Source organism: Neomonachus schauinslandi, chromosome 15 (genome assembly GCF_002201575.2).
Source record: "Neomonachus schauinslandi chromosome 15, ASM220157v2, whole genome shotgun sequence".
In the NCBI taxonomy this organism is placed as follows: Eukaryota; Metazoa; Chordata; class Mammalia; order Carnivora; family Phocidae; genus Neomonachus; species Neomonachus schauinslandi.
Genome location: NC_058417.1, coordinates 28,631,903 through 28,690,064, shown reverse-complemented (window position 1 = coordinate 28,690,064; position 58,162 = coordinate 28,631,903). Strand labels below are relative to the sequence as shown.

The following is a 58,162-nucleotide window of genomic DNA, read 5'->3' as shown; positions in this document are numbered from 1 at the left end:
TCCAAAGTTCGAGGGCTGGGCCTCTTTTGCCTGGGTTAAGGGCAGTGGTGACCACTTTGTATCCAAAGTTCGAGGGCTGGGCCTCTTTTGCCTGGGTTAAGGGCAGTGGTGACCACTTTGTATGTTGTCTTAGGAAGGAGTGAGAGATCCTGGCAGACTAGAAACTAGGAGAGGGGCGCATGACTGGCTCAGTCAGAGGAGTGTTTGACTCTTGATCTCAGGGTTGTAAGTTTGAGCCCCACGTTGGACATAGAGACTACTAAAAGAAATAAACTTGAAAGAAAGAAAAAAAGAAAGAAAGCTAGGAGAAAGGAATCAGTCCAGGTGAGATTTGGGAGTGAAGACAGAAGACAGGTAGATTCACTGTAAGGCTAATGAAGCTTGGAGGTCCTTCACTTGACACAGAGTACTCCAACACCCATACCTAATTCTGTGTTCTTTTTCTTAAAAATGGCCTCAGCCCATAAAACGTAAGTTTGAAAAACTTAAAGCAAGGTTACCAAGGCTCAAGTCAGGCAGGTTCAGGGTAGTTCAGGGCATGTCCCCTTCTGGTAGCGTCCTGGTGTACTTGCTAGGAACCAGAGGCATATGAGCCGGAAGCGCAAGGCCTGGGCCGACCCAATCAGGTTGTACAGTAATGTCAGAAACTGTAGTAGCAAGACTCATCCCAATCTCTGATCAATAGAAATATGACGCAAGTCACACATGGAATTTCTAATTTTCTAGTGGCTACATTTAAACAAGTAAAAATAAACAAATGAAAGTATTTCTAATATATTTTATTTACCCTGCTGTAACCAAAATATTAATGAAGTCCTTAAGATACGGTATGTATTTCACACTTGCAGTTCATCTCAATTCAGACTAGCCACATTCCTGTTGCTCAATAGCAGCCTGTTGCTAGTGGCCACCATGCAAAGCAGTGCAGCTCTCGATAACCCACTGTCTCTGCCTTTCAGTCAATGCTGGCTGGGACACTGTATTCTTTTCCTATTGCTGCTGTAACAGATCACCCCAAATTTCATGGAATAAGATGATACAAATTTATTCTCTTACAGTTCTGGAGGTCAGAAGTCCAAAATGGGTCTTACTGGGCTAAGATACTGATCAGGCTGCCTTCTTTCTGGAGAAACTGTTACCTTGCCTTTTTGAGCTTCTAGAAGGCCATCTGCATTCCTTGGCTCATGGCCCCATCACTCCCACCCTCTGCTTCCATAGTCACATCTCCTTCCCTGACTCTAACCCTCCCACATTCCTCTCATAAGGACCCTTGAGATTATGCTGGGCCCACACAGGTAATCCATGGTAATCTCCCTATCTCAAGATCAGTAACTTAATGACATCCATCGAGTCTGCTTTACCATGTAAGATAGTGAATTCACATGTTCTGGAGATTACGATGGGACATCTTTTTGAGTTAGTATTTGCCTACCACAGGTGCTTAGGAGAGGCTGAGGCTTCAGGGGAAAGATGCTAGGGCCTTCTGCCAAAGTAGGGTCAGGGAAAGCAAGAATGGCTCCATTTTGTCCAGAGTAAGAGCAAGAATAAGTTGGAATTCTATAGGAGAAAAATGGAGGAAGCTGAAGGTGTTGGGTCTTTGGGGTAAAACCAAAGGTTCAAGGTTGTCCCAACCAGCAGGCTTCCTGTTTTCTCTCCTCTCCTCTCCTCTCCTCTCCTCTCCTCTCCTCTCCTCTCCCCTCCCCTCCCTTCCCCTCCTTCCTCTCTTCTCCTCTCCCCTCCTCCTTTCCCCCTCCCTTCCCCCTCTCCCTTCCTCCCTCCCTCTCTTCTTCCCTTCCTTCCTTTCTTCCTTCTCTCTTTCTTTTCTTTTCTTTCCTTCCTTTGTTTCTTTGTTTTTTTGTTTCTTTGTTTCTTTGTTTCTTTCCTTTTTTCACTATTTAGGAAACTTGTCATCGTTTCCTAAATGGAGCTTCTCCTCAAGGATCATATCCATTCCACACCACCCCCTTCCTCCCTGTCTGCTACACAAACACACCCTCCGTGCACGAATCAGGCAGAACGCTCACGATGTGCTCAGTGGCAGAGTGGATCATTCAAAAATTAAAATATTCGGGGCACCTGGCTGTCTCAGTCAGTAGAGGATGTGACTCTTTTTTTTTTTTTTTTAAGATTTTGTTTTTATTTATTTATTTGACAGAGAGAGAGAAACAGCATGAGAGGGGATAGGGTCAGAGGGAGAAGCAGGCTTGCCGCCGAGCCAGGAGCCCGATGTGGGACTCGATCCCAGGACTCCGGGATCATGACCCGAGCCGAAGGCAGTCGTTCAACCAACTGAGCCACCCAGGCACCCGAGGATGTGACTCTTGATCCCAGGGACATGAGCTCAAGCCCCATGTTGGGCATGGAGCCTACTTTTTAAATTAAAAAAAATTTTTAAAGTTAAAAAATTTTTTTAAAGATATTTATTTAAGAGATAGAGAGCATGCACGAGTATGGGGGGGCAGAGGGAGGGGGACAAACAGACTCCCCACTGAGCATGGAGCCCTACTGGACATGTGGCTCGATCCTAGGACCCTGAGATCATGACCTGAGCCAAAGTCAGATGCTTAACTGACTGAGCCACCAAGGTGCCCCAATTTTTTTTAATTTTAAATTTTTTTAGAGAGACAGAGACAGAGAAAGCATGAGCGGGGGAGAGGAGCAGAGGAAGAGGGAGAGAGAGAATCTCAAGTAGGCTCCACCCCCAGTGCAGAGCCCAGCTCTGGGCTCAATCTCACAACTCTAAGATCATGATGTGTGCCAAAACCAAGAGTTGGAGGCTCAAACAGACTGAGCCAGCCACCCAGGCACCCCTGGAGCCTACTTAAAAAAAATTAGAAAATTCATTGAGTGAAAAAAATAAATATGCACTTCATGTTCTCATAGGAATACTGTTACAATAGGACAGTGGACTCCTGACCGAGGACTTGGCACTGAATAAGTCAGAGATATGGCCAAAAATACATCCTAAAAGATTATAGAATCTGTAATCACCTAGAACAATAGAAGTGTGTGACTCCACAATTTCTATTAAACGGACTTAAATGAACGCTCTGCAATGACTACACAAGGAGTCCAATGAGCTATGGAGTATATAAAAGTGCCATTGGATCATCTATTTGATCTACAGCCCAACTGGATGGCTATAATATGGTCAATGAAAATCTTGCTCAATTTGTTAGAGTTTAGGATGGCTCATATGAGATGATTTAATGATCCAAAATATCTCATAGATGCCTTTATTTTCTCTTGGTATATTTCCCTGGAGCCAGCAAAGGTATTTTAAACTATTTCCATGAGTCAGTACATCCAGTGCTCAAGTGTTCAATGTGTTATTGGTAACAGTGGTCATCTAGCCAACTTGGCCCAGAGCCCTGAAGGAAGACACATGGGAAGGGGTGGGGACCTGGTACTTCATTCACCTGCTCAGTAGTGCCTGCCTGGCTCTTGGTAAAGCACATGACTCTTGATCTCAGGGTCATGAGTTTGAATCCCACGATGCGTGCAGAGATTACTTATTAAAAAAACACACACACACTCAGGATATACCCAGGGGAGATGGTCCACAGGTGTGGGTTCTGGGAGGCTGTCCAGTTTGCAGGCAGGGCATGGAATCTGGGGATCAGGACAATTGATGATGATAAGCATTTTTTTTAGTAAAGCAGGAGGTATCAGGGTCATCTGATATGACAAGAGGTTGACAGAGGGTAGCAACAGAACAAGTAATAAATTCATACCCTTGGTACTCTTGGATGCCACACTCACCACTTAAGATGCTTTGGAATGACCCCCAAAGATCTGTGACATGTAGTCATTTGTCATTTTGCCAGAACAAGCACCTGACATATGGGAACCAGTTGAATGAATGACCAATATCCCATCCCACCATGACTCTGGTTCTTAGCTCATGATTGGGCATGCAGAAACTTCCCTTAGGTGCTTAAAAAAAATGACAATAACCACAATTTTTTTTTCTTTGGAAAAGAAAGTCAGCTGCTGGTGCTGGTATTAAAGTAAAGAGAAATTCGGTCAAAAAGTGAAATATAACTGAATGTCGAAATCACCTGTGCTGGGCTCAAAGGGAGGAACATTCCGATTGGACTCTATACAAAAAAAAAAAAAAAAAAAATTGAAGAAGCTGTTTGAATATGCCACAAAAGCTGGTGATCAAGGGAAAGTTGCATTTTAGTGAAAGTTGAAAAGGAGAAGTGATGAGGCCATGTACAACAGGCAGGTGACTCTGTATCTGGAGAATAAGAACCACTTGCACAAACAATGTAGGGGTTCAGAGTGGCTTGGAGGAGTATTGCTTAAGCATGTCATGGGTTGGCTGCAATCGGAAATCAAACTTGAAGGAGCTGATATCAGGAAAGCGTGTTTGCAAGGAGTGCCCATGGCTCCCGGCTGGAGTTCAGAGGACTTGGGTGGGGTTGATGGGGTACAGCAAGTCAGGGACTTAGTCCTAGGAGACCTAGAGAGAATGCTCAGCCAATAGTCAAAAGGGCATTTTCGGCTCTGGGAGCAAGGCAGAAGCCAGCCAACAGAACCTACGACAGGGGCAAGAAGTCAGAGGTGGTCTCTGAGCAAACTTAACTTTGTATTGTGTTCTCAAGCAGCAGACTTAACATCCTTAACCTTCCTTTTCCAAAGTTAGAATTGGTCCTAAAAATTATTATGGTTTTATTAATTATTAATTATTAAGCTCTCCTCTGCTCCTGATTGGCCTCTTTTTACCAACTGCTGACCCTATTGACTGACGGTGGCCCCAGACTCACTGCCAGACGCTTGACAGTGACCCTCAAAGTAAGTAACTACACAGGGGCACAGCTTCCCACTGACCTCCCGTGAGCTTGCTTTTGCCATCCCATTTCAGTGCTGGATGTGTTTAGCTTCTCAGATTGACCAAACAGTGACCTCTTCTCTGATCCCTGACTTCCCGACTGGTCCTATACTTCCTGAGCTACTCCCACCACTGTGCACGCTCTCCTTCCTGTAATAAATTCCTTATTCCATAACTTGTAGAATTTCTGCTTCCCTGAATAACCCTGGACCATATTACTAGCAACCTGTGTAGACTCCAGGGCAATCGAAGCATGGAAGCTTCCACCTGCTTACTTATTATGAAGATTCTTTGGTTGCAAGAGACAGAAAGCCATATTGAACTAATTTAAGCAAAAAAGGGGGACCTTTCTTGGCTCATATCCTCAACCCATGAAAGTGCAGGGAGGACGAAAGCCAGGAGTTCAAAAACGACTGGTCTCTTCTGCTCTTTCCTGTTAGCTTTTTTCTTTCCTCTATCAGGGAAGACTGATCAGCCTAGCCTGGGTCATGTGCTCACCACCTAATCCAGTTACAGGCCAGAGGAATGAGGCGTTATAATCAACCCAGCCTGGATCACCTCCTCCCCACGTTTATGATTTATTATCAGAGGGAATGTAGCACAAATGTGGCCTCTGTGGATTTTGCTGTGAGCTGGGAAGCCACGTTCATTTACATCGACAGCACCCCATTTAGTAGATTAAATTGGGCAATTGTGAGCATAGATAAAGCCCTTTCTAGCTAAGGTATCCAAAGAGATATCTAGTAGTTGGAAGACACAAATAAATTGCATAGGCTGCTCAGAGAATCTGATAGTACACTAAAATGCTTTAGGACCTTTTTACACTGTACTGGAAATCCTATAAACAACCACCAGGATATTACTGGGCATCTTTCTTGCTTGCTTGCTTTCTTTCTTAGATTTTATTTTTTAAAATTATATATATTTTTAAATCAGAGAGAGAATGAGCACAAGCAGAGGGAGTGGCAGGCTGAGGGATAAGCAGGCTCCCTACTGAGCAAGGAGCCTGATGCGGGGCTTCATTCCAGGGCCTTAGGATCATGACCTGAGCCGAAGGCAGTGATTTAACCAGCTGAGCCACCCAGGCATCCCTTAGATTTTATTTTTTAAGTAATCTCTACACCCAATGTGGGGCTCGAACTCACAACCCCAAGATCAAGAGTCTCATGCTCTTCCAACTGAGCCAGCTGGGTATTACTGGGCATCTCTAGATGGAGCTCTGAAACATGCCTCATGAGAGGCTTGCTAAGACAGGCAGAAGACAGTCTGACAATGAAAGAGTGGAGACCATCTTTGTTCTTAGACATTACAAGAAACAAGAGAATGAAGGGTAGGAGAGAAATAGAAGTTTTAATCAGGAAATGAAGTGAAAGATGGAGATCATTACACCCTTACCACATTGAGTCTCCCGAATCACAAACATGGTATATAATCTCTCTGTTTGTTTAGGAATTCTTGTATGTCTTTGAATAAAGACTTTAGGTTTTCTCTATAGTAGTTCTGACCATATTTTGTTAGACTTCTTCCTAGATAGTGTATAGATTTTGGCCCTATTATAAATGGTATTTTTAAAATTAAATTTTCTCATCGTTTGCTATTGCTGAATAGGAAAGCAATTTGTGAGTGGGGGCAAGGATCTTATGTCTAGAAACTTTAGTGAGCTTTCTCATCAGTTCCAAGAGTTTATCTGGAGAGGCTCTTGAATTTTCTCCTAATATTATCTCCTAATTTTCACGTGAAAGTTAATTTTCCTTAGGTGAAAATCCGAATGAAATAATACAAATCTAGGACCATAATACCCTGTACCAATTTTCCTTGCTTTAACATTTATACATAAACTAGTATTTATTTAGGTCTGACTGGAGTCTTATGGTCTATGGAAGTGCTTGGCAAAGTGTGTTGCATCCACCAACATAGGGTTTGCCTATTTCATACTATATTCTTTCTTAAAGATTCACAAAGGCTCGGAGAAGTCCTGCAAAGAAATCTTTCTAACTTGGTTAAATCCTACATTCCAAACTGATTTCATCATGAAATCCCTTTTCAAGCAAAATCTCCCAGTCCTCTGAGGAACTACTTTTTACAAAGGGCACACTTTGGGAAATGATGGTCTTAGGAAACATAGTCACCATGAAAATCCTGGAGATCCAGGATTTTCTCAAAGAATCTACTGTCTCTTTCACTATATTCTCTGGAAGCTGAGCTGTGTAGAACAAGGCTCTACTTGGCTTTTTCAGTTTCTACTCCTCAGTCTTTAACAATAACTCCCTATGGGTTAATGCCAGTATTACAAAAGAAAGAAAAATATGCATATTAAATCTCATGAGACTACCCACTACTTCTATTCCTTGGCAAAGCTCCACAGCTGGTCACAGTGGGAGATCATCCTTGAAATTCTGTCAATATATTTTGACTGATATGGAGATGAGATCTTTCTCTGCTTCTATTGCTCTTCCTGCTAAACCCCAGGCCATCAGCTCTTATGCCATTTTTTTCCCCCTTACATTGTACAGAACCACATGTGTTTATCGAAGGCTGTCCTTTCTGTGTTCTGGATTATGTACAAAGGCTACAAATTTATCAGAGTACAAGTAAATAAATGAAAATAGAAAAGGCCCACAAGTAGGAACATATTTTATTAGGGGAAAAATGTTTTAATTATGTAAATCTTCCTTATGTTACTATTTTTTTAAAGTAAACTCTACGCCCAACGTGGGGCTCAAACCCATGACCCTGAGATCAAGAGTCACATGCTGTAGCACTGAGCCAGCCAGGTGCCCCTTGCATTACTCTTTCTGATCAGAGTGTTTATTCTATCATTTGAAAGGATAATGGTGTATCCATCTCAGTGGGTCTCACCCTGGTGTACAGCAGAATCATTTGTGGAGCTCTGAAAAAATATAAATAGCTGAGCCCTACCTGAGATCCTCTGAATCAGAATCTGTAGGGAGAAGCTTAGGCACTTGTATTTTATTTATTTGAGAGAAAGAGAGTGAGAGAGAGAGAGAGAGGACGAGCCAGGGGAGGGGCAGAGGAAAAGCAGACACCCCATGGAGCGGGAAGCCTGATGTGGGGCTCAGTCCCAGGACCCTGAGATCATGACCTTAGCCGAAGGCAGATGCTTAACTGACAGCCATCCAGGCGCCCCTGTATTTTTTTTTTAAGATTTTATTTATTTATTTATTTACTTATTTATTTATTTGGGGGGGGAGGCGCACAGTGAGAGGGAGAGAGATTCTCAAGCAGACTCCATGCTGAGCAAGGAGCCCAACTTGGGGCTTGATCCCACGACCCTGAGATCACGACCTGAGCTGAAACTGAATTGGACACTTACTTGACTGAGCCACCCAGTGCCCCCAGGCAGTTGTATTTTTAAAAGCTTTGCAATTTATTCTCTACCACTTACTCTACGGCCTTTCTTTTTTAATAAACCATTTTTCCATATGGTCTTGCCTAAATTTTTCCTCTGATTTTGATTTTAAATAATAAAAAATATTTTTAAAGCAAAATAAATCAATTCCAAACCCACTTCCCAAACCCATGAAAAATTGTTTTCCATGTCTGGCTCTAGTCCTTTTTCATGTAGAGACATTTTTGAATTCTGAATTTGTCACTTAGCATTTTATTTATAAAATTTTCCATGCTATAATATAGTGATAAGAATTGCCATTTTAGGAAATATATAATATTCCAGAAAGTATTTATTTGTATCATATTTTAGCTAACCATTCTCTTACTATTGGACATTTAAGCTGTTTCTCTATTTTTTTTAAGTGATCTCTATAACCAATATGGGGCTTGAACTCACAACCTTGAGATCAAGAGTCTGATACTCCCCTGATTAAGCCAGCCAGGTGCCCCTGTTTCTCCATTTTAGACTGCTCTAGAGAAAAATGGCAATGAAGAGCTTGACGTGTATGTTGCTTTTCTTTTGAATCAATTCCCTTGAGATAATTTTCTGAAAATCTAGTTATTGGGTCAAAGGATATGAACGTTTTTTATGAGTCTGTTAATGATTACTAAATTGCTTTCCAAAAGATTGAACAAATTCGCAAAGCCTGCCCCAACTCTATGGCATAATTGCTGAGGTTTTCAGGGAGGGGCAGGCAATACTAGAGGCCTGTTGGGTGTTCCCGTAACAGGTGGAAAAAAGTGTTTCCAAATGTAGCAGTCATATTACCTTACTTAAGAAGTAAGTCAAGAAAACAAATAACAACAGTATTTGGTCACCCCTCAACTATCTCATCTACCACGTGCCAGTACTTTCCTTGCGTTTTCTCTAATTCTCAAAAAAAACCCAAACAAATAAACAAAAAACCTGGCAAGTTAGATGTTACTGCCCCTCATCTTACAGATGAAGAAAGGGTGGAAGAGATTTTGAGTAACTTGCTGCCCAGATCTGGGTCTAGGTCTTAAGACACTGGCAGCCTCAGCCTTCCTTCTCTTGGAGCCCCTAGCCCCTATGTAGGGAGGTCCAGCAAAGCAGGAGGTCTGGAGAGATCACAAAGAGAGAGAAACAAACACCGGGCCAGCCCAGCTGTTCCAGCCATGACAGCCGAGGCACTAGACATGTGAGGGGCGCCATCTTGGATCCTCCACTTTAGTCGAGTCACCCAGCCAACAACATATGGAACAGAAACAAACCATCCCGATGAGCTAACAGTCAGTGGTTGTTTTAAGCCGTTTCAGTTTTGGGATGGTTTGGTATGCAACAACAGCTAATGGGAGCAATATATTTTATTCTGGTGAATGTCAAATGCGGAAAGAGTACCAGGAATACATTCAAGCTTCCCTAACTCTAACACAGGCCGAATATAACTCACTGACATTTACCACCTTTCATCCCACCTCTGTACCTACCTCTGTCACAGCACCGACCCCACCGCACATGGCCTTCATGTATGTTCACGTCTGCCTCCTCTATCAGATGGGGGGCATTCACCTTGGTAACCACAACACCTTACACAAGATCTAGCACAAAATAATTGTTAATACATATTTGTTGAGTGAATCTTGACTTGCTCTTGATTGCTTAATAAAAACACTTGAAATGGAATAATAGCTTTTAGTTCTTGGGCTCAGCACTGTGCAAAGTATTTCATATGGATTATCTCACTTAATCTTCACAAAAATCACATGAAGTAGGTCCTGTTATCACCCTCATTTTACAGATGAGGATACTGAGAGGCTAGGTCAAGTTATGTGAGGTTACAAGTGTTTTCTTTTCTTTAATTAATTAACTAATTAACAAGGAGATAGAAGTTTATTAAATACACTGCAAGGGAGCATTGGGCAGGACAACAAAGGAGAGACTGCCTGCCAGGAGGTGGGGGGGGGGTGTTGTTATTAGGGGGAGTGAGAAGGTATGGGAACATGTGGAATTTTCTGGTCCCTGTTCCCAGTTGTAAGTAGCCCATTGGTCAGCTAGGGCCTATGGCTATTTTGAGGTGGGTCGCCTGCTGGGCCTGTCTGTATTCAGTCCGGTGGTCACTGTGGGCCCTTCTGCCTTACTGAAGCTTCTATTGCTCAAGCCTGTTTGTCTAAAAGCGGCCTCTACATTCCTCCCTGATGGATTGACGATGACAAATCTTTGGCATTTGGGTGGAGGTCTCATCTTCAGTAGCTGCTTCCTGCTGGATGGGGGTGGAGGCTATCTATCAGGGGTTCTGTGCAGTTAGAGACCAGAGCATGGTATTAGATTAACGTGCTGAGAGGAGATCTGAGTGAGATTCTCTGGTGGCCAGGTCCATGGGATTTCAGGGCAGGGGACCCTCCAATGGCACAGGCTGGAACCCTTGTGGAATCATCATTTGTGTATGGAATTGTCTGGATTCACTCAGATCCATAGGAACGTGTGGTGCCTGTAGATCAAGGTGGCGGCTGGACCCCTGGGAACAAAGGAAAAAAGGGGGTGCAGAAAGAAGCAAGGTGGCTGAGAGTCAGCCGGCCTCAGGAAGGGTCCCAACTGAGTCTGCAATATGTGCGGATTCGCCCTGGACGAATGACCAGTTGTGCCACACATTGGGAACGGAGGCCTCAGGAGGACCGAGTGGGGGAGGCGAGGACACGGGCAGTCCAACCTGTCCACCCTCAGACCTTCAGACCAACACCAGAGAGCTGCCCTGGCCAGAGACCATCAGTTGTCTGAGGAGTACGAGGGTTAGGCTGCCAGAGGGCCAGAAGGAGAAAGGAGAGCGAGGGAAGGATCCCTCTGAAGGGCAAGGGGGAAAATCCCTTACCCTTTAGGGCAAGGGTGGTCTGGCGGGTCCCCCCTGGGGCTTCGGATCCTCATGGAGGAGTAACCTCAGCTAGAGGTCGTCAGATCCCCAGGGAGTACTAGAGTCAGTCGACCAAGGGAGAGTCCCGAGAAATTCCCAGAAAATCCGAGGAGAGTCCTGGCCCCGCACAGCAGCGGTTCCCTATGAGGGCCACCGAATGGCGGCGGGGGGCGGGGGGCGGGTGAGCCGATTGGGTGGGCAGTGAAAGGATTCACCCCAGGCAGAACAAAGGAGATAGAAGTTTACTGAAAACACTGCAAGGGAGCAGGGAGCCAGCCAGCAAAGGAGAGAATGTCTGCCACAAGAGCTTTTTAAATACCAGTGCTGAGGGGCGCCAGGCTGGCTCAGTTGGTGGAGCATGTGATTCTTGATCTCGGGGTCGTGAGCTCAAGCCCCATGTTGGGCATAGAGATTACTTAAAGAAAAAATTTTTTAAAAGAACCAAAACCCAAACCAAACAAACAAAAAACTGTGCTGAACAAGGCAATAGTTTAGCCCGGAGGTCTGGTTGGCTGATTGTTGTCATATAGACAGCACTCGTTCTGTTAGGACTCACTCCCAGCTGCAGGAAAGTCATGGAGGGTTGTGCAGGTTATGTCCTGCACAAGGACATCTAGCCCAAGGGCAAGTAGAGGCTGAAATCCAGCCTCTGCTATTGCACTCTGCTCACAGTGGAGCCTGGCACAGAGCTGTGTCTGTCTGGGGGAAGGGACACCTGTTACCTAATTTGCACAATGCCACTGTGTGGGCTAATGGCAGTCCTGGGTAGAACACGTCAGTTTGTAGGAAACTGGAATGTCTCATCAAACGGAAGTGAGAAACTTGCCAGGTTTTAGAATAGACAGAGCCAAGAAAACGCTTCCAGAGGACTCGCGGAGGGTGAGTGGAGGTTGGGGACAATGGAAAATTTGGGTGCAGTGTCTGAGCTCCCATATCATTACGTGCTCTACCCCATCACTCCTGGAGATGGGTCACCTTGGCAAAAGATCTCATCCCCATGGATGTTCCCATCCCTGCGGCTTATCTGAGACTTCTAGATCTTGCTGTTGCAGACGATCCCAGCTGCAGTGGCACACAAAATAGTATGCAAACTAACAAAATAGACACTGCACACAGATTATAAATCTTAGCAGAGAGGGCTCACTGCAGCGTTCTAGAGTCTAAGCAACTTGCGTGTCCCTACACAGACACGCAGCATGGTCAGGTGGCCTCCTGGGAGGATCACGACGGTGTGCCCAGAAGGAAATCCCTCCCGTGGGATAAAACGAAGTAGGTAACGATCTCTGATAATTAATTGCTTCTCTATATGCATGAACTTGGCTACAGGTGAAGGACCTAAATTGCTTTTGGGTACAACTCCACCCTGTCTGAAGTAGTTTACAGAGTTTCTTAGGCTCTGCTTCCCAATTGTACTGCCATTGGAATGAGCTGAGAAGAGTGGAGAGGGCTCTGGGAAAGAGCCGACCGCACCCCCGCAGGACGCCCACGGAACAGAACCCGAATGAAGGTCTTATATATGTAGCCGAAAAATTCTCAGGAAATATATGGTGGTGATGGTGCCAGAGCCTGGGTACTGGCTGAGGTCCCTTCATGATCGCCACTTGGATGGGGCCTCTGCTCTGTGAAGCCAGGACACCTTGGGTCCAGAGGGGAGCAAGGGGACAGGCCCCTTTTATCACCCGCTAAGTAACTTCACATTCCTTTTTACCAACTGGCTTCCATGGGTTCAAGAAAGAAAGGTACTGTATCAGTGTCTTAGGGTTGCTGGAACAAAGTATCATAAACTGGGTGGCTCAAAAACAACAGAAATATGTTGTCTCACAGTTCTGGAGGGAAGAAGTAAAAAATGAAGGGGTTCGAGAAGGGTTGTCTCTTTCTCATTCCTGGTAGCTTGCTGCCAATCTTTGGCATTCCTTGGCTTACAGATGCATAAATCCAATCCTCTCTTGTCCCATGGTGTTTCTCCCTGTGTTTCTTGTCTTTCCGTGGCTGGCTGTCAGATTGCATTAGGGGTCAAAGCTACTCTGGCATGACCTCAGCTTAACTTAAATCTGCAACAGCCCTATTTCCAAATAAAGTCACCTTCTGAGGTACTGGGGTTGGGACTTCAGCATATCTTTTTTAAGGGGACACAATTCAAACATGGAGCAGACATGTTCCTGTATGAAACCGCTTGCTGATTCTCTAGGTCTTCCTCCAGTAGCACTGTAGGGAGTTGGTTAGTCCGTGGGCTCCAAGCCAGATTTCTGAGGTTAAAACCTTGCCTCCGCTGCTGTGTGACTAATGGCTGCAGAATGGGAATGCAGTAGAATGAGAGCATCTCGTATTTGAGGTTGGTGGAGGACTAGGAGAAAGTACTTTGCACAGTGCTGGGCATTAAGTGCTCATTAAGTAATAGCTATGGGTATTATTATTCCCCCCTTTCTTTTAAAGATTTTATTTATTTATTTGGCAGAGAGAGACACAGCGAGAGAGGGAACACAAGCAGTGGGAGTGGGAAAGGGAGAAGCGGGCTCCCTGCGATGCAGGGCTCAATACCAGGACCCTGGGATCATGAACTGAACCGAAGGCAGACGTTTAACGACTGAGCCACCCAGGCTCCTCTCCCTAACTCTACTGACTTCTTTAGGAGTAGATCGTTTACTCTTCTCTGTAGACACACATGATCCTGGGGTATAACCAGTGGAGAATGGGAGGGGTTTAGTTTCACTTGTTTATTCAGAGTTCAAGCCCCACATTGGGCATAGAGATTACTTAATAAAAAAATTTTTTTAGATAAAAGAATAAGATATTATTCTTTTTAATAATAAGATATTATTCTTTTTAAAAAAAATCCACTTTTTATATGATTTTCAATACATATTTGTATCTCCAACGTGGGCCACTTCTCTGAACTCCAGACTTGCATACACAACTTAACTACTTATTTGCACTTGAATGTCACAAAACACTATATAAGTAGTGGGTCCCAAATGAAACCAATGATTCACTGCCCCATCTTCCCTCATCTCAATAAATTGTACCCCATTTAACAGTGATTCAAGCCAGAGGAAGCATTGTTCATTGTTCCCTTTTTCTTACCCACAACAACATGAGTGAAGTAATCTTTTTTTTTTTTAAGATTTTATTTATTTATTTGACAGAGAGAGAGAGACAGCGAGAGAGGGAACACAAGCAGGGGGAGTGGGAGAGGGAGAAGCAGGCTTCCCGCCGAGCAGGGAGCCCGATGCGGGGCTTGATCCCAGGACTCTGGGATCATGACCTGAGCTGAAGGCAGATGCTTAATGACTGAGCCACCCAGGCGCCCCTGAGTGAAGTTGGTACTTCTTCCAAAATATATCTTGTGTCCAAAGCAGTCTCTGCATACCCACTGCCATGACTCTTAGCTCAGGCCACTACCATTTCTCATCTGGCCCACTGTAGCAGTCTCTCTTCTGGTCTCCCTGCTTCTGTACTGGTCTTCTTCTAATCCATTTTTTCTGTAGCAGCTTCAGCTCCTTTTAAAGACAGAAGTTATATTGTATCTCTCTCTCTCTCTCTCTTTTTAAGTAGGCTCCACACCCAACGCAGGGCTTGAACTCATGACCCTGAGATCAAGACCTGAGCTGAGATCAAGCATCAGATGCTTAACTGACTGAGCCACCTAGGTGCCCCTAGTATTACTCTCTACTTAACCTTTTTTAATGGCGTCCTGTTCATTCATTAAACACCTTTTTTACTTAGTGCCTTCAATAATATCAGCTCTTGTGAATAAATGAAGTATATAGAATGTAGATAGTGATAAGTGCTATGAAGAAAAATAAAGAAGGGGTGAGGGACAGAAGTTGTGTGTGTGTGTGTGTGTGCACGCGCGCGCGCATGTGTGTGTCATTACAATTTTAAATAGGGAGAACAGGGAAAGTTTCACTGAGACTGAGTAGATGACCATTGAGCAAAGGACTTGAAAGAAGTAAGTGAAGTCTGCAAGGTTCTGCAGAATATTCCAGTTGGAGGAAAAAGGAAGTGCAAAGATCCTGAGATGGAAGCATGCTTGGCTTTGGGGCTGAGCAGAGTAGAATAAAACCCAAGCTTTACTATAGTTTATAAGGTGGTCTAGTTCTCTTACCCTCTCCCCACAACCTTCTTCCCTCTGTCTGCAACCTTCTTTTTCCAGCACTGCTCCCAACCCCCACTATATTTCATCCGCACTGATCTTCTAGTTCACCAGAAGCTGTTTCCTCCTTTTGCCTGTGTTGTTGCCTCTGCTGGGAATACTTCCTAATCCTTATTCCCAAATACTATTTGCAAGGCTGGCTCCTTCTCAACCATTAGATTTCAGTTTAAGTTTTACTTTATGCCTTTGGAACCACAGAACTTTGCTATTTCTTTCCTATTTCAGCTTCCTCTTTGTTTCCTTCATAACACTAATCGCAGCATGCAATTGGGATTCATATATATATATGTATATATATATATGAATATATACTTAAAAACTCAATAGTAAATGGTATCTCATTGTCATTTAAATTTGCATTTTGGTCACTAATGAGGATGACGCGCTTTCCCAAGAAATGGTTAGTGGTTAGCATGATCTCTTCTATTTGCCCAAATGTTTACTTAACGTCCCTATTTCTTAAGACTGAGAACAGACCTAGCCAACTGCGACCCCATCCTGTTCACTTGTCTGGGGGCAATTTATTTTCCCGTTTCCTGGCAGAGTTAGTGACTCATGGTGACCACCTCTTCGCAGGAATTTTTCCAAAACCCAAACCCATTTAGAAGAAAAGTGTTTGTTTTAGTTCAACATCACCGAATGTGAAAATGGGCAAAAAAAGCTGCATTTGAGTAGTGCCAGGTACTCCCTATTATGCAGTCATTATTGAAAAATCATTAATGGCCACCTGATTATGCATTTTAAAGTACTGAGAGTTCCGGGGGAGCAAGGGGAGCCCTGCCCCTCACCGGCCCCTCCGGCTTTTCCAGGGGGCTGTCCGCGACAAGGCACGCAGATGGCCTAACTGACGCCGGGAGACCGCCCAAAGCCGAGGCAGGGGACCCCACCCTGCGCTCGCGGGGTAGACCTTCGAGATTCCGCGACGTCTCCCCGACTCCAGCCAGGATACTCTCCCCAACCCCCCCGCGATTACAGCTCCTCTCGCGAGAGCCCGAGCGAGGCCAGGCTGCGGGCGGCGGCTGCGGGATGTTGGCTGAGCGCTTCAGACCGCGCCCTCTCTGGCGCAGCTGGGAGAAGCGCGGGCGCGAGCGGCAGGCGGCGCGCACGCGCAGGTGAGTGGGGCGGTGCGGGGGCACCAGGGCGGGGGGCGGGGCCTTGCGTCGCGCAGCGGGCACGTAGCTGCGCGTCCTCAGTATTTAATGTCTCTGTGTTCCTCCGGCCTGGGCGAGCACGTGGGGGAGCGGCCGCGGCGCAACGGGGCTGGGCTGCTGGGCCCGGGGGCCGGGGGGGGGGGGGCGGCGGCGGGCGAGGAATTCTGCATCCCGACTGTCGCCGAGGACCTGGTGAGTTGGGGCCGCCGGGGCGGCTGGCCCGAGGACCACCTGCCAGGCCCCCGAGGGCGGCGCCGTCGGGCGCTGGGGAGTCTAGGGTGCAGGTGCGGTGTGCGACGTGCGCTCCAGGTGTCCTGGAGGCGGGAGGCTGCGGACGCCGAGCGCGTGCGGAGGGGCTCCGGCCCGCCGCCTGCTGTCAAGCAGGCCCTTTCGCTGCCGTCGCCTGCGCGCCCCCTCGTCCTCCCCCGCCAGGGTTGTCTGCCCGCGGGCTCCCGCTGACAGGTCGCGTGTGCGCGGCTGGGGCCATGGTCTGCGGCCGCGTGGTGCCCCCTACGCGCGTCACAGTCCTCCGGGCCGGGGGAGGCGAGGACGCGGCGCCCGGGGCACCCCTCTGCGGCTTAACTTTCCCCGAGCGCGCACACCCTCCCGTGAGATAGACCCGAGCACGTCCCACCCAAGGTCGCCCAACGCCACACGCGTTTACTTTTCAAAGGTCGTGTGTACCCAAGTCTGACCCGGGAGAAGCGGCGGCGGGGCGGGCTGTGGGCAGGGCCAGGTGCTCGTGAGGGCGAGGAGGTGCCCCGAGGCCCGCGGGCACCCCTTTCTTCCTCCTGAAGGGCTAGAGTTGAAATGGTCACTTCAGGAACCTTACTCAACTTCTGGGCCCCTTGAGCTCGCTCTGGGTTGCTCCCCACCTAGGCCCAGCGGTGGCAAGCCCGTGCAGGTAGCCTAGCCCCCGGGAGTTCATTGCGGCGAACCTGGGGAAGAGGCTTGGTTTGCGGAACTCGGAGGATGGGCTAGGACACGGTGGTGATTGGAACCCTGTTTCGGGGGCAGGGACTTTTTGAACCGAGTTAGGGTCCTGAGGTCAAAGGCCTGGTGTCTCTCGAGATGATTAGCATTTGCAGACCCTTCTAGGGTGTCGGGAGAGCTGGAGGCTGTCCTGCCCGTTGTGCCCGCTGACTTCATGCCCTGGGGCGCGTGGGTCACGTGTCACACTCCGCCTGCACCCCACCCCCCACCCCCCGGGCCCGGGGTGTGGAGGGACCACGCTAGTTTCGGGGTTATGGGTCAAAATGTGCTTGGGAAGACGTGGTCTGAACGCCTCGGAGTCAGGCTTTCACCAGTTCCATTGTGCCCTAGGGTATAGTCCCTCCCTATCCCCCTCCTAGGGAGGCTTAGGGAAGGAAAGGCGCTGTTGATGGTGGGCGGTGCCGAACCGACCCGGGACTGCTGGAAGCCCTGGGCGTTTCGAGATCTTCCGCTCTTGCCGAGATGCCCAGGTTGGCGGGTGCCTTCCTCCCGCTCGGCCGCCGCTAACAGAAACCCGGTGCTCTTCACTCCAGGTGTAAGTGGAGGCCGCTCAAGCCAGGTAGGGCATATGGGCGGAGCAATTAGGTTAAGCGAGCTGTCTTTTCCCTATTGAAGTGCAGGCTACTTTGTGTTTAAATTTATCTCCTGCCGGGAAATTTGGGCTGCTGGACACCTGGTACGGTCGTATCTGTTGGTTTGCTATCCCTCTCCCCCCTCCCCCCCTTTGTCGCAATTACTGATCAAGGAACACCATTCACAAAAAGCTGTTAATTCTGGCAACTAGTAACCTTACTGTGTTGTAACCAAGTGCTTCCCAAATTAGTTTTTCTTTTTTTTTTTTTTTAACTCTCTATTCAGAAAGCAAAGCTTGGACTCTTAGTAAGCACCACCCATCCCCTTTGCTCTTAAAGGCATAGAACATCTTAGAAATGAGTAGAGGGTAGCATGAGCATGATTTGATCATTTATCACATTTCTCTGTTTCTGGCATTCAAGTGGTTCACCTGCTGATTATTTCAGACTTTCGGAGGGGTCCCTGGCTGGCTCAGTAGGGAGAGCATGTGAGTCTTGATCTTGGGGTTGTGAGTTCGAGTCCCACATTGTGTAGAGATTACTAAAAAATAAATAAAACTTAAAAAACTTTCTGAGCACTGGAAACAAGTTATGTTTGGTGGGGGAGCTTTTGTGTTGAACTTTAACCTCTTTCACACCTAACTAGTTTTGTGGGTTTGGGCTATTAATTCCTGGGTGTATTCTCAGACAAAATATGGCTCTAGGATAGAAGAGGGCCTTTTGATCCTACAGATATGCAAATCACTGAAGCTTCAGTGCCTACCTGGATTAAGCTGGCTCCGTTGTCATGCACATTGCTAGGTGATGGCCCAAAATTTGCAGAGAGCTGATCCCATCTAAGCCCTTGAGTGAGACCTCTGAGGCGCTGGAGCCTTTTGTATGAATATCCTTTCCTCCTTCCAGCTGTTCGTAGGAAGTACATCAGCCCTTGGCTACTGCAGGGTGAGCACATGGGTGTGTGTTGTCAAAGGGGCCTGCTCAGGTGCCAAGTGGCTGTGGCTCCAGTATGAGATTGCTGAGCATCAGTATTTTAAAGCAGTTTGTTTTGCTCTAGCTGGTAATCTAAATTATTTGTGGTGCTTTGGACCCAGGCCTGGCCATAGTCATCGTTTATGGGTGAAGGCTAGTTTTAGCCTTTACAGTGTTCCCTCTCATCCTAAAGACAGATTGAGATTATATTTTAGACTGGGCACTGTGCCTGGTTCATGATGGCTGTTCTAGCGTTGCTTTTTTCCTCCTCCTAAAGAATCTCTGAGATTAACGTTAAGTTTCTCTTGAATCACTTGAGTGATTTGGATTTTATTAAAAATACCCCTCCCCCTGGCCTCTGACCTGGAAACTTGGTTGGAAGGAAAGCAAATTGGTTTCCCCACACTGCTACCAGCCTCCTGGCTCTAACCTGCAACAACATGAGTTGGTCGAGTGCACGTTTCAGGGTTTTGAGGAGTGGGCACCCCATGTGCCTGGCCAGCTTGTGCCTTCCAGCCCGTTCTCCCCAGGCCACTCCTTCCTAATCTTCCCTGTGAGTCTAGAACGAGAGGACCTCTCTCTATCTTGGTCTATTGTGCTGTTGTGAGGAAGTCAACAATTTGGTTTATGAGTTAACCACCTTCTGTTTGCCATTCTGTTTTCCTCTGCTCTGGGGAGGCAGAGGTCCTCTGGGCCTCTTGTCCCACTGAAATCCTCTCCTACTGTTTGAGTTGCTAATCTGCGTGGGATGTATTTAAATCCTAAACTTGGCTGTCTAAGGCAAGTTCTTTTTTCCACAGCCCTTTCTGGTGTAATGCCTCATGCAGGTTTCACCTTTATGATCATTTAACATTAAGTACCCATTGTATGTGGCACTCCACGGAGCAGCTCCTGGCTCCAGTACCTGATTTTATACTTGGGCTGTGGAAAACAGGATCAATGATGGTGTTTTGAGTGGGACAGAGTCCGGCTGGAGAGGTAGCTGGTGGGGATGTGAGAACTGTAATTTTAGAGGATGCCTTTTCCTTGACAGTTACTGTCTTGTGCTGGGAGAGTTACAAGCAAATACCCTCCTGATCCTTTAATTCTCACACCTCTGAGTACAACTGAGGAGGGTGACGTTGGAGGTCAATCGGGATAGTTTCAATGGCTAATATAAATACAAATTGAGGGGCAGAGATACTGACAAGTATGGCATGTGCTTAAACTAGGTCCTCTGGAGAGCTTTTGTGAGAAGAACGAAGGAATAGTCAAATCCGTGGGCTTTTCTCCTAATCTTTCTGTTGCTTTCTAAGCAGATTGTTGCAGTGAAGGAGTGTGTGTTATGCAGCATTTTGAAGACTGGCCTTCAGTAATAAGTAGCTTTCAAGGTGTCCTTCTCCTTACTTTTCCTCCTATTAAATGGTCTTCATTCTGTCTGAATCCTGGCCCTTTGGACATTTCTACAGCTCAGTTTGGTAGTTTGCAGCAATTGATAGTAAACATTCTGTCCCCATCTGCTAATACTGGCTGCCTGCCTTCACTCAGCCCGGTCTTACTGAGGCCCAAACATTCAGGAACAAAGCAGAGCCCCAGGTGAGTCGTGGAAGTAAAAATGTACAGTGCTGAGGGCTCATGAATGAGGCTTGTTTCAACGCTGGGTTTAGCTGGCAAGAGCCCTGGTTTGGGGGATAAGGACGGGGTGCGGCTTTCAGGGCTGAAACCTGGCAGTGGTTCTAAACCCTTCTGGGGTCTCAGTTTCTTCAGCTGGTTAAAAGGAGGGTTGGTCAACATCAATCAAGGGTGTTGAGATTCTGCTCCTTAGAGTGCCTCTGGGCTGCTGCGGGGTGGAGTTACCTGCAGGGGTGTGTATGGGGAGGGGTGTGTTTGGGCTAGGAAGCAGGGCTCTGTGGATAGTGTAAGTCAAAGACTAAAAAAATGCCACAGTCCACTGTTTTAAGTGCATCTCAAGTTCTCTTAGCTCTAAGATGCTACAGTCCTAAATATTTTTTAAGTTTTTAATTTATTTAAGTAATCACTACACCCAGCATGGGACTTGAACTCCCGACCCTGAGATCAAGAGTTGCATGCTCCTCCCTGATCCAGTCAGGCACCCCTTATTTTTTTATTATATCTCTATTCTTATCTCCTAAATCTATCCTTAAGGGAGAGGGTCTAGAGCTGCCTTGTCCTATAGGGTAGCAACTAGTGATGTGTGTCTGGTTCAATTTAAACTTAAGCATCAGGGGCGCGTGGGTGGCTCAGTCGGTTAAGCGTCTGTCTTCGGCTCGGGTCGTGGTCCCAGGGTCCTGGGATCTAGTCCCAGGTCGGGCTCCTTGCTCATTGGGGAGTCTGCTTCTCCCTCTCTCTCTGCTGCTCCCCCTGCTTGTGCTCTCTGTCAAATAAATAAAATCTTTAAAAAAAAAAATAAAACTTTTGAGCATTAAATACAATTTAAAAATCCATTCCTTGGTGACATTAGTCTCATTTCAAGTGCTCAGTATCTTCATGTGGCCAGTACTGGACAGTGCAGGCCTAGAACATTTTCACCATCACAGAAGGTTCTAGTTGGACAGCACTGGTCTTAGCTTTGGTCCAACTGTAAAAGCTTAATTGCCTCACCTTGTAAGGCATCACATGTTTGGGTTTAGTCCTCTAGAGTCCACCAATCCACAGCTTTGGTGACAATTATTTATCAGCTCTATCTATGGCATGTTAAGAAGCAAGTTCTGGTTTGCCAGTTTGGAGGGCAGTGACCAATTAAGAAATGGTTCTCAAGAGGAGCATGGTGAGGAGTCTGGGGATGGGAGCACTGAATCAGGAGGAGCAGATGCTAAGTCCTCAGAAAGCTGTTTTGGTTTGAAAACTTACTTATTATCTTAAAGGCCCTTGCTGGTTGTCTAAGGCCACTGTCCTTGGTCTTCAGATGTCAGCAGATTTGCTACTTGGTCCTTCACTCACCCACCTGATGGCTTCCTGCAGGATCCCACTGGGAGACCAATGCTGAACCAGATTCGCAGACACCTTACAAACAAGCGTCGTTTTCATTCTGCCCCTCCAGTCTATCTGGGTGTTAGGAGGCCTATTTCTTTCTTTCTTTTTTTTTTTTTTAAGATATTTATTTGTTTGTTTGTTTGTTTGACAGAGAGCACAAGTAGGCAGAGTGGCAGGGAGAGGGAGAAGCAGGCTCTCCGCTGAGCAGGGAGCCGGATGTGGGGCTCGATCCCAGGACCTCAGGATTATGATCTGAGCCAGGCGCCCCAGGAGGCCTATTTTTATGAAGACTTTGGGAAGAGTTGGGCCACAGTGGTGGTCCTGAAGTGTTGATGTGGGGCTAGCTTTGGGGAGTGAGCTTTATTTCCAGATACCCCCTCATCTAGTCCTGGGCATGCCTGCTCGACTGGCATATAATGTGAGAGCTCTCTTGTCTTGGAGCCACCCAGCACAGAATGCAGAACAGGTATCTGTTAAGCACCTACTGTATACCTGGCATCTTAGGAGGGTCTTTTTTTTTTTTTTTTCCCCCAAACCATAGTTGACCCTTGAACAACGTGAGGGTTAGGGGAACCAGCCTGCACCCCCTCCTCCCCCACCCCGGTCCCATCCTGTGCAATAAAAAAAAAAAAAAATCCACGTAGAATTTTTGACTCCCCAGAAACTGAACTAACAGCCTAACGCCAACTAGAAGCCTTATGGGAACATAGTAGTCAAATGAACACATATTTTGTATGTTATGTGTGTTCTATACTGTATTCATTTTTTTTTTTTTTTAAGATTTTATTTTTTGACAGAGAGAGACACAGCGAGAGAGGGAGGGAACACAAGCAGAGGGAGTGGGAGAGGGAGAAGCAGGCTTCCCGCGGAGCAGGGAGCCCGATCACAGACCCTGGGATCACGACTTGAGTCAAAGGCAGACGCCCAACGACTGATCTACCCATGCGCCCCTGTACTGTATTCTTACAAAAAAGCAAGCTAGAGAAAAGAAAATGTTAAGAAAATCATAAGGAAGAGAAAACATTTACAGTAATGTACTATGTCCCAAAATCTGCATACAAGCAGACCCATGCAATTCAAACCCGTGTTCAAGAGTCAGCTGTGTTCCCTTTTTTATTTTATCTCAAACCTATGAGGTAAAGTAGTTCTCCTTTGCATGTGAGGGAGCTGAGCCCCTGAGTAAAGTAAGCGGACCCCAGGACGCAGGGCTGCTTTGCACTTAGATGAGGGTTCTCTCTCTAGCTGCTTGCTTAGAGACAGTTTCTTACTGCCCTGTCATCCTTCCATCCTCATCTGGAAAATGAAACTGAGTTTTTAAAAGATCGAAATGATATACCCCACAAACAGTCAAGCTCTTCGGTGTTTTGAATCCTCAGCCTCATTACAGTCCTATGGAGGTATTAGTAATCCATTTTACAGGATGTTTTCATTTTACGGGAAACTGAAGTTCAGGATCCTACTCTAACACTCTTGTCTTTCCAAAGTCATGTTTTAGCTCCAAATTATGCAACTTTCCAGTGCCTTTGAGCGGCACAAATAATGACTGTGACTAAGGCAGCCTTGTAGGCCTTGTAAGACAGCTGTGCCTTAGGGCCTGGAAACGGCTCTGCAGACTCTGGTGTAGCTCAGTCACCTGGTTGAAAAGACAACCTCAAGTCCCTCATTCCTTGGCTCATAATAATGCAGCCTGTCAGACCTCACATGGAGGTCATGAGACCCATCCCCGAGCCCTCAACGGGCTGTCGCCTGGGAGTAGCCTGATTTGTCTGTGCTGGAGGAGGCACAGATTTGGTGAAGCCCAGCCCTCAGCACGCTGCACTGCCACTCCTACCCCTTCTCCTCCAGCCTTGGCCTGGGACGATAGGTCTGAAGGCTGTAGACCTCCTTCCTGTCCCTCCACAGAGAAAGGAGCAGGAGTGACTTGCCGAGCAGCCTTGGAAGGAGGCCTGCACCCTGATGTGCCTTGAGCTCTGACGAGAAAAGGCTGTGCTCAGAATAACCTCCCTGCTTTGTCCTTTGACTTTGGTGAGGCCCACCCAGCCAAGCTTCTGCTGTGTGCTATTTTTAGCAGGTGGCATCCTTTAGGAAGGCCAAGTACATGTGGTTTCAGCATACAAGCAGGTCCTGGTGCGGACGCTACTGCTGTCTCCCAGTCAGGAGGAAAGAGAATAAAGTCACCCTAGAAACTCATGGGATGTGGGGGGGGGCAGTGGCTGCCTAAGAGGTCCCTGGGGCTGCCTTTTCTGTTCTGGATCTGTGGCAGAGGCCCAGTCCTGCCTGGGCCAGGCAGGGCCCTGATAACAGGCAGCCCAGGAGCCAGGAAACGCCCTAGTTTCAGGACCTCTTGGTGCCCTAGGGGCCAATTTCTCTGTAAATTACATTATCCCATTTTCATGGGAAGTCACCCGACTCAAGAGCAGGCCTCCACACAGGCACTAAAAACTCTGTAAAACTGTGGTTTTGTTGGCAGCCTGAGTACTGGCGTCCTCTGGCTTAAAAACGAAAACAAAAACAAGAGGCGGTAAGAGCCATGCCCCTTACTAGGAATTCTCACTGGTGGGGCCACTGAAGCTGAAGAGATATGAAGGAGTTTGATGAATTCTGCTCCTCACCACCATCCTGTCTTCTCCCCCTTTTTTCTGTTCCTCCCTTCCTCTAACTTGGAGCTGCCAACTCCAGCCCATCTTTTTCTGATTAAGAAACCTTCGAGCCGTATAAGGCCCTCTGTTGCCTATGGTTTATGTTGGCTGGAGACCGAGGTTGTTTTTGCAAAATCTGATTCAAAGAAGTAGCAAGGGTGTGTGTGTGTGTGTGTGTGTGTGCGCGCGCGCACTTCCATTCCCATCTGCTCCCTGGGGCTGGACTGACTTCTTGGAACAGATTCATCTGAGAGGGTGGGGGGCTAGAGTAAGGGCCTCACATTGGCTCCAAGGCTAATTAATGAGTGGTGTGACTGCAGGGCTTCCTGGCAAACGCATTTGCTGAGAACTCCAAGTAGAAAGTGAGCCCCTATTGGACTCACGTAGTATACACCTGCTGATCTACCAGCCAGAGAAGCACCCTATTTCTGAAATAGATTCCAGAATTTGCTTCTGTTTATTAATTAAGAAACTACAGGGGCACCTGGCTGGCTCAGCTGGAAGAGCATGCAACTTGATCTCAGGGTCATGAGTTCGAGCCCCTTAAAATTTAAGGGGCACCTGGGGGGCTCAGTTGGTTAAGCGTCTGCCTTCGGCTCAGGTCATGATCCCAGAGTCCTGGGATTGAGCCCCACATCGGGCTTCTTGCTCAGCGCGGAGTCTGCTTCTCCCTCTGCCCTTCACTCCCCCTCATACTCTCTCTCTCTCTCAAATAAATATTCTTAAAAAAATAAAATTCAAAACTGCGTCATTCAAAAAATTTTAAAAAAAGAAAAAAGAAACAAAACTACAGCCCCTTGTCTCTTTGGGCAAGTCTGTTCTCCTCTCTGGAGGAAGTTGGGTGAACCAGTCCCTCTGCGTTCTTGACCTTCAGCAGGGCTTCAGCTCGGTGATGGTGGGGAGCAATTTCTATGGCAGCAGCCCTTCGACCTCATCTTCACCTCCCCCCTTGTTGCTGTCGCTTGAGTTAGCCAAGTTTGTTCCTGCCTTAGTACTTTGGCACATGTATCTCCCTGCCTGGAACTTTCTCCCCCTCTCCTTTCCCTGTCCTCTTAGATCTTGGCACGGCTGCTCCTCACTGTTCCAGCCCTGCTGCCACCTTTGGAGAGGCGTTCCCTGACCATTCTGTCTGAGGCTCCCTCTCTCCCAGGTACATTTTACCAGCTCTTCTCAACCTGGGCTCCCCATCTAAACTACGGAACACATGACTGAGTGACTAACTCAACTAGTACCCTTCCAGATGCACAGGAGTATAGTTAACTCGTTATGTAAAAGGGGTGCCTAGGCTCAGTTCTCTGAATACCTTTTGAGAGGCTGCAAGTTTATCCCGTTAGGTTGCTGTATCTTCACAGCGTCTTCTCTGAAATGTGACTCCCTACCCCTCCCGCTATCTCTGCTTTCTGAGGGCACTTTCCACCACCTCAGCCCCCTCTCCGGTGGAACCTGGCTCACAGTGGGAATTAAAATCTTTATTAAATGACTAGCCCTGAGGGGTCCTGCTACTTGATGCTGGTTAGACCTCAGTGGGGTAGGGAGACCCAGTGCCTTGGCTTGGAAGGGTCTTACCGTCAATAAGCCCCTGCTCTTTGTGATTACTACTGTTAGATCAGCAGGGCAGCTGGGGGGCTCTGAAGCAGGATTGACTTCAGTTACTAGAAAACAAAAGCATTACGTGTTTGTACATAGATGAGTTGACACTCACTACATATTATACTGGTTAACAAGAATCCTAAAGTTCTATGGTAATAGAGCATCTCTTGCTATTTAATAGTTAAGAATGTATTTTTTTTTTTTTTAATTTATTAGAGCGAGAGAGGGAGCACAAGTAGGGGGAGCAGCAGAGGGAGAGGGAGGAAACTCTCTGCTGAGCAGGGAGCCCGAGGTGGGGCTCCATCCCAGGACCCTGGGATCATGACCTGAGCTGAAAGCAGACGCTTAACTGATTGAGCCACCCAGGTGCCCAAGAATGTATTTTTTGTTCTATCAAAGCACTGCTGGTAGAAAGATTTGATACACAAGTTATGCACAATTATTCTTTGAAAGAACAGCCCTTTCCGCCGACCAGGCCTCTCCTCTAGAGGCAGCTGCCCTCAGTTCTTCTAGGCTGTCCTCCCTGCCACTTATGTCTGTATTACTAAGTGGGATGCTTTTCCTTGCTTGCCTGCCTGCCTTTTTTTTTTTTTTTTTATGTTACCTGATTTGTTTTTCTACTCTGGAAGGTAAGGACTTGACTCATTCCTACACTTTTTTCCTCCCCTCATCTTCTTGATACAGAGGAAGCTAGCACAGCTTCTGGTCAGGCTGCTGTTGAGAGTGTATATTATGCTGTAAATATTGCTTATGGCCTCAAAGTTCTTGGTTTTCCATATTTCCTTTCTCGTGTCCTCCCCCCACCCCGCTGGAGTATTTCTTTCACTCTGTTGTCTGTGTCTCATCCCATCTCCAGCTCTTCACTGTGCCTTGGCGGTTGCTCTCAGAGCGCCTCATTGTGCTCAACACAGCAGGTGCTCAGCTGTTCATGCTGCTCCTGGGAAGCACCCCTCTCCCTTGCTCTGCTTCCCCTTCATCCTGGGACTCCATGCTTCCCTTCTTTGGTGTTGCTTTGTGCATGGGTGCCCCCTCCTTTCTTGGTTTACTCCCTTGTCTTGGTGGAGCCCATCTTTCAGGAGCTTGCTGAGAAAAAATGGGGGAGGGTAAGCAGCCAACAAGAAGCAGGCTGACTTGGTCCTAACAGACAAGGACAAGTCCTTCTGAAGGCATGGGTTTGGGGTGTGGCCCAAGACTTGGTGGGAAGTCAGCAAAGACAAGGAGGCGCCTGCAAGCCTTTCACCCTGCCAGCAGAGTATCTGGTTTCACTTTATGGAATAGTTTGAATGAGAGGGGTCTGGATTTGGGCATCAGGTGCTGAGGAAAATGGGTATGGAACGAAAATCTGCATATTGAATGGGACAACCCAAGCCCTCTTGGCTCTCACAGTGCTGGCATTCAGGCTAACAACCTCTCCACCCCAGGACATTAGAACATTCTAATCTGTGGAAGCTGGCAGCCTGATTCCTGTTTGTCCCCCACCCCAGCCAGGATACTTGCCTGACTCTTGGACCAAAATTGTCCGTTGGTCAGTGGCAGAGGGTGGTACCAACAGGCCCATTGAAGAAGGTCATTGGTTTTTTTTTTTTTTTTTGGCCCCAAAAGAAACTGTTGAGACTTGAAAGTGCCTCGAAAGTACGTTCTGTCTGTTTCATTTCTGTGTTCTGCTGTGCTTTGTACCTGTAGGTGCTCATAAAGATTTGTTGGATAGAAGTGACCTTAGGCCTTAATGTGATTTCTGAGCTGGTAGTATTCCACTGTCTGCCATTTGGAAAGTCAGTGTCACACCTGTCACTCTCCTCACCTGAGGTGGTGGCGCGAAGGGCTGCTTGCCTCACACCATCCTTTCTGATTCCTTCTAAAGGAGTGTGTCCTCTTCATTAGCTTCATTAGCTTTTTGGGGGATGCTTGTTGTCAGAGCACAACTTCCTATTTTGGGCAGTCTTGGGTAGTGTTCTGTGGTCATGGGCGGGAACTCTGTGTACCTAGGAACACTTCCTTGGCACCTGCTTTATCACTATCCTCAGAAATCTGTCAGAATTTACCGGTAAAGCAAGCTGGTTGCCAAGAGCTGAGGATGAGGGACAGGATGGATGTGACATAGTTGTTTAAAGTTTTTGAAAACCACAGAAACTTTGAAAACCACATTCCTACTCCCCAGATGAAACAATGGGAAGACCTTTGTAGAAAATACTGATCCCTCCCCCCCCCCCCCCCCCCCCCCCCGCCTTTTTTTATCATTTGAAACCTAATGAGACTGGATCTGCCAGATACTTGGTCAGGAGAGCAAGGGAGACTGGGCATGTCACCTTTGTATGGAGTTTTTACCAAGTTTTCCAGACTGGGAGTTAGTTTAATTTGTAATTGAACTAGAGGAGAAACATCTCTTAACTTGAGACCATGTCCAGAGAGGGGATTTTTTGCTTCTGGCTCTTCTTACCTGGAGCTCCTGGGATTGGGCTCTGGGTGTCCATTTTGGCTGGAAAAGGCTTCACTGAGCAGGTGCTCCCACCCAGACGGTACTGGGTTAAGCCTCCAGCTTCCTGGAGAGCAGCCCAGGAAGTGGTCTGTGACTTTTGGACAGCTGATCTACTGAGAACAGGGAGTGGGGCTGGGGCCACGGTGCCTCACCTGGCTGCTCTGTGGGGCCATCACAATGAAGGGTGTGGAGGACAGTATGGGACCTCACAGCCCCACTGTGAGCTAATTTGGAATCTTTAGGGTGCCAACGTGAGTCACAGCCCACACAGGCCCCCTACAGATGAAGGTAACAACTGTTTGAACATCAGGGCTGGGCTGAGACCTACATCCCTGAGGCATGGCTCCAGCACTCTGATTCCTGGGCCCCAGCCGTGCTGCTGAGGGTGAGTGGCCCAGCTTACCATCGTCCTCCCCCCTCAGGGACAGCACCAGACACCGCCCAACAAGGTAGGCCCTGGCTGTCACAGCATTTACCCAGCTCTTGTGTTTGTTTCCGGTCTGCTCGGAACACCCTCTAGGACTGTGCTGTCTTGTAGGTAGCCACCAGCTGTATGTGGCTATTTAAATTTAAATTAATATTAAATAAAATTTAAAATTCTGTTTCTCAGTTACATGGGTCACATTTCAAGTGAGTAAGTAGCCGCCAATATTGGACTGTAGTCGCCACTTGGAGATCACCTGGGCCTTTGCCTCTTGTGACCTGCTCTGCTTTGGCCGTGTTTCAACTGCTGCCGCTTGCCCCCATTGCCTTGACAGTAAAGGTCCACTTCTTTTGTCTGGCCCCCTACCAGCTCTTCAGCCTCGGCTCCCAGGACTTGTCCTGCTCTGCTCTGCTCTGCTCTGGGACTTGCCCCTCCCTTCTACCCCCAAAGGCAGCTTGGGTTGAGAACCTTAATTTATGTCATTAACCCACCCTTTCAACCTGAGCAAATTCTGGCTGCCTCTGAGACAGGCTTCTTCGGGTTCTGTTTGCCTGCTTCTGAAATTGGGCTCAGCTTGGTGCAGGTGTATGTGTGAGAGAGCAACACATACACACAGATTCTTCAGTACGTGTTATGAGCTTCTGGTGGACAGAATCTTTTTTTCTTGCAGCATCTTAAACATATTTATGTGTGAATTATTACATGAGTGAATGTATGTGTGTAGCCTCAACCTGATGAGAAACCAGGAGGCCCTCTTGTGGTCTTGCACAGACCTCTGTGTGTGTGGTCTTCCTCCACTAGTGGGGGTGGAATGGGAGGGGGACCTTGGCCTGGCCCACAGCCTGCTGCTCTTCCTGAATGCAGTGGCAGCAAGTGCTAAAGGTTCTGCATCATGTAGCTCTTTCCTCTCCTTTGAAGAACCCCCTGCAAGGGGAAAAGCCCCTCAGCAACAACTTGACGGGCTGGGCATTCTGGAGATGGAGTGTCTTGGACACCTGGGGATAGTCTTTGGTAATGTGAACACATAACCCTGGAATAATGGAAATATTCAAATTTCCACTTGAGGGGGGCGGTATATAAAAGTCCATTCAGAATGCTAAGTCGATGTGACTTCACTGACCAGGCCCAAGTCCACAGTGGACTTGATAGCCACTTCACTCCTAAGTGCTTGTTGTTATGATCAACTTTCCCATCAATTAATTATATGCAGCTCTTTTTTTCCCACAATAACTGCAGCCAAATGGGCTTAGTCACTGGGACCAACACTGTTTGTACTGTTCCCAGAAATTTGTTTTGTTTAGCAGAAGGCTCTAGACTGCAGTAACTGGGTTGGTCATTGGTGCTGGGAGTGAGGCCGTTAATTCTCCAGAGGTAAGCTTTTCTGAGAAGCTGCAGGTTCCTCTGGGAGAAAGGAAAGGAATCCTTTTAGAACCTGGACAGAGCAGGTGAACCTAAGGCTTTGTGGGGCCATGGCACGTGCCTGCCTTCGGCTCTCTGTGACCACTGGACAGCCAGCCAGCGTGCATCTATTCCTGGGCAAATGGGCCTGCTAAAAATAAGCAGGCAGCTATTCCAGCAGATTCAAAATAGCCACTTCTCCTCCCCACCAACCCTCAGGCAGGGCTCTGCATCCTTCTGCAAGGCTTTTCTCTGGCTTGCCTGAGTGTCTGGGGCCTCGGGAGGGGGAGGCCCTGGGGGAGGTGGCTGCCTTCAATTAGCTTGTGAGTGTGAAGGCTATTAGACCAACGGTGTTAAATGCCACTTATATCTCGAAGTTAGGTTTTTTACAGAAAACAACAACCCAAAAACCAGGGCAAAGAGAGCAACTCAAGAGTCTGTTCCCAGAGAAGGAAGGTAGGCTGAAGCGTGCACATCTGTGCATGTGGGCCTATGTGTGAATGCACAGGTCAAGGCGGCCCTGTCTGAGGATTCAGGAAAGGTTGGGGCCTCTTAGAGCACCTGTCTAGGCCTATCAGACAATGTAAAGCAGGGAAAACGGCACCCTCCTGAGTCACAAGAAGTCTGAGGTGAGATTGGCTCCGGTAAGACCCTTGGAAGTGAAGGGCTGAGGAAGGGAGGGACTTCTCATGACTGGGGGGATGTGGGGGCTTCAGTCACCTGGCGCTCCGTGAGCAGTACCTCCAGGCAGTGGTGCCTTCAGTGAGACCCCCCGAGGCTCCTTTGGATGGGGCGGCTGCTGATCCTATGGGCTCTTGGCTCTTGGCTCTGTTCTTGGTGGAGATGGCTAATATCCCTAATCACAGCCCCCAGGTAGCAAGGAAGAAAACAAAGCAACCCTTCTGTCTGGGGATCTCCTACCTCTTCCCTCAATTTGTGGGAGCACTTGAGTTGGGCACTTCCTGTCCCCAGAGGTCCTCATGGAGAAAAGGGCTTTCCCTGGAGGAGCAGGGATCCTTCTGACTCTCCAGCTCTAGTGGGAGCTGGGGGGAGTGGTGGGCACTGGGGATCCAGGTGGGGCATTCAGTATTCTCTGGGTTGGGTGATGCCGTGTCAGGGTACACTTTCTCGGGGGCCCTCGTGCCATAACAGCAGGAGGCATCCGCCTTGGAACTGCTGCCGAAACTGTTTCCCGAGCTGTAATTAGCCATGTAGCTACAGCCGACTGTCTTTGGAGGGCCGTGGAGGGTGGGTTTGGGGGCTCAGAGCCTCCATCCCTGGGGAATGAGTGGGCCGGGGTGGGGAGGGTTAGGTGGGTGAGTGGGTGGAGGTATCCTGACAAGCTGCAGAGCAGTGTTGTGGCCCCAGGTGACTGGTCCTGTGCTCGGTGTGAACTAGGTCCGGAGAAGAAGGGATGAAGTGGGGGCTGGGGGACAGTGACACGGGGGGCCAGGGTATGGGTTGTAGTGTGGATCAACAAGGGTGCAGGACCAAAGCCAGGCTGGGAGGGTATGCCTGAGTGTGGGCCTCTGCCTTACAGCTGGTTCCTGGAATCTCCAGAGGTGAAACGGGGGTCAACTGCTGGGCCCTTAGGATCAACTTCTAGTACCAAGGGGGTGAGAGGCACTTTGTATCTTGGGTAGCAACTCCCTCCTTACACACCTCAATTTGAGTTTGGCCTTGGGCTCTTGGTGTGTAAAACAGGAGACTGCTGTCTATGGGTTGTTAAGCCCTAGGATTCTTTATCTTCCTCTCTACCCCATTGCATGGAATCTTGTTCCTGAGATCAGAGAATTGGTAGAAGACCATGGGAATCGTAACTCTAAACCCTGCTGAAATGAGATTGTCTAGTTAGTAAGGAATCGGAATCTAAATTGACTGGCAAGAGGAGAACCCAGGTTGAGACGCAGCCACACTTACTGTTGCAGGTCACCTGTTGGGTGGGACTGATCTGACTGTAGGCCATGTCACAGGCATACTGCCTTATCCTGAGAGCACCCTTCCCCCAAAGCCTCTGTCCCTTCTCAGATTTTATTTTTATGCGGAAGACGTTGAATACAAAGCAAACACCCTAATGTAATCTACCACTTCTTGGGGTTTGGGCACATTGTTCCAGGAAAGTGGTTCTCTAACTTGAGTGTACATTGGAATCACCTGGGTTGGGGCACCTGGCTGGCTCAGTCAGTGGAACGTGCGACTCTTGGTCTTGGGGTTGTGAGTTCGAGCCCAATGTTGGGTGTAGAGATTACTTAAAAAATAGAAAAATCTTAAACACCAGCCCCCAACCAAACAAACCAAAAAACCTGGTACCTTGGTCTGACCCTCAGAGATTATGATTTCATTGATTTGGGTGCCACCTTGGCCTTGGGATTTTAAAAACTTCCCAAGTGATTCTGTGTGCCACTAAGTTGGAGAACCACTGAGACAGAAGTTTAAATCTCTCTCCCCAAAAGGAAGAGATTTTTATCTTAGATTAGCAGATAAGATTTTTATCTTTATATTAGCAGATAAGAAAAAAAACGACTGGAACTAATAAATGAGGTCAGTAAGGTTGTAGGATACAGGATCAATGCGCAAAACCGTCTCCTCTCCTACAACTGAAAGGCTTGGCATGTATCCTTCCTGGTTTTTCAGTAGGATTATGTGGACATAGACGTTCCATGTAGGGTGGTCTACAGCTTTTATTTTCTGTGTCACAGCAGTTTTTCCACGTCCGTACGTGAGCTCAGCCTACTTCTCTATCACTTATGTGGAATAGAACCCGAGTTCAGGTCCTTGGCTGTATGACCTTGAGCTTTTTTTTTTTTTTTCTTTCTTTTTGAGTATTTAAGTAATACCTACACCCACCTTGGGGCTCAAACTTGTGACCCCAAGATCAAGAGTCACATGCGCCACTGACTGAGCCAGCCAGGTGCCCTGACCTTGAGGTTTTTTTGTTTTGTTTTAATTTAAGTAGACTTCATGCCCAACATGGAGCCCAGCTCGGGGCTTGAGCTCAGGACCCTGAGATCGAGACCTGAGCTGAGATTAAGTGGAACGCTTAACCGACTGAGTCACCAGGTGCCCTGCCGACCTTGAGCTATTTTAACCTTGATGATGGCAATACATTCCAGACCAGGTGGTTGAGGATTAAGTGATACAAGGGAGAGCATTTAGTGAGGTTCTGTGTTTGAATGTGAAGTTGTGAGGAGTGTCATCGAACTTTTTGCCTAGAGGGATTGATAGGATCTTCTGAGCCTGGCCACTGCTTAGCTCTGCTTGATATTTTCCAGTCCCACGGATTTACTTTCAAATATTAGAAGGTTTATAGCTTTCCCCACCCCCTCACTTTGGGGCAGAACATGTTTCCCAGTGTTCTTCACTAACTCTAATGTGTTTGTGAATCCCCTGGGGGTCTTGTTAAAATGCAGCTTATGATTTAGTAGGTCTGGGATGGGGCTGTATTTCTAGCAGGTTCCCAGGTGATGCTCACTGCTTCTGGACCGTAGACCGCCCTTTGAGAAGCAGAGTCCTAGAGCAGTGGTTCCCAGTGGAAGCATAAATCCAAATTAAGCACGATAAAACACAAACCCAAATTAAGGTATAATTCACATATCAGTGGAGGATTTTTGGTTTTAAGAAGGCTTGTGATTTTTTGCAGACAGAATAAAATTTACTGGCATGGGAGGTACTGAATTATAAGCATTCTAAAATAAGTCTGTCACAAACCTCTAAAGAGAGCTAACCCAGCTTTGCATAGCACTTAATACATATCTCAACTAATCCTCGTACCAACCATGCTTTATGAGCTATGTCCCCATCTTAAGAGGAAGAAAACTGAGGTTCCTATCTCCTTTACGTGTCTGCTGCCTGCTCCTGGCCCTTTATTATGTCTCCTGGCCCGGACCCAATTGACTTAGGTGTCCGGGTTCCTGTCGATGGATAATGCTGTCCCTCCTGTTTCCCGGATCACCTGGGAACACAGTTTGGTGCATGTGCCTTGCAGACCTCCGCTGGTTCTCTGCTGCCTACAGGATAAAGTCCAGATTCCACAGGGAGGCCCCAGAACCCTCACTGAGTCCACTGAGCAACTTGATTCTGCAAGCATGACCAATTCCTTGCCACTGTATGTTTTGCTGGTCCCTCAGCTTGGAGCCTCCCCCTCATCCTTTTGAATTCTTACTCCTCCTTTGTTCCAATGCTTTCTTGCTGCATAACTGTTTCATTGACTTACAGTTTTGTGGGTAATGTGAGGGACATACATACATGTGGTTTCACGGGTCTTTAAATATACTCCAATGTCGGGGCACCTGGGTGGTTCAGTTGGTTAAGCGTCTGACTTGATTTTGGCTCAGGTCGTGAACTCTCAGGGTTGTGCGATTGAGCCCCACGTTGGGCTCTGCACTCAGTGGGGAGTCTGCTTGAGATTCTCTCTCCCTCTCCCTCTCCCCTGCGTGCTCTCTCTCTCTCTCAAAAAAAAACCAAAAAACAAAACTCCAATGTCACCTGAATAGATAAGTTTCTGGGAGTTTAGAGAACTAAAACACTAAACACACTATCCCCTTGGGGCAGCATGGAATTTGGCATTGAGAAGTGATGAAGGAAGGGATTTGGGTCCAAGAGAAGGCTCATCTTGTTTCAAGGGAGTGTGCATGGACGAGGGAGCAGAAGGGGGCTTATCTCCCTGCCTACCCGCCTCTAGTGGATCACGCTGTGGGGACAAGCAGGGGGAGGGATACCCCTTCCAGGGGCAGGGGAGGGGAGAGAGAGCAGCTGGTTATCTTTCTTGTGCAGTGACATCAGGATCCCCCTACTTGGCACTCATAGCATCCCTCTCTCTCCTCCTCTCCAGGTATAATTTCTTTAGGCCTCCGGGATGGCCATCCAATTCCGTTCACTTTTCCCCTTGGCATTGCCTGGAATGCTAGCAGTCCTCGGCTGGTGGTGGTTTTTCTCTCGTAAAAAGCATGTCAGCAGCCAGGACAGACAGGTGGAGGCCAGCGCTGTGGAGCTGAGGGCTGGCTGTGCCATCAAAGAGCCACGCCCCAGGGAGGACCCCTGTCCTGGAGTAGTGTCCACGCCCCCCAGCGTCGGACTGCCGGCGGAAAAGGAGCCGTCTACCGTGAGCAAGCCTCCCACAGAGCCCCCAGCCTTGCTGCGGCCACATCCAACCTGTCGCAGGTCTGAGTCCTCAGGCAGCCTTCCTAACACCACAGACATGAGATTTCGACCAGGAACACGCAGAGATGAGAGTGCAAAGGTGGAGCTAGCCCTAACGGGTGATGAAGCCGGGTCCGTTCCTCCAGAGTGTCCCCTCCCGACCCCAAAGAGTGTTCCTTTCCCCCACGACGCGGCCGAGGTGTGCAAGCGAGAGTCCCCGTTCAGTGCGACAGGAGGGCGGGGTTGGCAGGGCCAGGCTGTGGCCCCCCAAGAGAAGCCGAGAGAGACTGGGGGGGCCGAAGGCACCGGTGACGCAGTGTCAGGGGAAGGCGTGCTGGAAGAGGGTGTGCTGTCCCTGGAGCCCGACTCTGAATCGGAGAGCAGCAAGGCGCCCAGCCCCGCTCCCTCGGGAGCAGCGGGGGAGAACGGGAAGGGCAGCCCGCCACAGACGGAGGAGGAGGAGGATGCGGTGGGGAAGCTGCTGAGCAGCCTCATCGAATCGGCTCACACGGAGCTGATGGAGGATGACGAGCTGCTGGCGCCACGGGTCAGCGGCGGAGCCTGCCACGCAGATGGCACAGGGGGGCCAGGCAAAGAGACTGTGGAGCAAACTGAGAAGATCGAGCAGGCTGCCTACCAGATCATCTCCAGAGTGATCTTGGAGGCAACTGAAGAGGTGCTGGCCACCACCGTGGGCAGGATTGCGGATCAGGTGTATCAGGCTTCAGCTGGTCAGCTCCAAGGGCAGAAGGAGGAGAGCTGTGTGCCGGTCTGCCAGAAACCTGCCCCGGGGCAAGATGCTGAGGAGCCCACTCCAGCCACCGAGGACTCCGCGGCCTCCGCCACAGACGCCGTGCTCCCCTCGCCACACCTGCCCGCAGAGGACCCGCCACCACCAAAGACCTACAGGAGCTGCCTGAGCAGCCCTCTGTCCAGCCCCACCAAGGACAGGAAGCCAAAGAACTCCACACACCACATCTCCCTGGCGCCTTGCCCACCTCCAGCCGTCCCCCAGGGAGAGTTGCTAGATGAAGCCCGAGTCCTGGTGGAAAATGCCGGATGCATCCCCTGCACTTCTGACACCAGCCAGGAGGCCCCTTCAGTGGCCTCTGAGCAGTGCTCAGATTCCATCAGCACTTCGGGGCTTGAAGACTCGTGTACAGACACCAACTCAAGCCCCAGGAGCAAGGCCATCTCCCCGCCGCCGCTGCTAGAAAGTACTGTGCCCTTCAGCAATGGGGTGCTGAAGGGGGAGCTATCAGACTTGGGGAATGAGGACAGATGGACCGTGGATGCAGAAGCAGATCATTCGGGAGGTAGGAGGGTCTTGGATGTTCCTCACTTAGAGGACGGGGTGGGGGTAGGTGAAGGCTGCTGGTCTGCCTCTCCCTCTGCTGCTCCTGCAGTAGTAATGCTCTTCAACTCCGAGTCCCAGCTGGCCTGCAGAAAGTCTGCGCCCAGCTGAGCGCTGGCTCTCCCGAACCCCCCAAAGCCGCGGGAGCTGTAACTTGGTTCGGCAGCCGGGGACCTTCCCCAGTCCTCCCGAAGGAGCCAGCTCCATGTTGGGTTTGGTGATTAACCTCCATGTGCCTCTTCGCCTCTCTTAAACCTAACCTCTTAAAGGTGTTTGTAATGGAGAGGCCTCCTTAGCTTTAATTCCCAAGTCCCAAGAATGGGTGTGAACTTTTTTTTTTCCAATGGTTTATTTCCTTTTAATCATGTGCTTGTTCCCATGTCTTCACCTGCCTTCCTTCTCCAGAAGCTCTTACCGGGTAAGTGCCCAGAGAGCGGCCACAGCCTTGACACTTGAGGGAGGCTCTCGCTCTCCTGTCTTGTCGCCACTATTCCTCCGCAGAGAGCCTCCGCCATTTACTTTCTATGCAGCTGCAGTTCCGTCCCCAGGAAAGAGGGGCACTTTGGTCACGAAGTGTCCACTGGGGGTTTCGAGTGCTGACCCCAGCATAGACAGTTCAGACCGCTCACATACAGGTCAGCAGCTCCTGACCCTGGTTTCGCAGCCACCCTGGGGTACTTTCAGTTATCTCCTGCAAAGGGGCCGTGAATTCCCCGTGGGGGTCTCTGACTTGCTTGTCCTGGAGCCACTCCCTACTGTCTCCACTCCAGGAAGGTTGGGAGTGTTTAGTGGGAGTTTCACTCCTTCCAGCCGCATCTGGTGTGTATCCCACACCACGTTTTTGTCACCTCTAAGATGGCTGTTGAATTAAGACACCACTGATTTCTGTACCTCTAAACGAAAGAAAACTCACCGTTGTGATCATGATCATAGAAGGCCAGAGACCATAAGATGCATCCAAATTTCAGGGATGTTAGAATGTTTTTGTTTTTTTAAAGCTCTTAAAATGGGTAAACAAAAATTTTTCTAAGAATGAAGGAATTTCCCTTTATCCGCTGGCCCTCAGCTGAATTAAGCCCGTCAGCCATGTCCTGCCACCTGTAGATGGATCGTGGCAGCTACGCAGGTGTGGCGAAGGCCTGGAGTTGAGGCCTCACGGGAGAGCAGGCTGATGGTCGGGAGGTATAGGGACAACAGATAGGAGGCTGGCGGTACCATTCACTCGGCACTCCGGCGGGCAAAGCGCAGGCTCCTGCCTCCCTGGGATATGCACCTGAGCGTGCACAGCCCTGCCTGTGCTTGAGGAAGTTGAAACCAAGGGGGCCTGCGGACCAGCAGCTAAGGAAGCTGGCTGCGAGGGCGGCCTGCTAGAGTCCCTCATGGTCTGAGCCACCTCTGGGCGTCCCTGGGGTGACCCATATCGGTCAGTCCTGTTCTGTCCGGAAGAGGCTGGGGCCCCTGATGTTGAGGGACAAGGTTACTCTGAAGGTGACTCGTCCTTAGCTGGGGACGGAATCTGCATCCAGACAGTACATGCATTGCTTGGCAAAAGATTATGTCCAGGGTCTGGAGAAACCATGTGGATAGTAACCTAATTAGTAGAATCTCAGGAGCGATCTATTTCTGGCCGTTAAGTCGTCCGTATTTAAGCCAGAATCCTTCCTCTTGAGCTGGTCTGGACCCGTGTTTTTCTGGGATAGCCCCTCCGGCACACTCTTGAGTGGGAGTGGAGCAGACCTCATCGATGCCAGGGTCCTGCTTCCTGCTCTGTCTGGGGCATGAACTTCAGCCCAGTCTTTTGATCGGGGGTAAAGACCCACCGTGAGTCCAGAAGAGCACTCAGAGTTGCACAAGTCAGGCCTAAGCAGAGGGAGAGAGGGGGCCTCCTTCCTTCATCTACTTCCAGTAGGGCCCCGGGGCAGGATAAGAATGGGGCCCTCAGACAAGCCCGCAAGGGAGGACTCTTCTAGCTCTGCTTGACCAAAGTTCACCATCCGTGAGCCCCGGCCGGGGGCCGTGGGGGACTAGAGTCCCTTGGTGTTGAGGGGCTGGTGCGGTTGGAGGGGCGTGGGCCAGTTGTGACTGGCGGTGGCTGTGGAGGCCAGCCCTGCCGGCCGGCTCCGGGGACCGTGTGGACCTGTTGGCCCGCTCGCCCACCCTGTGGACCCCCCTTCCCAGCTCACCACTTGTCCCTGCTCCAGCAGCTGTGGCTGGGCGTGGCCGCCAGTTCAGCAGGTGGGGCTGTGAGTGACAGGCTAAAATTAGGTGTATCTACACCCCCAGTCCTCCTTTCATCGGGGTTGTTCTAAGCCTTCTAGATTTCGGGTTGACAGTCACCTGCCAAGCTTGAGGAGGGGGTGTGGGGCGGGGGCCTCCTGGGAATGTGGATTTGGGAGTTGTGCGTTTTTGACTGCTCTTAGCTGGTGTCTGGGTGTCTGTGCATGCTGCTTCCTCCCCTGCAGGCTCGGACGGGAACAGCATGGACTCAGTGGATGGCTGCTGTGGCCCCAGGAAGACTGACAGTTTCCAGAACGCCCAAGCCGGCTCCAGTCCTAAGAAGGTGGACCTCATCATCTGGGAGATCGAGGTGCCCAAGGTAAGGGCTGCAAGTTCCATGTTCCCTCAGGCCCAGGGTCATCGGGCTTAGCGGGGAGGGACAGTAAACCCGAAGCAGCCCCTGAGCAAGCCAGAGGCTGGAGGGAAAGGGGGGGGGCCACACTCTACCAGGGCCCGGAGAGCTTCCTGCAATGTGGAGCTCCCACAGCTGCCTTCAGGGGGGGGGGACTTGTTCTCATCTCCTTGAAACTCACAGGCTACTCACTCTCCCCCTGGGGCTTCCTCGTGTGCGCTGGAGCTCCCATCTGTTTGGAGATGCTAGCAAAAACCAGACTGAGGACATGGGCTAGGTGGGAGTCCCTTCGCCGTGCTCTGCTCTAAAGCTCCCCAACGCAAAGTATATTTGATAATTGGGCATATTTCGGAGAGCTTGAAAAGTATAGACCTGTATGAAGAGAATAACAAGCTTCTCTAATCTCACCCCCGGGAGTGACTGAAGACGGGTGTTTCCTTCTCGTCTTGCACCCTGTGGTTTTTAAACAAAACTGAGATGATGTTGGTTTAATTAATGCTTTTAAATATTTAACAATTTAATTTTCCTGTGTTATTCTTTGAAAATATGATTTTAACTGCATTATTCATTGTGTGAATGCCAGTTTACTTCACCAGTCTTCAAATCCAGGGTACCAAAGTGGTTTCGAGCTTCTTGCTGTTCTAACTTAACAATTTTATTAGCTTGATCTTGATGTTTATTGCTGGGGCTCAGAAATAATTGGCCAGCTGAATTCTCCTGGGCACTTAGCTCCCTGCCACCGTGGAGACTTGGCTTGGTTTGAACTCTGGGTCAGGCAGGCTGCTTTGACCCCGGGGTGCTGGCTCCCTTGGGGTTTTCTTCCCGCCGTGACCCTGAGAGCCATTGTACCCTCTTTTCCAGTGGTTACAAAGGGCACGGGCAGGCAGCTCTGGGTGCAGTGCGACCGTGTCCCTGGGGGCTCTGCTGGGGTGGGTCATTTGGGATTGTCTCAGAGCCTATCTTACTTACATCATGGCTAAGTTGGGCTTCTTCTGTCTGCCTTGAGCTCTTGGCACGCTGGGCACTTCTGCAGGCCTCATGCTCCAGAGGCTCTGGGCCACTGTCAATTGGCAGCAGAAGCCCAAGGGTTCTTTCTTTGACTTTTATTTTCGAATGGACCCTCTTTATCTTCGAACCCGGATAGACTTGAGGAGGTGGAGGAGTCGTAAATCGACCCTTGTGCTGGTGAAACCTCTCCTAGTATAGATTTGGGAGGAGAAGATGCTGGCTTTGCAGCTTTCTGGATGTGGGCCACATTGTCGGGGAAGAAATGGGAACTGCTGAGAATGGGAGCCAGACTGTAGTTCAGCCACTTAGTAGCTGTGTGATGTTGGGTGAGTTACTTAGCCCCTTTGAGCTTGTTAACTTCATCTGTAAAATGGTGATAAAAGTATCTGTTTCAGAGCTAAGCGCTCAGAACAGTGGCAGATGACTGCTGGCATCTTGACAGTTAATGGTATGTTTGAGCTTGACCTTGTGTAAAACAAAGGTAGGTCTTTGGGAACATAGGGAATTGGTTTCCCATTAACACCCCCAGTTGTCTCTTTCTCTCTCAGCACTTAGTTGGTCGGCTAATTGGCAAGCAGGGGCGGTATGTGAGTTTTCTGAAGCAAACATCTGGTGCCAAGATCTACATCTCAACCCTGCCTTACACTCAGAACATCCAGATCTGCCACATAGAAGGTCAGTGGCAGCTGCTGGCTTGGGTTTCATTGTCTTCCCTGAAATGTAAAGCATTTGAGTCCCAATTATTCCCCTTTTGGAATCTTAAGTCTCCGAATAGAAAACCCTGCTCATCCCAGGTGAAGGGAACGTGGGGCGGTGGGGAGAGGGGGGGTCTTCCTTTAGCTCTCCTCTCCTGTTCAGCTACCTGAAGGAGCCTCGGCTCCCTCCCCCAGATCTTCTGTCCAGGAGAGGTGTGGGCACTCAGATGGGCAGGCTGGGGGGCCTGGGTTTAGAGTGCCTGCTGCCTCACGTGGCTCCCTCGCAGAGCAGAACGTGGTTGCCCTCTGGCCGGTGAGGGTTGGGCCTTTCCCATCTGCTAGCCTCCTCTTGCATTCAGAGCATGGACACAGCGGCAGAGGTGGCACTGGAAAGGTCAGTGGGTTTCAAGCCTCTTTAGATGCCTTTCTTCTTAAGGCGAAACTTCTAGCTTTTTGGCTCCGTAAAGATACACGTGAACTCTAGGAAAACTCCTGCGGAGTGGGGCATGTGCGGGAGTTTGGTTTTGAAGTTTGTCATACCCACTGTGACTCTCCTGCCTTTACCCCCCGTTTAGGTTCTCAGCATCATGTAGACAAAGCACTGAACTTGATTGGGAAGAAGTTCAAAGAACTGAACCTCACCAATATCTATGCCCCGCCCCTGCCGTCACTGGCACTGCCTTCTCTTCCAGTGACTTCCTGGGTGAGCATGCGCCTGGGAGACCGGACCAGACCAGACGTTCTTGTCTCCCTGTCACTCCAGTCTGCCCCAGATAAGAAACTCCCAAGACCGTGGGCCCAGAAGGGCAAGAGCTTGTTGATGCCTGTGACCTCTCACCTCTGGCCACCTCTGGTCAGTTGGTTCTGCTTCTAGCCTGCGTTCTCTGCGGCTGGGCTCTGGGGCTGAGGTGCTGGTACAAAGCCAGACTACCTCTGTCCCCACTTAGAAGGACCATTCTCCTCGGGCTCTTGACACCCGGGCACCTTTTGTGTTTTCAAGGCATTTGCCTAGAAAGGATTATAGTCTATCCAGGAGACTTGGTGCACCCAGACTGGCTTGGTGATGTGTCCAGAGTCCCAGGCTAACACCTCTGAGGCCTGGATGGGACCCACCTTTGTGGGCCTGGATGGGCTTGGAGTGGGTCCTTGTGTTCCTTACTCCTAGTTCAGCCAGGTCTAGTGGAGGCACTGGTGAAGGATTCCCTTCCCCTTCTCCTTCCCTCTCACGGGAGGTACCTAGATTATAAAGGAGCAGACATTCTCCCCACTTGACCCTGGGATCCAGGTGGCTCTTTGGAGGTTGCTCCTGGAGATTGGCAGGAGGGGAAGCTGACATCTTGGGGCCTCTGTGTGCTGGGGTCTCTGGGGTCTCTGGGGCCTATCACGCAAGATCCTGCAGCATGCCTCCAGCTCTGTTTGAGCCTTCTCTCCCTGGTAGAAGAATTGTAGGGTTCTGTAGGCTAGAGATGATGACGGCACTTCACACGTGGGCTGAATGTGCTGCTTTAGGAAAATTGTCTCCCTGGTGTTGGTTTGGGAGGGTTGACTTCTTGGTTCTAAATCTTGCCCCCTCCAAAGATGCTTGTGCCGTGGCGGGGAGGGATGGGTGTCCAGTTACTTTCATGCTTTACTTCTGAATGCTAGCATTTTTTTCCCCAGCAGGCTTGGACCAGACCCACTCTTTACTTTAAATAATTGAGCGGCTGGGATGGCTTCCTTCCCTTGTTCTCTGTGTGGCTTGGTGGAACTGGAGAGGAGATCCCAGGTGTCTTTCAACCAGCTGCACTCGGGGGAGGTGGGGAGGTCAGGACTCTTAGCCAGAGGCCCAGCCACCTGACTGGAAGGTGGCCTCAACATCTTCCTGTGTCCAGGGCACCTAGATGTTGCCTGTAACTTGGCATCAGGAAAACTAGTGTCTAGGGACAAGTCATTTTGAGATCAGTCTTGGCCTCTGCCAGGGCCTTTAATGTTGGGCCTGGCCACTGAGCAAACCTACATTCCAAATCCCAGAGTGGGGATGAGTTGGGAGGTCTGTGGAGTGCAGAGAGGAGGAGACAGGATGACTCAGACTGTTGGATTCTTGCTGGCAGGAAAGCAGAGTAGAGGGATCCTGCCGGACTTAGAGCTCCTGGGGTCAGCTGCAGGGCCCAGGTTGCTGGCTGACAGGCCTGGGGCCTGCCCACCTCTTACTCTCTGCTGGCTTGTTCTCTGTGGCCCCTCATTCCCTTGCTTCAAGAGAGGCTCCTGCCCAGGCCCCTGCAAAGTATCCACAGCTGGCTCCTCCCTGCCCAGCCCCGGGACGAGGCCGCCTCTAGAGGTTACTCTTGGCATTGCAGGACAAGGGCCGCTGGAGTACGCCTTCCATGGCTGAAGTAGTTGACCTTGGGCTTCTGCCATTTGGGTGCCATGTTGCTTTGGGCTGCCACGCCCTTTTCAGAGATGTGCCAGCTCAGAGGTTTGCCCTGGGGCCTCCGGGCTTACCTCAAACCTGAGAAGAGAAGGATCGCTGCAGTGCCTGCTGCCCCTTCCCCTTCCCTACAGCTCATGCTCCCTGATGGCGTCACTGTGGAGGTGATCGTGGTCAACCAGGTCAACGCCGGGCACCTGTTTGTGCAGCAGCACACGCACCCTACCTTCCACGCACTGCGTAGCCTGGACCAGCAGATGTACCTATGTTACTCTCAGCCCGGAATCCCCACCTTGCCCACCCCGGTGGAAAGTAAGTGCTGCCCGGGCCTCCGCTGGGGAGCCTTGGGCTCTGGCCAGGCCAGGGGGAGGAGTTTTGGGAGTGGCCTATTCTTCCTTTGGTCTTGACCCGGGAGGAGGGTGTTCTGGGATCCTTCACATGAACAGCATCCCTGAGTTCTTGCCATCAGTGTGGAGTTAGTCTGGGCTGAGTTTCCCAGCTTTCCTAATGGGAATGGTCTTTCCACTGGCATGACAGAGTCCCATGGCATTGGGGTGGATTTTTGACACATGAGTTCAGATCCTAGCTCTGCCATTTATCTGTTGAATGGGGGCGATGCCCACTTGTTTCAGGAATCAGGGTTGGATGTATGTGTGTTATATGTAAAGTACCTGATCCAGATGATGGTTCTCGGAGACGCTCCCTGAGAGCAGTAGGCCCTGCTGTGGGGTGTCTCACCTCCATGTGACCGATGAGAAAACAGGCTCTCAAGTCAGATGGCTGGCCCAGGTGATACCTGAGCACGAACTGGGCTCTAAACTCCGTTGTGCTTTGGAGTCTATGCTTTATCACTTTTTCTTATTGCTCTTGTTGGCAAGAATCCAATGTCAGAACATCTCTTCACCCACCCCTAGCAGGGACTCCTACCGTGGAGCACCCTGATGGGCTTTTAAGGATTTAGGGAAACCTTTGTAGCAGAAATAAGGATTTAATTGTCATCAGAGTCTCTTAACGTTGCTTCAGTCCATCAGTGAGGACCAAACTGGGGTCTAAGAGGACTGAACCAGGGGCTCCCTTTAAGGGTCAGGGTGAGGACATGGTGTGGTCAGCTCTGTGTGCAGGCGCTCACCCCGTAGTTCCATGTGTCCTGCCCCTGCTGCCGTGGGGCGGGGTAGGTGACTGCTGGTGCACTTGCTTCCTGGCCTTGGCTGCCTGGGAGGCCTGTGTTCTTGGCGCCTTCCTGAAGCAAAGGCTAGAAGAGGCGGCCTTAAGCCTACGGGTCCTCTTCTGATCATTTAAGAGTCACCATGGGCCGGAACAGGCTAACAAGATCTGCTGCACTTGGGAGGTTCTTAATTTTTTCTGGGACTTTCCCTTAAGAATATAAGTCCCCCTTCCCTGAGTTTTGGATTTTACTTGGTTCCTTCTGGTCAGTCCTTGTTCATCTCAGGCTTTAGTAGGCTTCAGAGTAAATGGATCTGGAAGAATGCTTTTTGGTCTAGAGAGCTTTTGGGTGGCATACATGGGAGGCCAGATTTCCCACGTCCAGGTCCTTCCCTCGGCGCCGGTCTTGGGCTCCAGGGCAGCTTTGGAGGCTCCTGGCTATTTCCTGGCCCTGTAGGGGCACAGGCCTCTGAGAAGTAACGTGGGGAGGTGGGTAGCATCGACCGGGGTGACCCTTGGTGCCCTGCCCTAGGCCAGAAGTATCCACACGCTCTCTTCCCGACCTGCAGTAACGGTCATCTGCGCTGCCCCCGGCGTGGACGGTGCTTGGTGGCGAGCCCAAGTGGTGGCCTCCTATGAGGAAAGCAATGAAGTGGAGATCCGCTACGTGGACTACGGTGGATACAAGAGAGTGAAAGTGGATGCGCTCCGGCAGATCCGGTGGGTCCGCACTCCTCAGACATGCACACACCCCGTGTGTTGGGATGTGGGATTACTGCAGAGCTGGCTCAGTTTTACCAAGCCTGGGACATAGGTTGACTCTTCTGCTGCCTACTCGGGTTTAGCAGAGTCTGATAGAAACAGACTGCACTACTTGCCTCAGCTAGAAAGGCCTGTCTTGTGGCAGAGGTCCCCCAAGTATCCTAGGGCAGAAGTGAAGCAGGCTTCTCTCTGGGAGCTTGGTGCCAGGAGTCCCTCTGAGGTCAGCTGCTGCAGCGGGAGGCCTGCATTCAGGCATGCTGGGAGCTGCGGCCTGCTCCCCGTCGTGTATGCCTTGGCTTGGCTTCGTCTTGGGTTTGCTGAGGGCTCACAGCGCTAAAGCACAAAGTAAATACTGGCCTGAAACGGAATCAGCCTTCAGGTTCATAAACAGTGTTCCTCCCTTGCCTTTCTAGATCTGACTTTGTGACTCTGCCATTCCAGGGAGCAGAGGTTCTTCTGGACAGCGTGATGCCCTTGTCAGGTAACAGATGGGGCCCCTGGCAAGGTGGGAACCGTGGTTGAGAGTAGGTCTTTCTCCCTGAGAGCCTTCGTTTGTGCCCGGAGGACTTAGGCTAACACAGCTTGCGGCCTCGGTCAGAGTTTGACTGGATGGGTCTGCGCCGAGGCCCAAGGACGTGTCTCTCTAACAAATACTCAGCTGATGCCACCAGTGCTGCTGGCCTATGGACCACCCTTCCAGGGCCACCGTTCTGGACTTTCCCCAGGCCACCAGCTTGGAGAGGTTTCTAACACAGGATGTAGCTGAGAGGCAGGGTCCTAGCATCCACGGCCGAGGGTAGGTGTGGAGGCATGCAGCACTGCTCGGCTGGGCCTCTGCCCCTGGGGCACCGTGGGGACCGTGCTGACACTCACGGGTGTGGTATCCTAGACTGACCCCGTCCCCAGACGGAGGGGACTAGCGGAGTGATCTGGGCAAGGTGGCCTTGCCGGTTTTCTAAACTCTTTGGAAAATGGGATGGTATCTGTCCTTCGGGGTGGCTGAAGGAATTACATAAACCCAGGAACTGGTATGTGGACAGTGGTCAAGTTGCAGCTGCCCATGATGTGGAATTTGGTATTTGGAGGTGATAGTCCGCTCGTCTTGTTCTGGTCTGCAACCGGGACGTGCGCTAGAGGTCCTGCTGGCTCGCTGCAGTCCGGGCCGCCCGAGCGCTGGGTGACAGCCTCCTTCTGTTTTCCTGTATTGCTCTTGTGTGGTCCCCTCCATTTCTGTCCATCTCTGCGGTCTGTCTAAGCGCAGCTGCAGCGCTCCCTCCTCCGCCAGGCCCTCCCCAGACCTTTGTGACCCTGCCTCTCCATCTGTGCCGCCTCTTGCCTCGGCTCTGTGCTTGTGCCGAAGTGTGTAAGGCGACGGAGATTGCCGCCCCGTGCCCTGCCCACTAGCGGGGGACTGCCCATGCCGTGCTCTGTGGCCCCACCTTCGTCAGGTGTCACTGGAGGAAGGTTCAGCCCGGGCAGCGCCCGGATTAGGTGGTGGTGGCGGCGGCGGCAGTGTTCCCCTTGAAGGCAGAGTTTCTGTCCCTTTGCTCCTGTCCCCTGGCAGCAACCTGTAGCAGAGCCCCTGTGAGTGTGCCCACTTAGAGCCCCGCAGAGGCCTGGCCTCCGTTCCTGCCACAGGTGGCTCTTCCAGACGGTTCCCCAGTCCCTGGCAGCATCTGCTCGGAAAACCCCTGGAAGCTGTGTGAGCGACAAGGATGTTTTGCCTCCGTGAAAGCCTAAATGCTGCTTTTCTTTTTCCTTTTAAAGATGATGACCACTTTTCACCTGAAGCAGATGCAGCCATGAGCGAGATGACCGGAAACACAGCGCTCCTGGCTCAGGTGTGTGCCTGGGAGGCGGGCAGGCTGGCCAGGGTCTGTCTGAGGAGCCTCCTGCCTGGCTTTTGGGCAGTGCCTCCCGGCCTCTTACCAAGCATCTTGGATTCTTGGCAACTGACCTTTGAATTCCTTTCTCCTTTGTGGCTGGGGCCCTGGGTTGGCCAGCAGTGTTTAACGAGGGGTGCGTGCGCGGGGGGAGCTTTTAAACATGCTTGCTTTCTTCTGTTGTTTTTCTAGGTGACAAGTTACAGTCCAACTGGCCTTCCTCTCATTCAGCTCTGGAGTGTGGTTGGAAATGAAGTAAGTTCTGTTCTTTTCCTTTAAGTTATTGGCCAGTAGTCATGGATTGATTGGGAGCTGATTCTGCCGTTGTGTCCTCTTGAGCTAATCAGAGGATGTAACTATAGACCAGTGCACACCCCTCCCCCCCCCCAACCGGGACATTTAGCAATGTCTGGAGACATTTTTTTGGTTGCCCCAGTCAGGGGTAGCGATGCTGGTGGCATCTGACAGGTAGAGGCCGGGGAGTGCTGCTAAATCTCCCACAGTGCACAGGACAGGCCCCACGACAAAATGTCAGTGGTCCTTCCTGGACCTAGGCCTTTCTGGACCTTGTGTCCACTGGGTTTTCCCCACCCCATTTCATGGTGTTAACGCTTAGATTTCTTTAGTGTACTGAAAAGCCCGCCTTCATGCCGACAAAACATTCAGTAAATGACCCCATTGGCCTAGAAGAGTCCTGTCCCCCACCCCCCACTTCTCTGGTACCTGTGGTGTGCAGTGGTCATCTGGGACTGAGAGAGGGAGAACCCTCGTTGGCCTGACAGCTGGCCCCGAGGTGCAGTGGGTAAAGCTCTCAAGGGAACTTTGTTTTCTAGGCGGTGTTGATAAACCGGTCGCTGGTGGAGCGAGGCCTTGCTCAGTGGGTAGACAGCTACTACGCGAGCCTCTGACCCCCGTCCCCCACAGACGCTTCTGGAGTCTTTATACACTGTTGAAATTGGGCTTGGCGCTGAGGCAAAGACGTTACATCAGAATAACAAACGTTATCTTCCCCAGAAGGTCGTCTTTTCTTTTTTTCACACTGTAGTCATGTTGAGAAGTCTCCTCTCTCAGACAAGGAAGGAACCATGGGTTCTTTCAAAGCCATAGGATGGTGTTTAACAAGCCAGTCAGTTTAGCCTGGTTCCAAGCCTTTAAAAAAAAAAAAAAAAAGTGAAAGTAAAACTGTCTCAACCAGGTTGTCCTCTACCACCTCTGTTCCCGTCTTCCTTCCCACCTCCTCCCCTCATTCAGAACCAAACCAACCGCAGCAGACAGGCCAAGGGATGTGTTGCCTGAGAGGGTTTCTTTTCCTTCAAAATCTTTCTTCAGGGAGCAAGACATGAAATCACTAATTGGTATTGATTACTTGTACAGCTTACGTCAACGAATTTATGATGTTTAACCAGTTTTTATAAACTTCATCTAGGTCCTAGGAAGGCAGACTTTTTAATGCGTATGTAAATATGAAGCAGTCAGACCTCCGGCCTTGGCCGGTGGGGGAGGGCAATGGTTATCTTGCCAAGCCTGGTTGTAATTTGTAACCATTTTCTATTTGTGCAAACTCTGTAAATATATGTTTAAAAAAATGTAATATTTTGTATAAGATACACTGGAGAACAAAGGGAACTGAAGATTTTTCCACACCACACATATCAGTGAGCCGCCCCGCGGGCCCTTGCGGCTTTCAGCACATCGGACAGGGCGACTGTAGGGTAGAGATTGTGAGCGGGGATTTTTTTTTTTCCTGTACAAATTTGTTAAAAAAAAAAAAATCAACTCATTTGAATTACCTTCCTGTGGTGTGTTTGATTCTTTTTTTAGATTGGCTTTTAGCATTGTGCCGACATAAGAAAGTAACTTAATATAAATCTTGAACTGTATACATTGTAGCTTTGAGTCCATTTCTTCCAGGGTGAGAGGGTTGGGGTGGGGAGTGAGGTGGTGGTGAGTGTGGAGGGGCCCTGTCTAAAGGAGCCCCTTTAGCCAGAAATTTCCATTTTTTCCCTCTCCTTGCCCCACAAGGTGGCAGCCAAGCTTCCTCCGGCTTCCCCTAGTGCCTCAGATAGCCAGGCCTGAGTTTAAAGCACTGATTTCCACAGTTCTTTGGGTGTTCTCAATCGATCTTTGAAGTTATGTCATCTGTTGCGGTGCTAGGAACAATATATGCCTACATGGGGAGAGCAGAGTGAAGTTTTGATTTTTTAAAGATTTATTTATTATTATTATTTTTTAAAGATTTTTATTTATTTATTTGACAGACAGTGAGAGCAGGAACACAGCAGGGGGAGTGGGAGAGGGAGGAGCAGGCTCCCTGCCAAGCAGGGAGCCCGATGTGGGACTGGATCCCAGGACCCTGGGATCATGACCTGAGCCGAAGGCAGACGCTTAACGACTGAGCCACCCAGGCACCCCTAAAGATTTATTTTACAGAGAGGTTGTGCTCACAGGAGGGAGGGGCAGGGGAAGAGGGAGAGAGAGAAAGGATCTTAAGTAGATGCCCTGCTGAGCACGGGGCCCAACATGGGGCTCGAGATTATGACCTGAGCGGAAATCAAGGGTCTGCTGCTTGACTGATTGAGCCACCCAGGCGCCCCAGAATAACATTCTGATTTAACAGACCCTCCACGGCAAAGGCAGGCTTGGGCCCTTTGGTCTGTGTCTTGGAGCTTACCCCCCTTCCCCCACCACCGGGGTTTCTGGAGAGTGGAGGCTGCCCAAGGTTCCTTCACACTGAAGGAATCTTCCCACAGAGCTGCAGCCACTCTCCCCGGCCGTGGGTAACGAGTGGTTAACAGACTGTTTCCCTCATCTGTAGGATCAGATCATGGGACCAACCTCAAGGCAATGAAGCAAAATCATGGGAGTGTCCCCTGCTCATACAGAGCTTGGCCCAGGGCAAGCTCTTAGGATGAGCAGCTCCGACCCCATAAGTCCCAGCAGTAATTGGCAGTGACATTGGCCAGCTTGGGTTACACCCAGTCTCAGCTTTTTCTGTACAACTCTATCACTGGAGCAGACAAGGGTGTGCGGGAGCCTTCAAGCCAGTTTGGGGAGAGTCGCAAAGCCTAGTGTGCAGATTTGGCCTTTGGGAGCTATTGAAAGGTTTTAATGGAGGGAGCCACAGAATTCTGGTGCCTGGTGGGGGACAGGGTGGTCCAGACAAGATAAGGGCTTCCAGTGAGACAGCTCCTGGGGTGATGGGTCAGGATCCCTTGGACAAGGCCCCCAGGATTGGGGAAGATGGGCTTTGGGGATGAGGAGGTGAGCTGCTCAGGGCTTATAGTCATAGCCTTCAGGGATGGGTCCCTTTAAGGAGGTTTTGATATATGGGAGTAAAGTGAGTTTAGAGGTTGGTGAAGGTCATGTACTCTTTGAATTAACCCTTCTCAGATTACAGAGTTCGGAAAAAAGTTGATTTTGACCATTTTGCTGGTAATCTTGTTCTTATGGAGGGGTAGGCTTATGGAGGTCCTCACTCCCCCATTCTGGACGTCAGTCCTCTGAGCCAGTGTATTTTAGATATCTGCTCTGAGTTAACTGGGCCATCCAGGGGGATGGCTTAAGTATGACTTTGAAAACTCATGGTCCTGGAGGGAGACTTGGTCACCTGCCCGGGGGTATGGGGGAGACAGGTGGAATGCTGGTGCAGGAGGCTAGAGCTTCCAACCTGTTCTTACTCCAGGTGTTTATTTCAACTGCTTCCCCTCGGGTCCTCCGGGCCCTGCCAAGTGGGGCTGCTCCCAGCGGGGTGTCAGCATGGAGGCTGGGGCCCGGGTTCCTGCTACGCCTGGTACAGCCTCACACACGTCCCTTAACTGTCACGGGCTTAAGATAAACCAAGATGAGTAGCTGGAGTGATGGAGAGCTTATTGTGTCAAGACAGGGTGCCGTTTTGCAGGAGATACTTGGTCCTCATGAGACCCCAGTGAGGCAGAAACTGACCCTGGAAATAGATGGTGACTTAGAAAGTGGTTTGCAGTTGGACACTCAAAGCCAGACTCTTGTCCCAAGGCAGGTCGCAACCACAGCCGCTCTGAAGTAACACGAGCACTGATCATGCTTTGTTCCACATCCCCATGTAAAGGCTACAGTCGTTAAAACATCAGCCCGCAAAACAGTCTTACAACTGAGAATGGCAAAAACACCACGGCAAGAGGTGTCTTTGCTTATATGAGAGATTAAAATTTGAGAAATGTAGGGGCGCCTGGGTGGCTCAGTTGGTTAAGCGACTGCCTTCGGCTCAGGTCATGATCCTGGAGTCCCAGGATCGAGTCCCGCATCGGGCTCCCTACTCAGCAGGGAGTCTGCTTCTCCCTCTGACCCTCCTGACCCTACTCTCTCTCTGTCTCTCTCTCTCAAATAAATAAATAAAATCTTTAAAAAAAAAAAAAAATTTGAGAAATGTAAATAAAGCCAGGAAGAACACGTAGCATCTAGGCCAGAGTGAATGGTTTTGATCTTTGATGATCTGAAAAGGAGAAAAATCTCCACTGGGAAAGGTCATCAGGGATGTGGACAGAAAAGAGAACATCTGGATTGTTTCTACACCAGCACTGCCCAGTAGAAACATGTGAGCCACGTGTGTAATTTAAAATTTTCTAGGAGCCTCAATAGAAAGGAAAAAACCAGGTGAGACTAATTTTAATAGTTTGTTTAACCTAACATTTCAACATGTAATGCACATTGGAAATATCAATGAGATTTTATAGTATTTTTCATACTCAGTCTTGGGGAATCCTGTGTGTATATTTTACACTTGCAGCCTGTCGTGCCGACTAACCACGGCCCAGGTGCTCAGGTGGCTACCTTGTGGGGTACCAGACCATCCCACCGATCAGCATCATACCAGTACTGACGGCCTTATGTTGATGTTTGTCCTTATCTTATTCAAAAAGCTCTAGGTTCCTTTGCATATTTATTTTTCCAGATGACCTTTAGCATGAATTTTTTTTGAGAGGCAATCATGGTGAATGTTTTACCAACATTTGGAAAAAAATAATGCATGTTGTTGGTTTGTTACAAAGTTTTATGTAATATATTAAATTGAGCTTGTAAATTATTCCTATCTAGTTTTTCTTTCTTGCCCTCTCCCTCCACTTTTTTTTTTTTTTTTTTTTTTACTTTCTGTCCATTCCCAAGAAAAGTGCATTAAAAGTTTCTGGTATTGTCATGCTTTCCTGTTCTTCTTAAGCGGAAACTTCTGAAAGAAGCTGTTGTGTTGCTAGGTTTGAAAAAGCTCATGGGTGATATTTTCTCATCAATGTGAAATATCTTTGGTATTCTGTTTGGTGCTTTTTGTTTTAAATTTTGTATTTTTTTTCTGTCATTTAACTAATGAAGTGGGTGGATGGCTTATAAACAGCACACTGCTAGAATTTTTTTTCTTTTAGCGAAATCTAAGAGGTCAGTAGGTGAATCTGACTTGTTCACTGTAGTCACTGTTGCAATATTATTTGCCATTTAGTTCATTTTTCTGTTTTGTTTTGGGGTGGTTTTAGGCCTTTTTTTTTTTTTTTTTGCTTTTCATTTGCTTGATCAGAACTTTTCCCTGTAGTAAATTTAGCATTTATTTTTATTTTTTAAAAGATTTTATTTATTTGAGAGAGAGCAGAGAACAAAAGCAAGGAGTCAGGGGTGAAGAGGAGCAGAGGGAGAGGGAGAAACAGACTCCTGGCTGAGCAGGGAGCCCGACACGGGGCTCAATCCCAGGACCCTGGGATCATGACCTGAGCCGAAGGCAGACGCTTAACCGACTGAGCCACCCAGGTGCCCCTAAATTTAGCATTTAACATCTTGTTCCTGTGTTATCAGTGGATATCAGTTATTCGCCAGTAACTCTGAATTTGTTTCTCTTAATATCACGTAGTTATATTTCCTCCTTTCTCCCCAAAAGGGAAACTCAGCAGAAAGATTTCTGCCTTTCTTCCTACAGATGTGCATGCACACACTCTCTCTGTCTCCTGGGTTTTGTTAGAATCATCTAGAATCCAGTTCAGAATGCCAAACTTTTTTCACATATGCCTCTATCTCAAGAGTTTTAGAATGGTGACATTAAACTTCAGTCACGTTACCGGGAAACATTTTCGCCAACTTTGTTTCACCAGCTTTATTCCTACTATTTCTTACACACCTGCTCTTGAGGTCTTTATTTTGATTCACTTTTGTCTGGACTATGACTTTGACTTTTTTTGGTTTTCAGAGCACCTTGTACATCTGAACATTTCTGTCTTTTTGTCCTGACAACGGCAGCAGGTTACTAGGCTGAGCACCTCTGCTGGAGTGAAGGTCACCTTGCCAAAAATCCCGTCTTCCATCCCCTGCAGTAGGATTGTGCATCCTTGTACTCTTGCACTCAGGCGTGGTCCGTGAAAGGTGGGTAGAGGCAGTGTGGGGCCCAAGGTAGACTCACTTGCTCTCTCCCTCCCAGCCATGGCTGTGCTGCAGGTGGGCCTAGTCTGTGCACCTGCGTCCTGGTGCGAAGACCACAAAGGGCAGGGTTGCGGCCAGTCCCCCATGGATGCAGGTGTGCGAAGCAAGTGTGTCCTAAGTCACTGAGGTTGAGCTGGTGTGTTATCTGCATCCTGTTCTAGCCTGTGCTGATCGATGGTCCCTCGTTCTGGGCCCCTGACTTTTCCTCTGAGGACTTAGAGCTCTGGCCGTGGGGCTTGGGGCAAGGGTCTCACCCTCTCTCCCCCATCCCCCATCCGTAAAACCCGGGGGTGACTTAGATGAACACAGAGGTACTTCCCAACTTTGCCTTTAGACCAATTTGTTCTGTAAATAAGAGCCTTCCTGAAGATTCCTGTTAATGAGGCTGGCTGACTTTGTATTTTTACAAAACAAATTATCTAGGCGAGATCTTGGCTGTTTGTTGCTAGAAATAGGCCCAGCTGACATCTGGTCAGGCAGATACCATTTGAGAAGCCCTGGAAGGCCCCGGGAGGCAGACACCTCCTACCTCGACCTGGGATGGATTTCTTACGTTTCTCCAGCTTCCTTGGCTTGGTGACAGGAGCTCTGCCTGCTCCCACTGATGTCTTTCTCTCCACTGAGTGCCTGCTGTATGCCAAGCTTCCTGTGAGGGGCCCGTGAGGATGAGACACACACTGGCCCGTAGGGAAGCATCTCTCCCTGGGGAGGGGGGCTCGGTGGTCTCTACACAGATGGTGCTTTCCTGTGGAGGTGCCTTCCCTCACTTCCTTAGGGGATCCTGGCAACCGCTGGGGAGGTGGGAAACAGGCTACAGATCAGCAGCTCCAGGACTGGGACTCGGGCCTTCGAGACCCCAGACCCCAGACTCTGCTCTTATGTACGTACGTGCATGTGATACCTCTGCTTCTCATGGTGGCCAAAGGGGCCATGTTGACGGGGGGATGAGGGAGGCTAGCATTCCCGTGTTTCTGGGAAAGCTCCTTGCAGGAGGTGGCCTCCACCACCTTGAAGGAAGAGAAGGCCAAGGAAAGAGGTGAAGGTGGTGGGGGCCACCCTCCCAGCAAGATGGGGGCTGTCCTGTAGCTCTGGCTCGGGGGACACTTGGAGAAAGAGATGGTAAAGGAGGACGCACATCTTCACAGGAGGCTGTCTGCAAATACATCATGTGTACAAGTCCTATCTTTTTGTTCTCATTTTTTTTTAATAGGTGATACAATTCATGATTCCAAAGATATCTAAGGATAATCAGTGAAAGGTGGTTTCCTTGCTGTGTCCCCCAGGCCCCCACGTTTCGTCTCCAGGGAGATGATTTAATTTTTCATGTCTTCTACGAGAGGGCCCATCCCTCACACTCACAAATGACAGCATCGCGTCAGCTTCAGGCCACAAACCAGACCTGTGTTTGTAAATACAGTGTTATTGGCCCACAGCCATGGGCGTTGGGTTGCATATTGTCTATTGTGCTACAACCACCAACTTGAGGACCTGCCGTAGAGACTGTGTGCCCTGCAAGGTCAGAAATACCTAGTCCTTTACAGAAAGAAGTTCGCTGACCTCCCCACTATGAACACTCCTGCATTCTCGGCCCTATTTAATCAAACTTAAATGCGGCCTTAGTATTTCCTGCCTCCTTGCCAACCGTGAATTCTTTAGACTTGGAGAATTACAGAATCTTCAGGGTCCCTAAGGTTGTCTGCGTTGGGCAGCTCTGTGTCTTGTAGACTCCCTCCTGGTAGAAGCCTTGCTCCTGGTAGGGCAATCCAGCACAGAACCCTCCGCTCACACAGGGTGGGCACGAACCCGGGGTAGACCAGGAAGATCCTTTTTGGGTAGCAGAGTGTGGTCCACAATCCCAGAGTGCTGGCAGCATCTGGGAGCAGAATCCCAAGCCCCACCCTACTGAACCCACTCCTCCTTTGCCTAAGATTCCCCAGGGGATTTATGTGCTCCTGCAGGTTGGCAGAAGTGCCGTTCTGGGGCCGTAGTGTCTTAACTGGCTGCATACTGGAATCGCTTCGAAACTCCCAGTGCCCAGACCCATTCTCAGAGATGCAGATTTCACTGCGCTGGGCGGCAGCTTGGGAGTTGAGATAACATTTTTTAGAATTGTTACTTTTGGAGTATGACACATATGTTAAACTACATAAAGTGCACAATTCTTGAGGGTAGGACGTGATGCCCTTTTACACAGATAAACCTGGGTCACCCTAGTCAGATGATGATGGACATTTCCAGGACCCCAGGAGTTCCTCTCATGCCCTGTCTGGCCAGCACCCTCTCCCCAGTGAGCACTATTCTTTGACCTCTGTAAGATTAGCTTTGCCTTTCTGGAACTTTGAATGAATGGGATCATCCAGCAAGTACTCTTGCATCCTGCTCCCTCCACCGGCCTCGAGGTCTGAGAAGGTATGTGTCTTCTGCTGCATGAACATACCACAGTTTCTCTACCCGTTCTTTGATGAGTGTTCATTTAGGTGTCCCTTTGGGGCTGGAATGAATAAAGCTGCTCCGACTCACTCCTAGCTTTTTGGTGGATGTATATATTCATTTCTCTTGGGCCTGCATCTGGGAGGAGGACTCCTGGGCCGGGCCATGGGGCCGGATTATGTTTAGACTCAGTAGTTATTTGCACATCAGGGTTTATAAAAGCTCACCAGGGGGGCTCCTGGCTGGCTCAGTCGGTAGAGCATGCAACCCTTGATAATCAGGGTTGAGAGTTCAAGCCCTACATTGGGTGTAGAGATTACTTAAATAAATCTTAAAAAAAAAAAAATCGGGTGCCTGGGTGGCTCAGTCGTTAAGCGTCTGCCTTCGGCTCGGGTCATGATCCCAGAGTCCTGGGATCGAGCCCCGCATCGGGCTCCCTGCTCCGCGGGAAGCCTGCTTCTCCCTCTCCCACTCCCCCTGCTTGTGTTCCTGCTCTCGCTATCTCTCTCTCTGTCAAATAAATAAAATCTTTTTTTTAAAGATTTTATTTATTTATTTGAGACAGAGAGAATGAGAGAGAGAGAGCACATGAGAGGGGGGAGGGTCAGAGGGAGAAGCAGGCTCCCTGCCGAGCAGGGAGCCCGATGCGGGACTCGATCCAGGGACTCCAGGATCATGACCTGAGCCGCAGGCAGTCGCTTAACCAACTGAGCCACCCAGGCGCCCAAATAAATAAAATCTTTAAAAAAAAAAAAAAAACTTTAAAAAAAAAAGAAAGCTCACCAGGTGACGCTGATGTGTTTCTGGAACTGAGAATCCTGCTTGAGAGAGAGACCTCTCTGAGCTCTTCCTGCCCAGCTGCCCTTCCGGCTCCTGTCCTGTTGCTTTGCCCAGTGACCTTCCAGGCAATCCCTAATCCATTTCTGTTGCTTGCCACTATGAATGCTCTCTAACCAGATGTGTGATTCCAGGCCAGTCCCACCCCACCCCTGAATCCACTTCCTCCCTGCTGATTGGATTCCAGCCTCGCCCCAGTATCTCTCCTGCCAGAGCCCTCAGTACCTGCAGCGGCTGAGCTCAGTCTCCATCACGCTCTTCCTCCTAAATCCTCTGGGCCCTCCAGACATGCAGTGGATGATTCCCAGCATCCTGTCTCAAGAGGACGAAGAGGGTTGGCATGAAACCACTGGCATAAAGCATGGAAAGCACTTAGCACGGGGCCCGGTGGAAAGCGTTCAATAAATGATGCCTAAGTGCAGATCATAGAACATTTCCATCCGCTCCCAGTTCCAACGCATCCAGAGTGGTGCTGTCCAACGTGGTGGCCACTGGCCGCATGTGGCCACGGAGCGCTTGAGACATGACTTGTCCAGATGGAGAGGTGGTGTAAGCTTAAACCATACACTTTGTGAGAAAAAGCATGATTGAAGAGAGAGAATGAAACATTTTGGTTATAGTGGATTACAAAAGATACGATCGGTCACACATGTTTCTTTTTGCTTCTTAAAGGGTGGCTGGTGGGTAAGTGCACATCCCTCATGGCTCCTATCGTTTATGGGGCAGCCCTGGGTAGAGGAGTGCCATGAGAGGAGGTTACACTCTTTCCAATAATGTTTCTCAAGTTGGGGCTCAGGCCATTTGCTTCAGAGCTTACCTGGAGTGCTTGTTAAAAATGCAAATTGCTGGGCGCCTGGGTGGCTCAGTTGGTTGGGTGACTGCCTTCGGCTCAGGTCATGATCCTGGAGTCCCGGGATCGAGTCCCGCATCGGGCTCCCTGCTCGGCAGGGAGTCTGCTTCTCCCTCTGACCC

At 49.5% G+C, this 58,162-nt stretch overlaps 1 protein-coding gene across 1 annotated transcript; it reads left to right on the top strand.

Moving 5' to 3' along the window:
• The first annotated feature begins 16,577 nt into the window (after positions 1 to 16,577).
• AKAP1 (A-kinase anchoring protein 1) lies at positions 16,578 to 48,507 on the top strand. The gene is made up of 11 exons (XM_021704582.2): positions 16,578 to 16,611; positions 35,285 to 36,908; positions 39,409 to 39,542; positions 41,132 to 41,258; positions 41,854 to 41,981; positions 43,820 to 43,997; positions 45,419 to 45,569; positions 46,025 to 46,092; positions 47,379 to 47,452; positions 47,687 to 47,749; positions 48,328 to 48,507. The coding sequence occupies exons 2-11, from the start codon at positions 35,309 to 35,311 to the stop codon at positions 48,400 to 48,402; spliced, it is 2,598 nt and encodes an 865-aa protein (XP_021560257.1). The 5' UTR covers positions 16,578 to 16,611; positions 35,285 to 35,308; the 3' UTR covers positions 48,403 to 48,507.
• The last annotated feature ends 9,655 nt before the right edge of the window (positions 48,508 to 58,162 follow it).

What these genes read in the sequence shown, in the direction of transcription:
- AKAP1 (XM_021704582.2), top strand. Translation starts at nt 35,309, where the DNA reads ATGGCCATCCAATTCCGTTCACTTTTCCCCTTGGCATTGCCTGGAATG. An exon ending in CTCTTCCAGTGACTTCCTGG is followed by an intron (nt 41,982 to 43,819) that starts GTGAGCATGCGC and finishes CCTTCCCTACAG; the next exon opens with CTCATGCTCCCTGATGGCGT. An exon ending in ACACAGCGCTCCTGGCTCAG is followed by an intron (nt 47,453 to 47,686) that starts GTGTGTGCCTGG and finishes TTGTTTTTCTAG; the next exon opens with GTGACAAGTTACAGTCCAAC.